General features: G+C 33.3%; 7 protein-coding genes across 9 annotated transcripts in view; 5 read left to right on the forward strand and 2 right to left on the reverse strand.

The window, feature by feature from the left end:
- The first annotated feature begins 318 nt into the window (after positions 1–318).
- On the forward strand, positions 319–6781 carry LOC105141638 (BAH and coiled-coil domain-containing protein 1-like). The gene is made up of 5 exons (XM_011048910.1): positions 319–651; positions 892–1234; positions 1326–1394; positions 4324–4462; positions 6214–6781. Exons 1-5 carry the CDS (start codon positions 579–581, stop codon positions 6238–6240), a joined length of 651 nt encoding a protein of 216 aa, XP_011047212.1. The 5' UTR covers positions 319–578; the 3' UTR covers positions 6241–6781.
- A 5289-nt stretch (positions 6782–12070) lies between these two features.
- LOC105141642 (Protein phosphatase 2A regulatory B subunit family protein) lies at positions 12071–17667 on the forward strand. Its single transcript, XM_011048916.1, has 2 exons — positions 12071–14028; positions 16903–17667. The coding sequence occupies exons 1-2, from the start codon at positions 12793–12795 to the stop codon at positions 17290–17292; spliced, it is 1626 nt and encodes a 541-aa protein (XP_011047218.1). The 5' UTR covers positions 12071–12792; the 3' UTR covers positions 17293–17667.
- A 618-nt stretch (positions 17668–18285) lies between these two features.
- On the reverse strand, positions 18286–20083 carry LOC105141641 (uncharacterized). Of its 2 annotated transcripts, none has more exons than XM_011048914.1 (2): positions 19952–20083; positions 18286–19031 (listed from the first exon to the last, which is right to left on the reverse strand). In XM_011048914.1, the coding sequence occupies exon 2, from the start codon at positions 18968–18970 to the stop codon at positions 18545–18547; it is 426 nt and encodes a 141-aa protein (XP_011047216.1). In that variant the 5' UTR covers positions 18971–19031; positions 19952–20083; the 3' UTR covers positions 18286–18544. The 2 variants fall into 2 exon arrangements, with proteins under 2 accessions (XP_011047216.1, XP_011047215.1); XM_011048913.1 differs by having other exon boundaries at positions 19967–20079.
- Positions 20084–21816: 1733 nt separating this feature from the next.
- On the forward strand, positions 21817–31010 carry LOC105141639 (Lycopene beta/epsilon cyclase protein). 2 transcript variants are annotated; one of them, XM_011048912.1, is made up of 18 exons: positions 21817–22099; positions 22814–22931; positions 23016–23203; positions 23289–23396; positions 24131–24195; positions 24872–24977; positions 25638–25721; positions 26080–26193; positions 26310–26438; positions 27908–27975; positions 28613–28646; positions 28736–28820; positions 29066–29133; positions 29219–29332; positions 29435–29470; positions 29615–29701; positions 30441–30532; positions 30655–31010. In XM_011048912.1, the coding sequence occupies exons 1-18, from the start codon at positions 21962–21964 to the stop codon at positions 30749–30751; spliced, it is 1731 nt and encodes a 576-aa protein (XP_011047214.1). In that variant the 5' UTR covers positions 21817–21961; the 3' UTR covers positions 30752–31010. The 2 variants fall into 2 exon arrangements, with proteins under 2 accessions (XP_011047214.1, XP_011047213.1); XM_011048911.1 differs by having other exon boundaries at positions 21818–22099; positions 26080–26226.
- A 222-nt stretch (positions 31011–31232) lies between these two features.
- LOC105141643 (coiled-coil protein) lies at positions 31233–32971 on the reverse strand. The gene is made up of 5 exons (XM_011048917.1): positions 32310–32971; positions 32085–32206; positions 31879–31970; positions 31634–31720; positions 31233–31520 (listed from the first exon to the last, which is right to left on the reverse strand). The coding sequence occupies exons 1-5, from the start codon at positions 32669–32671 to the stop codon at positions 31413–31415; spliced, it is 771 nt and encodes a 256-aa protein (XP_011047219.1). The 5' UTR covers positions 32672–32971; the 3' UTR covers positions 31233–31412.
- A 24585-nt stretch (positions 32972–57556) lies between these two features.
- Positions 57557–64962, forward strand: LOC105141644 (chitin elicitor receptor kinase 1-like). Its single transcript, XM_011048918.1, has 12 exons — positions 57557–58308; positions 58597–58630; positions 58774–58778; positions 58890–59048; positions 59650–59837; positions 61085–61174; positions 62422–62515; positions 62598–62749; positions 62830–62921; positions 63756–63894; positions 64160–64258; positions 64344–64962. The coding sequence occupies exons 1-12, from the start codon at positions 57681–57683 to the stop codon at positions 64506–64508; spliced, it is 1845 nt and encodes a 614-aa protein (XP_011047220.1). The 5' UTR covers positions 57557–57680; the 3' UTR covers positions 64509–64962.
- Positions 64963–67139: 2177 nt separating this feature from the next.
- LOC105141645 (Ubiquitin fusion degradation UFD1 family protein) overlaps positions 67140–70781 on the forward strand; it is a 3744-nt gene continuing 102 nt past the window's right edge. Inside the window, exons 1-3 of the mRNA XM_011048919.1 lie at positions 67140–67457; positions 68431–69723; positions 70270–70781. The exon at positions 70270–70781 is cut by the window's right edge and continues 102 nt beyond it. Coding sequence (XP_011047221.1) covers positions 67275–67457; positions 68431–69723; positions 70270–70497 — 1704 coding nt within the window. The 5' untranslated portion in view covers positions 67140–67274 and the 3' untranslated portion in view covers positions 70498–70781. The remainder of the gene's footprint in view (positions 67458–68430; positions 69724–70269) is intronic.

Raw genomic sequence — 70781 nt, forward strand, 5'->3', positions numbered from 1 at the left:
AAAACTAAATCATAATTCAAATGGATGCCATACTCTGCTCAAATACTTTGAAAACTAGAAGCTCTTATTTGTCCATAGCCGTGTACTAAATTGTTATGCGTGGTGGCATTAGTCTAATCTTGGCATCACGTACAGTATATTCTTTGCATTACAATAAAATGTACAGGTTCTTGTCTAGCATTACAATAAAATGTACAGGTTCTTGTCACCATCTAGTATTTTATACAGTATCTGTGCTGTATACCACGACTGAATGTATACTTTTTTCATTAAGAAAATGCATAAAAAAGCTGACGACGGTGATGATGTGTTCTCCACCTTGTTTCACAAACAAAATCCACCTTACTCACTCTCTCTTACGCGGTCCCTCTCGCTATATGCTCACTGTCCCCAATCTCTCAGCTCCTGCCCCGCCTTAGGGTTTCTTCTCCTTCCACTTCCCTGTCAAACAAACCTTAACCTCTAAGAAAACCTCCCTTAATCCTTACACTTTTAGCCTCTGTTGATTATTTTGCTTCGTGTCTCCTGAAATAGAAGTAAAAATCAGCGCTTGGCTACCAGCTAAAACCAAGCAATTCATGGCCAAAACCAAACCTGGCAAAAAAGACCTTGATTCTTACACTATCAAAGGCACCAACAAAGTTGTTAGACGTAAGCATGTACCTTGTTTAACACCCATAATTTCTAGCAACAAGCTTCTTCTTGTTGCTATACAATTAAAAATCCATCAATTTCTTGCTTAAAGTTTCCCCTTTTAGACCCTGATTGCCAAAATGTCTCCCTTTTTCCTTTCAATTCTTGAATACCCTATCGTTTTTAACTATCTTCATTCATTCTTTGCTTTTGTTTTTTGGCTTCTGAATTTGGGTGGATTCATGCTTGTTATTGCAGCTGGTGATTGTGTGTTGATGCGCCCATCGGATACAGATAAGCTTCCATACGTGGCACGTATAGAGAAAATCGAGGCAGATCATCGAAACAACGTTAAAGTTCGTGTACGGTGGTACTACCGGCCGGAGGAATCCATTGGGGGACGCCGTCAATTCCACGGGGCAAAAGAGTTATTCCTGTCAGACCACTATGATGTGCAAAGTGCACATACAATCGAAGGCAAGTGCACAGTGCACTCCTTCAAGAACTACACTAAGCTTGAAAATGTTGGAGCTGAGGATTACTTTTGTAGGTTTGAATACAAGGCTTCCACTGGTGGTTTTACTCCCGATCGTGTAGCCGTGTGAGTTCCCTTTCTTTGATAAAATTTTGAGTTGATTTTTCTGGGTTTTGAGTGCTGAAATGAATGGCCTTTTGAATTTATGTCTTTGAAGGTACTGTAAGTGTGAAATGCCATACAATCCGGATGATCTCATGGTGCAATGCGAGGGATGCAAAGATTGGTAATTTCTTGATAATGCACTCATTTCTGTAACTAGGAATCATGCATTGTAACTGCAAGTTTAGTTTGTTTATCTCATCTGATCTCTGAAATTATTGGAGCTACATCAGTCAGAATCAATGTAGCATGGCGTTGTTCTTCATTTGAACTCATTGCGTAGCTTAATGATCAGAACTTATGATAGCTTTTTCCATTTGTTTCATTCCTCTAGTATTATCTAATTTTACTGGAACTTCAACAAAAACTGTGATTGGTGAGGGACATAGGAATTCATTCTAGAGTGTAATAGCCAGTTGTCTTTTGCTTTTAAGTTTATGTGGGCTTCTTTCAACTCTGTTTTATGTTGGGCAAACATTTTAACTTCATGAGAGCTTAATAGGGACCAGTAAAGCATATCAAGCAGGCATGAGAAGTAGGTTCTGTGAGATTTATCTAGTTTCTTCAAGTTGTAAGAGGTCATTTTCTTCTTAATATATCCAGTGATGGCTTCTTTTGGATTTAAGCTAATACCTTGTATCTTGTATAGAAAGTTTACTTCCTATGCAATAATGCTTTTATGGAACTAAAGATACTTTATTTAACACACTGCAGGCTTTATTTAGCCATTCTTAGGCCATAGCTTATTTGTTCTGCACCAACTTCAGCTGCCTGTAACACGTGGGGATAACCATTGAGCTTTCATGTTAGTAGGGTTTTGTTAATCCTCCCTTTTCATTTTCCGCGCATCACCATGATCCTTGCATAGTTTATTATCTTGTTATTGTTTGTAATTTGTTTCGGCAAGTCTTCTCCCAATTTGCCCTAAATTGATTAATAGTTGGTAGCATTAAACCCGTGTGTACTTCTCATGCATGCTTACTACTTATATGGGGCTCTTTGTGTCTGATCCTCATAGTCATATATGTTGAAAAATCTGGGCAGAGGTGAATATCTTAAACATATTTTGATTGAAATACTGTTCTGAAAACACAGATATCTGTTAGTGCTGGACTTTTGTGTGGTTCACATGCTGAGAATGAGCTCTTAGGACATTAAATTAGTTAATCTGTCAAGTGGATATCTAATTTATCAGTCTTGTTTTCCTTCAACCTTGAATTTGCTTGGTTTTTGAGTTCTTAATGGTTGAATATGGTAGTTTAAGCATTAAGTATTAACAATTGAAGAAGTGAAAGATGATTAAAGTATGAAAGTATCATTTTAAAAGAATTATTAAGTAATAGTGGAAAGGTCAATACATTTCCTAATTTTGAGGGTGAAAGATAATATTCCAGTTTACTGCAGTTATTATTCCATTGGTTGTTGAAATTACTCAGTGACTAATTTGCATCAAATTTTGCTATAAATTTCATTCTTTCATTTAAGGACCATGTTAGAAATTTAAAGCTAAGATGGGTGAAGGAATTTGAAATTGGCATCAGTTACCGTTGTCTTTTTGTATCACAGATGGTACAAATCAAGATTGTAAGGCTCCTTACAGATAAGGAAAAGGGGGGGTAGGGTGGGGAAGAAAGAAGCCAAAGAACTTATGTGTTGTACTCTTGTACTATCAACATCAAATGAAGTATGGGGTTTAGCTGTCTAATGAGAATAGTGAATGGTATTTAACAATTCCTTTTCAAATAGGCAGTAATGAAAGGATGTAGCAGGCAATGTTGAGATGCAATTAGGAAACTGATATTATATAGGAGGTGATTTAAAAATTCGCAAATTGTAGAGTTTGCATTGTAAACATGCTATAATGGGGTTTGAGAGATAGTTTGGACAAGAAAATCCTCATTAGGCAACAATGAAATGACATTTACTAATGCTATCAATGAAAATCATGAACATCACATTTTGTAGCATCATCAAAAGATGATTGTTGAATAGATTGATTGGATTTTCTTTTTTTGTATTATTTCTCAATTTTGTGTTGGTCAAATCTGGTTGATCTTGTAGATAGCATATGATACAATGAAAAGCATCATTTCTTTGGAAATAAGAACTTTGCAATTTTGTAGATGCAAGTTTTGCACTTGTAGAGATATTCAATTCCCTTCTTTGTTGTGTATTTGGAAATGACTGAAAAACTGGATTTGATGGTTGAGAACTTATCTAATTGTAAAAAATGGTATAGATTTGAAGGCTGTTATGGAGAGAAAATGAACACCTTGTATTTGTTGTTTGACCAGAAGTGAAGAACTCATGCAAAATCAAACCATATACAGAATTAATCAATTTAAATAAATAATATCTCTTAGAATTCCATCTCATTAAGCATTCTGCATGTCTGCTACGTCTAGTGTTAGCCAGATATCTTTCAAAGAGGTTAGAGATGATTCTTCTCTCTTAAATGCTCTTTTCTTGAAATTTCCATGGCTCATTGTGTGAAGTCCCAAAAGCTTACCCATCCAGTGCAATAATTGATTTACAGTTTAGGGTGTTGTTATCCAGAAAAAAGAATGATTCCATGCTAAGATCATCTCTTCTTTTGAAGATCATTAATAATTGAACTTCTTCCCTAAATAGCATGGGGAAATAAGAACTTTGGGAGGAGATATGAACTTCTACAGTGTTAAACAATTTAAATTAGGCATTGTATATGACACACAACAGGATTTGATACTGAAGCTTCCATTTTAGCTGATCTGTATCTAGCTTCATTTTTATTTAGTTCTTTGGTCTTAACGGTATCAACCAGCTTTGTTTTGGTTGTAGGGAGGTTCAATATGCTAATCCTGTGCTATCATATGATGAACACCACTTTCAATTAATGCTATTATCAATGATGTCTAAGTAGGAGCTTATCAAGATAATTTTTATGTGCAGTCATCTCTAAAAGTTCATGAGTTGATTGGTTTGTGAGAAGAGAGAACTATCTATGTTATGTGTGTTTTCTTCTAAATTCAAGGGTTATTGCTTCCTGATCATTTTTAACTAATGTGCTGCAGGTTTCATCCTTCTTGTATGGGTATGACAATTGAAGAAGCCAAAAAATCAGATCACTTTCTGTGCTCTGACTGCTCATCTGATGATGATGCAAAAAGATCTTTGAATGTATTCCCAGTATCACCATCACTTGAGGTTAAGGTAAGAATGTACTCCAGTTGTTTCAACATCATTAAGGAAACTAAAATCAGTTTAGCTGTGCAGCAACATCTTTTACTGCAATTTATGTGTATCATTATGAATACTACCACTGCTAGGTTTCTTAAGCTGGGGCTATTTAGATATTGACTAATTACCATTATATCTTGAAGATGTAGGATCACCCTTGCCTAATTGGCTTGTCGACATGGTATGAGCTTTCAGAGTCTTTGCCCCATTTCTCTCATATAAGCTGATGCAAATTACATAACTGTCCCTTCAAGGCTACTTTTGAGCTAATTCTTACAAATATGGAAGTCTGTGCCACACATTTTCATATGTTTTCTTGATAGTGCAATGTTTATTCTATAACATATCACAATTCTCTACCCTGGGTTTAATTAATTGTGCATGAGTTTTTGTGCAATTTTTCTGCCTTCTATTATGTGGGCATAGCTAGTAGTAGTATTTAATGCATGTGCAGTTATTTCTCATATGTTTGGGTATAATAGAAAATAACTATGAGGCACAATAGTTTGGAGTCAAAATGTTTGGTGCGAGCCCTTCTACAAAAAGCAAAAATCAGGCAGTGTTGCCATAGAAAAAACTACAAACCCATGGTTTTATTGTTTGGTCTATCATGGGATGGTAGTCACTGTCCATTTGATTGACATGCCTAAAGCTCTTTAAAATTTGATCTTATAAGCTGCCCTTAATGATTTATAAGTACTCATAGACATGCCTGAAGTTCTTCCTCAAATGTTGTCTTGGCCTTAGGCTGCAGTTTACCTTTATTAAAAAGTTGGAAAAAAGATATGGAGAGAGAGAGAGAGAGAGAGAGAGACTGTAATGGGTTGAAAATGGATTATGTTGAGTTTATGTTAAGTTGGAACTGCCTGCTTGACCATTATTGGTTTCCATTGATGGGGTATGGAATGTTGTATCTTAACCTGGAGGTCTCTCAACCAAACCGATTGTAGTACCATGAGAAAAATGATCTTAATTTCAAGTGTAAATCATTGAATTGTTGTGATTCTATCAGTAACAACCTACAGAAAACTAAAATTTATCTCATAATCAGGCAGCGTTAATTTTCCTAGGATTCTCTTTCTAGTTTTAACAAGGATTCCAGCTGATGCTGCTTGCTGCATAAGCGGGCTGAGTAGACAGAAGCTTTATGAATTTTATGTTTCATTATCTCCAAGGAAAAGGTAGTCAACTAAAATAATACATGCCTGATTAATGTTGATAAGAGAATGCTAGTTTAGAGGGAGAGTTGCTGGTGTAACTTGTATTTTTTTAGCTGCAATAGAATCAAATCTATTGGGATATTTTGAAGTGCTACCTAAAAAGTGGATTATGGATGTTAATAATTAAGGTTATATGAGTTCCTCTGCATTTTTGTGGAATTCTAATTCATGAAAAGAAAGTGTTTTGAAGGAAAAATGATATTCCCTTGTTAAAAATAGTTACATGGGATGGGTTATTTAAGTGATGAAACCATGGCAGATCACATTAAAGCTGTCATAACCAATAGATGTGTTAAGGCTGTAAGATGTGATTTCTTAAAGTTCAGGTGAGAAGGAAACGAGACATCTTGATTAAAAGCTATGTGGTTTTACTGAATATCTTTGGTCGTTAGCAATTTGTTTCACTGGTTGTCTTTGCTCGTTCTTTCACTCATACCCATGCAAATTGGAATCTTTATTATTTTCTACCCTTTCTGATGTAGTTGTCTTTGATTTTTATGCTAGGTGGAGACAAAACGCAGGAAGAGATGACTGAAGTTGCGGTGCATAACAAAGGGCTAGTAAATGTTCTTGCACGAGCTCCACCATCACTGTCGTCCCTGTTGGGTTATGTTATGGAAATGTACAACAGTGCAGAGAAGATATCGTGCTTGCACAAACAAGAGGCATTTTATTAATTATCATGTTCCAGTGTTTGTATGTGTGAATGGACTTGGGAGATGGTTTCGTGATCATTGATGTCCTTGCGAATCTCTGCCAAAAAAAAGAGCAGCCCCATAAGTACCTACCGCGACAGTGAAATGAAAATTTAGAGAACTTTTAGATTTTCAAGTGATATTCTGCAACTGTCATGATAGCAATGCTCTTTGTTCTTTCTTTTTTTTTCCTTTTTTTTTTCTTTTTTAATAAGAAGGGGATATAAAAGTAGATAAGATCGGAGCTGAGCAAGAGCTTTGATGGAATCTCCTGGTTGAAGGAAATCACAAGAGGGTCTGCTGTTCTTTTTATAGGTTCTGTAGTAGATTCCTTTGTCAAATTTGGAATGATTTGTTTCATATAGTTTTGGACTTTATCTTTCCTGATCTGAAAACATTGAGGTGAAATACCAATAGCCTTCAACAAGCAAGAAAAGAGGGGAGATATTATATATCATCAGCTGGAAAATTTTCATAAACTGTTTATTGAGAAAGCTTGCATCTCGTAAGTTGGATTCACCAAAGAAAAGCATGAAGCTGTCACCAGAACTTTCTAGATTGGGATGCGTAGCAGTAACAGTTTTAACTAAGATAACTTTAACAAAAACAAACCGGGAAATAATTTGAGTTAATTTAGATTTACTCATTATATTTATGATATAAATCATATAATTTAATAAAAAATAATTTTAACAGATATATTTTTTTAAAAAAATAATTCAAGTCAATTCAGATATTAAATTAAGGTAATTTTATAAAAATAAATTATAAAATTCAATTGATGAAATAAAAAAAACTTAATTAAAAATATAAAAAATAATGTGAATCAATATAAATTAACATGTTAAACTCGTAACCTAAATTATTAAATCAGGATAATTTTATAAAAAAATAATCAAAAAACAATCTAAGTTAGTAAAAGATAATTTATCAAACTCATGATTTAGGTCATATAAACTTAGATAACTTTATAAAAAAATAAATTATAAATTACAATTCTCAATAAATTTAATATTAAAGAATGAAGTTGAAAAAAATCCAATTAAATAAAATATAAAAAAAAATTGATCGGAGTCAACCTAGGTCAACCCACTAACTTATAAATTAGGTCATGAAACTGAGATAATATCATAAAAATAAATCAAAATAAAATGTAAAACCCAATTCTTGATCAATAAAAAGTTGAAGGATGAAATTAAAAAAAATCAATAAATAAAAGAAAAAAAAAACTAGTGAACTAGATTAATTTGCTAAACATGTGACTCAAATAATGAAGATGAGATAATCAAATTAAAATAAATTATAAAGTTTAATTCACAACAAACCAAATATTAAAAAATAAAATTAAAAAAAAGAGCTATTCATAATGAATATTGCTATATAAGGTGGTGCACAATAAAAATATCACATTTTTAGTGTTGTGTATCTAGATAATTAAGCATACTACGCCATGACAATACCAAGACAAATTTTACATGTAAAAATATAATGTCTAAATTAAGAAAAATTATTTACAATGTCATTAAATTCAATTTAACAGTCCAACTTAAAACCTTCTAATCATACTTTTTGCATAATTCGAGTTTCAAATTAAAGAGTTGTCTAGTTGTGACCCGATTGACTTGAAGAATTAAAAAAAAGTCAAACGATCGGTAATAACATAGTTTTGATCTATTTTTTTTAATAATATCTTTTTAAAAAAAATATCAAGATGTTGATATATTAGATCAACCAAAATTAATCTGCTAAACTCGTGATACAGGTCATGAATTTTATTGAGTTTAATAACTTTTTTTTTTAAATTATTTTTATTTAATTATACAATAAAAAATATATGTTTATAAAACCAAGTACCAACTCAATATCCTAACTTTTTTCTCAGATTGCAGCAACCCATAAAAATTATTTTAAAATAAATTTGATATTTAATTTTCTATAATTATGTTTTTTCTAGAATAATTTTTTTTAATAATATAATAAAAAATAGATATTTAAAAAATCAAGTATCAATTCAATATTACTATATTATTCTAAGATTATACTAATCCATTAAAATTAAATTAAAATAAATTATAAAATTCAAACTTACTTTTTATTTAACAATATAATATATCATTTTTTCAACGGAGAGGAAACTGCAAACACCGTCATCGGAATCTTTGATATCTCGCTGTCACACCATTAATTTTGTTGACTCTTCTCTGCTATAAAATTCTTCCTGAAAATCCAGACAAACCACACATGGAGAACCAGACAGAAACTTAGGAGGCAACTCTTCGATCGGTGGCTTCTCTCCTTCTATTTTCTACGCTCACAATGTCTAATATGGTTGACCAGCTCAACCTTTTCAATTAAAGTTTTTGACCGGATCAAACACGATTATTTTTTAAAATATATTTTATTTTAAAATATATTAAATTAATATTTAAAAAAATTATTTTTCATATCAATATATAAAAATATAAAAGTTTATTTAAAAAAAATTGTAATTCCAAAACGAATTTGATAGACACGACGATGAGTCAACTGGGCAACCGCAGAACAAGTTAGGTTTACCAGCGTGTTGATTTGAAAGGCACTTGATGAGAGTTGACTCGACTAAGCTGACTGATGAGAGTTGACTCGATTTTAAGCTGACTTCATTTTGTTTGGTATGTTTAGAAATTAAGGTGGAATGAACCAAGTTTCGTAGATAAGCGGTGAAGGTTTTTGTTGGTATAGTTGTAATTAGCTGTTCGTGCGATTTTTTTGAATTAAATCAAATTTCATAAATAAATAAACAGAGGTTCACCGTTTCGGTTTCTTTATAATGGATTAAGCTGGTCGAAATTAACTCCTAATTATTGGGAGTTTGAATGAGAAAAATCAGCTAGTTGGAAACCTATTGAATATCCTGTTCCCAGAAGTACGTAGGGCCTCTGTGTGTGTGGCTGCCTGCTATCCTTGGAATCGTAGAAGTGGAAATCTTAGCTCGCCGTGCGCAGGAGAGTTTTGCATTAAAAGCACGCCTCAAGGAGTCCCGCCGCTTTGGTCCTTACTTCTTTAGCCATGAGGGGCGTGAAGTGAATGAAGCTAAATGGCCTCCTCCTCTACGAAACTCGTATTCACAGCTCTAGTTCATGCTCGTCTACCTAACAGGGGTCGCCCACTATTACCATAGATACAAATATATCTACTTGGGAATTTCAATCTAGCTTATATTCATCACTATAGTGAATTGGGTTCTAAGCTCTCTCTTTCTCGTCAATGAAATCCTAACTTAGACAAAGAAGTGCGATTTATTAGTATAAAAAAACTATTTTAATCTAATAGTTTAAATTATTAAGTGAGGTTCTAAGATATAATTTATATTGCTCGTCTACCTAACAGGGGTCGCCCACTATTACCATAGATACAAATATATCTACTTGGGAATTTCAATCTAGCTTATATTCATCACTATAGTGAATTGGGTTCTAAGCTCTCTCTTTCTCGTCAATGAAATCCTAACTTAGACAAAGAAGTGCGATTTATTAGTATAAAAAAACTATTTTAATCTAATAGTTTAAATTATTAAGTGAGGTTCTAAGATATAATTTATATTATTTTTTAATATATTTCCTTAAATAAATACTTTTTAAATTTGAAACTTATACAGACTCAAATTATCTCATGTTTAATTTTAATTAAATAAATAAGGATTGTAAAATTTAAATTCATGACTGCTTAGTTATTAAAATTCTGATATTATTTTAAAAAATTATCTTAATTCAATAATTTAAACGTTAAACAAGATTTTAAAATATAATTTATATTATTTTCTCGCCCCCTTTCAGCCGGGGAAAAAACGAAACTCGTATTCACAGCTCTAGTTCATGCTCGTCTACCTAACAGGGGTCGCCCACTATTACCATAGATACAAATATATCTACTTGGGAATTTCAATCTAGCTTATATTCATCACTATAGTGAATTGGGTTCTAAGCTCTCTCTTTCTCGTCAATGAAATCCTAACTTAGACAAAGAAGTGCGATTTGTTAGTGTAAAAAAACTATTTTAATCTAATAATTTAAACTGTTAATAAGGTTGTAAAATATAATTTATATTATTTTTTAATATATTTTTTTAAATAAATACTTTTTAAATTTAAAACTTATATAGGCTCAAATTATCTTATGTTTAATTTTAATTAAATAAATAGGAATTGTAAAATTCAAATTCATGACTGTTTAGTTATCAAAACTCTGATATCATTTTAAAAAATTATCCTAATTCAATAATTTAAATTATTAAATAAGATTTCAAAATATAATTTATATTATTTTATAATAATTAAATTATTTATATTATTTTTTAACGGTTAAATAAATTCCCACCTTTCTCTGTCTCTGTGAAGCTTGGATGGACCGGAGCTGGAAGACCAGGGAGGGGAGAAAGCTTGGGACCATCAACGAAGGAAATGAACAGGCAAGGGACAGAAATGCTGGTTTCATAATTCATTCTCTGGGATCAGAGGGGATCGAAGGGCATGCATCTTCAGCGTCACAACACTTTATTTTACAGGTCGCGAATCGTGCATGCTCTTGCCCTCGGAAATTAATGGGACACTTAACGGCTAATGCGCCTCTGCTCTAGCCTTTAAACACCAACCACGCCTTTTAGCTCCGGAGAAGAAGACGGAGGATAGATTCTCAACGCGTAAACCCTTTATTCAGGGATCTCCTTCCAGCATGCTTGGAAGACGTCCATGGGGGAGACGCAACCCCCTTGCGTAGCTTATTCGCTCCTTAAACAACAAGCCGTTAAGTGTTATCTATATATATATATTTCAGTGCAATGATTGTTGATTAATGTAGTACGAGATAATCATGGTAGATTTTTATCAAAAAGAAAGAAAAAAAAAGACCTTGAATTATTTATAAGTTTATGCTATTATATTCTACTTATATAAGTAAAGAGACTACATATATTGAATATTACAACTTTATCTTCATATTAAAAACTCTAATAAAAAAGGATTTTTATAAAAATTATCTTTAATTTTATAAATAATAAAATCAAAATAAAAAATAGTATCCAACTGTGGAAGGTTTGATACAATTTTTTCCTTTGTAATAATTGAAAATACATTAAACTCATGATAATAAAATCAAACTAGTAAATTACAAATTAATTTTTTTTTTATATTTTAAAAGTATTTTTAAAACATAAAAATAAATTGATTTCTGATTATTAGTTTAACAAAAATATTTTTTTAAAATAATTTTTTATTACTTAAAATTAAATTTTTATTTATATTTTTAGATCGTTTTGATGTGTTGGATCATTTTGATGTGTTCATATTAAAAATAAATTTTTTAAAAATATTATTTTAATATATTTTTAAATATAAAATATTTTAAAAATTAACTATAATAAAAAATACATATAAAAAAATTTCAACTGCGGGTCTGCAAGTAAAACCAGAAGGAAAGAAATTCAATAATATCTATTAAGAGACCAAGACAATCCAAAAATAAATAAATAAATAAATAATTGAAGTATTTTTATGTGATGGCGTGGATGGGAGGAGAAATTAGTCAATTAAGCAAGTCAACCCAATCCACAGAGCCCCCGTTGCTCACCTATACAAAATATGTGATGATACTGGGTCCATTTGCATCATAATCACTGGTCATAAAAATTAAATCCACCAAGAATAAATAATTTTTTAAAAAAAAACGTAGAGGAGGAACTAATGGTAATTTGAACTAATCTTTATGCCCTGACAGGAAAACCAAATACCAACCTGTTTTCAGCCCTGGGTTTCGATTTCCTATGTTTTTGTTTTTGTTTTTGTGCTCTCTCAAATCTTCCTTCTCCTAAACTTTGCACACAAAGCAAGAAACAGAGAGAGAGTCTCATCTCTCTATTGGCTATTTCTGTAAATGCAACTACCATCTTCCTTTTGTTTTTTTGTCTCTTATGGATTTTTAATTTGACTTTTGTTTTTGATAACCTTGTTCATGTTGTCTCCCTCCCCCCATGTCTCTCTCTGAGAAATCAAGTTGTGGGTTTTATCAATCTCAGATCAAATTTCTAGGGTTTTCTTGGATCTCTCTGTTCATGTCATCAATGTAAGTAATTCCCTCCTCCGTATACGAAATTAGGCAAATCTTCAGGTGGGTTTTATTTTTTTTCTTGCTTTGTTGATGAATCCTGAGGTAGGAGTTTGGATTTTAAGAGCCTTACATGCGCAGCCTCGTTTGATTTTTCTTTTTTTAATTTGCTAATTTGACTAGGCTTCTGTTGCCTAGCTGTGAAAAATGTATTGGATTTGAGGTGTTTAAAAGGTGGAGACTTTGGTTTTTTTTGGGTGGGAATAGATTAGGATTAGTGTTGTGGTTTGGGTTTTGGCTAAGCAGCAGAAATGATCAAGCAAATACTGGGTAAGCTACCTCGAAAACCCTCAAGATCATCGAGTAACGACTCAAACAATGATGGTGGACTCAATGCCCACTCGTCTTTGAACTCATCTCATGGAGCGAATTCCATTAACAACTCAAAGCCCTCTTCCAATTCATCCAAAGCTTCCAATCCGAGTTTGGGCGCTTCACGCTTGAACAATGGGATCCTGGCACCGAATAGCAAGATGAGTCAAGGGAAAAAGTCAGCTCCCCAATTGGGTCCTGTAATTACTTCTGGGGTTTACGAAGCATTGCCTAGCTTTCGTGATGTTCCTAATTCAGAGAAGCCGAATCTCTTTATTAAGAAGTTGAACATGTGTTGCGTCGTGTTTGATTTTAGTGATCCCGCTAAGAATCTAAAAGAGAAGGACATTAAGAGGCAGACTTTGCTTGAACTTGTTGATTATATTTCAACTTTGACTTCAAAGTTCAATGAGATGGCAATGCAAGAAATTACAAAGATGGTGGCAGCCAATTTGTTCAGAACACTTCCATCTGCAAACCATGATAACAAGATTCTAGAAATGTTTGATCCCGAAGATGAAGAGCCAGCTATGGAGCCGGCTTGGCCTCATCTTCAGATTGTTTATGAGTTTCTGCTTAGATTTGTGGCTTCATCAGAAACTGATGCCAAGCTTGCCAAGAGATACATTGACCATTCATTTGTGCTGAGACTGCTGGACTTATTTGATTCTGAGGACCAAAGAGAGAGGGAGTATTTGAAGACGATACTCCACCGCATTTATGGGAAGTTCATGGTACATCGACCATTCATTAGGAAGGCTATCAACAATATCTTCTACAGATTCATTTTCGAGACAGAGAGGCATAATGGGATTGCAGAAATGCTTGAGATATTGGGAAGCATTATTAATGGGTTTGCTCTGCCATTGAAGGAAGAGCACAAGCTTTTTCTTGTCCGTGCCTTAATTCCACTTCACAAGCCCAAGTGTGTATCGATGTATCATCAACAACTGTCATATTGTATCACTCAATTCGTGGAGAAAGATTTCAAGCTGTCTGATACTGTAATTCGAGGTCTCTTAAAGTATTGGCCCATAACCAATAGTTCCAAGGAAGTTATGTCTCTTGGTGAGTTGGAGGAGGTCTTAGAAGCTACTCAGGCAGCAGAATTTCAGCGATGCATGGTTCCTTTATTCCATCAAATTGGACGCTGCCTCAACAGCTCACATTTTCAGGTACTGGACTCAGAATAATTATTTATGAGTTTTCGGTGGTTGATTAAAGGTTAATAATTTTTTAGCATTTACTGCTTTGTTGTTTCTGCTGCTTTGTATTTGCATTTATCATCTCACCGTTGACATTGTATTTGTACCATTTTGATGCAACACAAAGATAAAACTAGGGTTCTCAAGCACTAAGGTTACAGACCTACTCTAGAGAAATCTATAGAGAAAATTCTCTGTTATTTTTATTAAATCTGAATAATAGTATGAATCTTTAAAAATAAAGTAAACATCCCCTATTTATAATAGTTCTAATCTTTTATAGAAAAGGATTCCTAATTAGAACTTTCATAACTAATAGAATCCATCTAGTATTAGGATTTTTAAATAGTAAAATGGTAATTAAATTACAATTCCTAAACGATGTAGGAAACAAATAATTAAAATCTAAAATTAACTAGGAAAATAATTAAAATATAAAAACAGAAACTTCAGGCTTCATATCAGATGGTTCCGGGTTTCTTCATGGACTTCTTTTCAAGCTTAACCTTGTCAATCTGGTCCATAAACTCTTGGGGGATAATTGTTCACATTTAATTACTAATCATTCTTTCCGGCACTTTAATTTCAGTACATCTGAAACTTTTTTTTTTTTTTGCCATCTTACATTATGTGAACTTTAATTGTTTTCATGAGGATATTTGAATTCCAAATTGGATTGTTGCACATTTAGTTTACCACTTATTTATTTGCACTATCTTTTTACTTGTGCATACAAGGGATTTGAGCTTTTCTGAATTTATTTGCTTACTGGGTTGCTCTCATTTTTCTGCTCTGAATTATTGAAGTTGGGTTTATGGTATTGATGATGAGAGGTGTGGACATCTGTCTTGGCTTCAACAACTACATGCAATTTTATTGATTACATTGTGTGTTCACAGATTTTCCGTGTAATAGGATTCTTTAAAGCGTGCAAATAATAGGCAAACATAAAGGGATCTGGTCAGAATTTGCATTTTTTTCATGTCATTTGCCAGAGTTTTTTAATTATGCATCTTCGAAGATATATACCCACTACTCATGTAACTATGGATTCAATACCATTAAGAACGTTTTAATATGCTCTTTTAAGACTTTTTCATTGACCTATTTAATGTTCTATTTGATATTAAAATCAAGAAGGCTGAGTAAAGTGCTATGATTTTTCTTCCTGAGATAAAAAGTAGGGGGCACACCCAACTCCATGGGAAGTATATAAGATAACCCCTTGAGATAAAATCAAAGAGAAGCCTAACATACCATTGTAAAGCTACTTGAGAAGTCCAAAGATACTTTCCATGAAAATGAAAAAACATAGTTAGTATGAAGGAAACGTCCATCTGTACTAGGACCTTACAACTGGAGTTGATGTATTTATGATGGGAGTTCTACTCCATAAGGGTGCCATGAAAATGAAAAAACATTTAGCATGAAGGAAACATCCATCTGTACTAGGACCTTACAACTGGAGTTGATGTATTTATGATGGGAGTTCTACTCCATAAGGGTGCCATGAAAATGAAAAAACATTTAGCATGAAGGAAACATCCATCTGTACTAGGACCTTACAACTGGAGTTGATGTATTTATGATGGGAGTTCTACTCCATAAGGGTGAGATTTTGTTCACACACACTTAGTCAATGAAATGAACACAATAGTCCTCCGCTCATCATCTTTGTGAAGTAGTCCTTGCAGTCCCTCGCCATGACTTAGAAGCACAAGGCATAATATTAATATTTGATTATTTAGGAATTTAACTACAAAATAATAATCACTAATATTTCTAAATAATACTAAATATCTTTGATGATCATACAACATTAAAATTTAAATGAAATATTAATTTCAATTGTTGCTTTTCTTTATCCCCAACCAGATACTCTATCAGCTCCTCACATATCTTTCACACATCACCACTCAAGAGCAGTGTGTTTCCTAGTGATTATGCTATAGTGATTATGCTATCAACATAAGTATCTTCCCTATAGCAGCAGTCCAAGTTAAAAAAGCTAGCTTAGGGGGTGCACCTGTCTTCTAGATGCTTTTGTGTGGAACCACCCACATGGCCTTGTAAAATTCTTTCACCTCTCTTTTTTCTTATCAGAATCCCACAATTACAAGGTCATCTTATGAACACTAAGAGATAATTTTGCACTTTAATGAGAGGCCAAAGTTATTTTAAACAAGCTACAAGCAAGTGATTTCTATCATCTGCGTTGTCGTTATGACCACAGCCATGTGTTGTGCTGTGTGTCCCCGGTGATTTTATGTTTCCAGGTAGGACAATAGTTGGAGGTAAAGCCATTGGACTTCTTATTCTGAAAACAAGTTGAATGCCTAGATGCTGAGATGCTGAAAGCGCAGCATTTTTATGGTAATGGAGGATGTAAAGAGTGTTTTATGCTGTGAATATTTTTACCTGTAGCTTTATTTTAGGATTCAGCTGCTGCTTTCTGGTTTCTGTGGAAGTGCATGCTAGTCGTAGTTTTGATATGATTACTCTTTGGTCAAGGTAACAATTGTCTGACAGATCAAGAGAATGCATATATTCGGTAATGTTTAAGCCAAATAAGCATGCTTCTCAGTTTTCAATCTGCACATATGTGGATTAAAAGTAGACTTAATACCAAAAACATGAACGATGTTGGAGACTGCATATGTGTGCAGTGAGCTGCACATCCAGATCTTATACTGTCTTGGTGAAAGCTATATTGCTTTGATAGAATCAAATGGATTTGCATATTATCTACCCATCTATTTAACCAAATTTCTGCTCCATCTGAAGGATTTGGATCTGAACTTCAGGTTGTTCATATGGATGATCTCAATCTGGTTGTTTTGACAGGTTGCAGAACGTGCATTGTTTTTGTGGAACAATGATCACATAAGAAATTTGATCACGCAGAATCGCAGAGTGATACTGCCTATAATCTTCCCAGCTTTGGAGAGAAACACAAGGGGGCATTGGAACCAAGCTGTTCAGAGTTTGACCCTGAATGTCAGGAAGATATTCTCAGATGCTGATCAAGAACTTTTTGATGAGTGCTTGGTTAAATTCGAAGAAGATGAAGTGAAGCAGATGGAGACACGGGAGAAAAGAGAATTAACTTGGAAGCGGTTGGAAGATTTGGCAACCTCTAAGGCTGTAAGCAATGAGGCTGTGCTTGTCTCAAGTTCTGTCTCGTCTATTGCCATTGCCACTGGAACAAGTCCTCGGACCACTGCAGGTGGTTGAGAGCCTTGACTAGTGTAAATTATGAGCTTACCCTCATGAAGGAATATAAGGTGAGACCTGCGATGTAGGAATTGTTCAGCCTCACTTCCCGTAGTTCTCTCATTAGTCCATACCTGAACAATGCGGAAAGTTAATGTTCGGTTTTGAGACGCTGAGGTTACTCACCTTTTCGGTTCTATGCTTGCTCCGTTTTCTTCTTTTCATCCATGAAAATGTAATTGTGTGTAATATAAAGGATTTGATTCATAGAGGTAGCGCTTCTTTTGATTTCCTACCTGATAAAATTTATTTGCTGTAATGATGCAAAGAAGATTGTTCCTTCTATGCTTCGACTTTGATGACTTTCTGAACATTATTAGTTCTTTTAAACTGCTACTTCTCAAGCCAAAACATCGCCACAATCTTCCTTCAATGGCTCACCGTTTGCCATTTTGAGCCCTTAGGACTATCATCATGTTGACACTTTTGACGGGCGTTCACAAACATGCAAGTCTCTGGGGAATGACAAAATTTATTGCTAGGAATTTTCTGCCTGTGCTCTTCAAGTGAGAGTACTCTGCCATGAAGTTCTAGCATTGAGAATGATTCTCAGACATGGTTTCTAGGACAACAAACACTTTCAAGATAGGATCAATGCTTGACAAGCTTTTGATTAGAGGGTGTATCCTAAAGTTCTGAATGAACAAGTTGATATTACTTTGCTATGGTCTTCGTGATTGTGGTAATTTATGAACTAATTCTTGCTTGAACGTAGTTAAAGATCACGGCAGTTCATGGTGGCCATCAATTAGATTCTAGTGGTGGTTTTTACACCAGCGCAGTTGACCAGGTACCTGGTCTATGTATCTGTTTAGCAAAAAGCCCACAATTTTATTTTCTGACAGCTCATACTTTCGTTGTTACTTGCACCAGCAGTTGGAAAAGATACCAACACCACCACATTCCATTTATGATTTAAATCAAAACGCATTGATCCAATTTGAAAGTGGTTCATGATAATAAATTCAGGATTTCTAAATCCTTGTGGCAGAATCCATTGACAACCACAGTTGCAGCAAATCAGTAACATAATATCCAGACCTGCATTAGGGAATCTATAACTGAAAAATCATGAGATGATATTTTGATCATTTTACAATAGCGTTCCAAATTGCTGATACGGTTTCATATTTCTATTCTAAAATGGATGCCTTTGAAGCCAACACACAAGGAAAGAAGCATTGCATTCCTCAATGAAGTACACAGAAAAGGATTAGTGGTCATCACCATAAGCTCGGAAACTATATCGCTCTTGGTATGGAGCATTGAAAAAGAGGTCAGCCTCAAACCACTTTGGGTAGCGAACAAGGTCTCCTGCAACAAATCGCATGTATTTTTTGCTCCCTTCAGGAACTACCCTCACCTCTCCTTCCTCAATGTAAACTAACTGGTCCACCTGCCAGTCCCAGGGCAATTTGCACTTGCCAGTCTTCCACTCTGACCATTTTGAAACCCCAAGCTCTGCCAGTCTATCTCGTGACACTTTCCTTTCCACCCTTATGTTGTACAACTCCTCAAGAGGCTTCTCGATGTGCATCGCCTTTATACCTTGACATTGCCGAATAGTATTTTTCAAGATTTTACAATCTCTGCTGCTTCTGTTGACAGAGAAGGTTGGGGATATGATCATGCTTGCCATAGCTACATACAGTTTCTAGCCTTTCCCGTCTGCTCAAGCTAGCTAAAGTTGTGTCGAATGACTAACACAAGTTCAAAACATATAAATTAGCAAAGTAAAGTGACAAGTAGATTTGCTAAAGTGACAAGTAGATTCAAAACGCTGGCAAAATCATCGTTTACAGAGAATATTAATGTGTATTCCCCGTGTTCCAACCATCACAATAAAAGTAAACCGTTGTACAAAAATACAAGTTCCCCAAGAGAAAGCAAACATAAAATACATAACTTTTTTTGAACTACAATAACCAGGCCCGATGGAATTATTTCAAGCACAAATTCATTTAGGCTAAGCAGATAGGTATCATCCATCCCTCATGCCATTCTTTCCTGACATAAGTAACTAATGCATACAGTTCAAGTTTTACACACCTTGTATCAACGATTCTTCTTGTTTCCTGAATTTTGTTTCTATTTCTATATGCTTTTCATCTTTGGCAAAGATCGTTGCTTCATTAGCTTTGGATCATAAATAAAACCTCAAGTTTAGCCTCATTCCTCGTGGACTCTATAGACAGGGAACTTGTAGCGACTTCTACTAGATTTTTAACACAGAAAAAATTTCACATTTCGGATATAACTGGCAGGCTAAATCTTCATTTAAGTTTGTAGCTACGTAGACTTTAGTTTCAGGAGTAGAACAAATACATATAGGGAAAGCAAGAAGTATAATTTCACAAAGCTAACCAAAACAAGCGATAGCATATGCATGAAATGTACCAACAACAATCACCTAAACTCTCGATAATTTTTTAGCGCCCAGCAAAGCCAAAAACTTCATTCATTTCAAGATTTCATCAAAAAATGCAGAGCTCCAAATATTTTATTTCATTTTCCCACAAACCAAACAGAGAGCAGATAGAAAAGAGAGAAGTAAAATCACTGATACCCAACATTTGATAATCACAAACACAATACCGAGAATAGATGGAACAAATCATAATTTGAGAGGTCTCACCTGATAATTATGGAAAGGAAAGTTTGCAGAGCCAAAGAAGAGACGAAGGGGGAAAGTTGGAGTCTTTCCTAAAACCTGATAAAGTTGAGAGGTTTATCTTCTATCCGGTCGGTAGGGTCACATGTAGGTGAATTTTTAAATGTCACCCGTTAGTCAAGGTTTACTGGGTAGCGGGTCTCTCGGTTACCACTGTTATTTCCGCTTCTATTACATGGTTGAGTATTTTTAGAAATACTGGTGTTGCCGTCAAACACTATTTTTTTAAAAAAAATTAAATGTTTTTCAGAAATTTTAAATAGTGTCAATGGATACTAGTTTATTCACTTCTGGTTTATAATAGGTTAATATTATTTTTTTTAAATATAAAAAAATTATAATATAAAAAATATTTTAATAGTGTTATTAAATATAATCAAACTAGTTAATTTTTAAATTTTTACTTAACTCTTTATAGAATCAAGTGTTTTAAATTTGATAACCATATCAGATTCAAACATCTTAGGTTTAGTATGATCCAAATGACTGGGCCTGACAGTCATGCTAAACCTATGCGTGTTTTTTTTTAATATAGAAATTCAATTATAATTATTTTAGAAATATATTTATTTTGTATTTTTATCTTTATTTTTTTAATAAAATATATTTTTATCTTTTCTATATTTTTTTCTATTGTAGGATATTAACCATACACCTAAAATTCACTCAATTTTTTTTATTAATTTTTAATTTTAGTGAAGAAATCATTTACAAAATTACATAAATTAAAATAGTCAAAAGAATAATAAGTCTTTTACATATATAGTATTTTTTTTCCTTATAATGTATCAATTCAAAAATTTCTCTTATGATGATATATTTCAATTTTTTTTTATATACTAATAGTTATAATATAGAATAAACTCTCGTTGTAATAAATTTTAACAATTATATCATAACAAAATCTCAAATATAAAAAAGTATAGATTCTTTAAAAAATTATCCAATACTTGGATGAAAATATAAAATTAATATTTTCATTCACGATGCATGAAAAAAAAAGTTTATTTTTAAAAACTTAAACTAGATGACTTAAAACTCAACATTGTTTTTTCATTATTTCCTCTTTGAATATAACAACTTTATAAAATAAGTTATATAAATAAAAAAAAGTTTGTAGTTAAGTTTTAATGTATATGAATGAAAAATCCTACTTGAATAAGGTAGTGTTTGTTTTGTAATCTAATCGTACTTTAAAAAAAAAATAATTTTTTAAAATAAAGTGTTTGGGTTTGACAAAATTACCAGATTCAAGTGCGATTTTGGTAGATCTAGACTCGTGAGTTTGGCAAATCTAGGCACATAAGGTCTTGCAAACCATGCCAAACCCAAGGTGCGTAGGTCTGGCAAATCATGGCAGATCTAAGCGCTTTGGGTCTTTCAATCTTGTTAAATCTAATATGCTTTAATATGATAAACATGTTTAATTTAACAAATAATAATTAAAAAAGACAATTATATATTTTAGTTATAAAGAGAAAGAGAAAAAAAAATATATAAAAAATCGATCATTATACATCAATCTAAATATTATTTATATATACACGTCACATCATATAAAAAAAATATGATTTGCTAGATAGTAAATAATTATATTTGAAAATAAAAAAACAATTTCAATGCTCTTGTGTAAAAAGCTAAAGAAACATTTGTCTATTTATGAAAAAAATTAAAAATGAAACTATGATTACAATACACACCAAAATCTTTCTTGATGTACAATAATTTCTTTGTATCATTGAGCTTTTATTATAATTTTTTAAAAAATACTTTAAAAAGTTTGCTTTATCTCATTATCCTACATGTCCTTAGAATAAAGGAAAGAGAGGGTTTTCGGTCGTGGAACGTGTCCAGTTCTCTGACACTTGTACATTGGCATCTCGGTAATGTTGGAGATTTGATGATAAATTGAAAAAGGAGCTCGAAATCCAGGATTTTAGATTTTGAGTTCAACTCAATATGTTGATGGTTCAGCTTGGACAGTGCAATGGGGTACTGGGTCAGTACCCAAAGCTGAGCCCTTTGGTTCGGAGAAGAAAGGAGAGGATTCAAAGGAGCATGTCTTTGCAAGCACAAGCTCTTCCTTCTAGAACCCAGGTCAAGTTTTTTTCCAAATTCTTCTTTTTTCCCCTTTTAATAAAGAATGGTTCTTTATCTTTGATGGATTAAAAGGAATACGATAAAGGGTTTATACATTATAGTGAATGTTTTTTCTGTTTGTAATTGAGTCAGGGCTGCATGTATCTAAGTTGGTGTTAAAACCGATATTCTTATTGACTGTTTATAAATGGAGAAAAATAGTTATTTCTTTGCACATTGATTTTACTCTTTGTTTCTACATGAGAGAATTCTGTGGAGATTTTTGTAATGTGGTACGGTTCAAATGCTCTATAGTGTAAATGATAAATGCAACAATCTTATTATTTCTTTAGGTGCCTGGAGGTTCACTTAATCATCCAATTGCAAGTGTGCAACATAGTAACTGCGCTTGTGATCGCTCATGCTGGGAGTAAAATAAATAGAATGTGATCAACTCTATATTTTAGGCTGTTGCTGTTTTGGAATTCAAGTTTAAGTAACTTCTTTTAAAGCAAAATCAAGAATCCATCTTCTTTCGAAGTTGGTAGCTTCTGCCTTTAGTGTGCTTTATTCGAAGTAGCGAATTATATTTTAGAAGAGGAATACGGTGTACTTATGGATCTGTTATGACTTCTAGTCCAAAGAAATACATATTCCCATTTGACTTTTTTGGATTCTCCAATTGCTTCATCATGTGCTTTCTAATCTGACATGTTCTTTTCCATTTTGTAGAGGATAATGGAGAGTATTGCAGTTGAAGGTGAAGTTGGTGGTGCTGGTGGGGCTTACTCATATAATGCCTTAAAGAGGTTGGACCATATTTGGTCTAGTATCTGTTCCACTGTAACAGGTACAAATCATGCAACTTACTTTGAATGATGATTCAATGTCTATGAAATTCTTGAATTCTGGCAATCTTTGTATCCATTTGCAGTTTCTCAACAGCCTCAGCAAGTTGTTTCGAGTATTCCAGGAGTGTCAAGCCATTCTGATCTCACTGGCAAAGTGGTAGATAAATTTGACGTGGTAGTTTGTGGAGGTACTTTGGGAATATTCATTGCCACAGCCTTGAGTGTCAAAGGTCTTAAAGTAGGCGTTGTGGAAAGAAACATACTAAAAGGGGTATAACGTACTGCTACTTTCAATAAAGAGACAACTTAAGGCACAACGAATTGCTTTTGATATGTCAATTCTTTGAAATGGTTAGAGGGAGCAAGAATGGAATATCTCAAGGAAGGAGCTGTTGGAGCTTGTAGATGTTGGAATTCTGGAAGAGAATGACATTGAACAAGCTATAGCTATGAGCTTTAATCCTGTGAGTTCTTGAACTTCATAAATCAAATAATTTTTCGTAGTTCAACATTTCAGTTGTGTACCAAAGAATGGACTGGAGATAAACATTTGATGCTAGGATCATGTTTGCCTCATTGTTATTTGTTTTCTATAACTCTACACGCTTTTGGAAAGCATTCTCTTTTTTATTTTATGGAAAAAAGCACACATATATAAAGATAATTCTTCTCAGAAGAAGGTTCTGCTATAAGCTATATTCTCTATCAATCTCTAGATAGTATGCTGTGATGGCCACTTCTCATTGCAGTGGATGTCTGACTACGATGGACACCAGTTTGGATGCTCTTAAATCAGCTTATATTTTTTAAATAGTACAGAGTCTGTATTTTTAGGTACCAAAGAATGACTGCCCAAGCCATCTTCTTTTCTTTTTGTTTTTTTTTTGTGAGATGGGTGACTGCCTATGCCATCTTTTCTATGACTTTTCTCCTGGATTTATAATTATTGCAGACTTCAAATCGCCTCAGAAATTTCTAATTTTAAGCATAATCAAATGAGCACACGTATATAACCATGCCTTCATTTTTGCAATTCCAGCATGTTCTGTATCTCTTCCATTTTTTGATTATTGTGTCTAGATTTTCCTCATTTCTATGAGGTTGCATGGATTTTGTCGATCCATATCCAACTGCCTACACTGCCTGATGTCACCTTTTTGGTATATTTATATTGTTTAAAATTTCACTAAATGTGCAGAATAGATGTGGCTTTGAGGATAAGGGCGAAATCTGGGTCAAAGACATTCTTAATCTTGGTGTTTCGTAAGCTATCATTTCATTTTTGGTAATAGTATGTTGTATGTAACTGGTAGCGAGATTTAATTTTAAGATGAACCTAAACCAGGCCTTGGATCAATTCAAAATAAAAACGTTAATCTTGTTTATATAATGTTAATTTATAATATTGTGACTCTCCTTCCATGGATTGTTGGGTTTAAAATGTGTGTCAGACTATACAAGAAAATATTGATTGCTGGAGAATTCTGAAATATCATGTGGCATTAGATATGAAAGATAATGTAGGTACAAGAAAGGCATGAAAATTTGCAATAAATGCTGCCATAGTTTAAAATAAAGTCATTCAAATCAATATTGAAAGCTCTCTCTTTCATGAAATTATTGCGAAGATATCACGGAATCCTCAGTGACATCTGTTCTTATATTGAGTAATGACTCTCAAACTAAGCTAGGCCATGATTTAGCTTATTTTTATGTAATTTTCATAGCAAGTAATTAAGGACTTCTGAAATTTTCAAAAGCTTGAATTTTCGTTTTTGCTTTCAATTCTTACTCCTTTATTTGTGTTTGTGGCATGCTGATGAAGCATGATTTAATTCCTTTCAACAAGGAGTTTGATGGCGTCATCTGACAGGAACATCAATCTTGTTTCTTCAATAGTCGACAAATCCTTTGGATTATAATTATTTTATCCTTGCAGCCCTGTGAAGCTCATAGAGATTGTGAAGAAACGTTTTATTTCCCTTGGTGGAGTCATCTTTGAAGGTTGCAGTGTCTCCAGCATCTCTATATATGAGGATGCATCAGTGAGTCTATTGAATCTTGCAAAGTAATATAATCACAAGTAATTTTGATTGCATAAAATCTGGTAGGATGGAAAGAAAGTTAAGGATTTGTGTTGCTGACTCCAACTGGTTTGAGACTAAGGCTTAGTTGAGTTGTTTTAAAATTTAGTTGATGTTTTTTTCTACCATATTTGAGTTATAGCTGAATTCTGGTCTGGTCCTCCAATTGAACTAATGAGAGAACTTCATAATGGGCCCCTCTGGTTATGCAAAAACATGATTGGACACATCCACCACACATTATCGAAAACCATGTTTAGTGGAATGAGCATTTCAAGATGTAAGTGAGAACAACTGAAATTGTAAATTAGAATAAATAAAAAAAAAGTCTCTGAGAAATACAAATGAATCATGATTAAAGAAGGCCAAAGGAAAGAGAACGTTTGAATTATTTAATGAAAACACTGGCACTCACTCGGAAGAAATCTTAAATGAGTTTTATGCTTCATAATAACCATGGAGGTCTAGCTTTCAAAATTCCAAAAGGGTTGTCTTTAAGTTCATGTAAGGCTATGCTTCAAATAATGGTGCATTGCTTGCACAGAAAAATTAAACATTGATTTTGAATAGCATTTTATTCTCTTAGTGAACATCAATGGTTTGAATGACTTCTCTCAACAGGTCTTGCAACTGGCAGAGGGGAACATTCTGTCATCTCGTCTCATTATTGATGCAATGGGGAACTTTTCACCGGTGGTAAAACAGGTTAGACTCTTCCTCTTGTACATATTTATAGTTACTTTGCAATTATGCACTGGACCACAAGCATCATTGTTGACTAGATTTTACATAAGTTCGTGCATTTTAATGTAATATAGGACATTAGATTTTCTGTCGTTTCCTCTATACACAACCTTATTCATTTTTGCATGTTTGAGTCACAGGTAAATGAAATGAGGCTGGAAAGCCCTTAATTACAATGTGCCTTTGCTATTTCTTAGATATTGAAATATAAGCCAAATATTTCAAAAAATGATTCACACATGACAAATAACAACTTATATCTAGTACATGTCTGCTGCAATCCTGGCAGAAACTGTTTCTCAACTTTATGTTTTTTTAGATAAGGAGAGGAAAGAAGCCAGATGGTGTTTGCCTTGTTGTTGGATCTTGTGCTCGTGGTTTTAAAGATAACTCTGCCAGTGATATCATATATAGTAGTTCATCTGTAAAGAAGGTTGGCGATTCTGAAGCACAATACTTCTGGGAGGTTTGTAACAATCTAGTGGGATGCTACCATTTATAAAAGACTTTTTTCCTTTAGAGAGTCAAGCTTTGAAGTACTTTTGACAGGCATTTCCAGCTGGATCTGGTCCTTTGGATCGTACTACATATATGTTCACTTATGTCAGTCCTCAACCAGGATCGCCAAAATTAGAAGAATTGTTAGAAGATTTCTGGGACTTGATGCCAGAATATCAGGTTAATTTTCAGATTGCAATCTGCAGAATTACATTTACTTTCAACTTTTGTAGTTCTGCATCTTGATGATAGTGGATCCTCTTCATCCTAAGAATGCTGTTACTATTCAATCTACAATACGTACTTTGTCGGTTACTTTATGCTAAATCTGTTTTTTTTTCTTTTCCTGTTGTGCTCAAATTTGTGGAAGTTGTTTCCATATCTAGGTGGTTTTCTTAACACTTAAGTACGAATTCTGAACTCACAAATCCAGTTAATACTCTATTTACAAACTTCCTAGTCCTGAGTGTTTATCTCAGGACATTATGTTTTGTAGGATTGTCCCCCTTTCCTTACTCATGGTAACTATAACCGCCACAGCATTAGAGAGGCCAGCCTTATTTGTAATTATTTTCTTGGCATTATCATGACATGCATTTGACTCCCCCCCCCCCCCCCCCCCAACCAACCCCCTGTTTTGTAATGGTTGCAATGTCAATACTGCTGCCTAAACACTTAGCTGACTGCCTCCAAGTGGTTGGTTTAGTTGGTGGTAAGGAGAAGATTCATTTGGACTCAGGTCTCAGGTTTGAGTACTGCTACTAGCTCCTTCGTGAGGTGCAAGATGAGTGTTGTCTGTGAATGGGTTGTGGTCCACCTATCTATACACCAATTTTTGAAAAAAAGAAGAAGAAAGAAACTCTTAATTGACCTTATTTCATGCCCAACTTTAATCAGCCTCAATTTTTACTCTTTTCTTTTGATGTCTTTATTGATTTTCTTTGATCATTGCGATGAAGGAGAGGCTTCCCCATCCATCTCTAAAGCACCAAACAGAACTTGGGTCAGCTGGTTGTCTGTCTGCTTCAGGAAGAGTGAGTTTACAAGCAAGTAGTTCACAACCCTTCCTTCTTTTATTCCCCAGCTTGGATAGATATAGATAAGCCGGGCATCTCAAGAGGAAGACAGGTTTACCACAACCTGAGTCTTTTCTACCCTTAAGGGCTTCTAGCACCACTAGCTCTTTTGGTTTACTGAAGAATGAAGCCTCTACAGCTAGAGATGAAATAGAAGAGGGGGCTCTTATAGACTTGAGGAACCCATCTTTCAATTTACATAATGTAATCCAAAACTCTTAACTGACCATATTTCATGCCCAACTTTAACCAGCCTAAAAGGGAAAAAGAAAATTGATCTAGCACATGATGTTAGCCTGTGGTTTAGTAATTACATTTTAAACCAATCAAGTTCGTTTCATGTTGCTGCATGCAATGGATAGGAAGTTTAATAATGCATGTATTTGGAATTTATTGGTGCATGCCTGTAGTCAGGGGATAGATATTTTCTTTCTTTTTTAAACTGGTGTCCTACTTGGCCTTAAACATTGTCTGTTGAGATCATTAACAAGTTCTATTTACAAGCTTTTCCTTCTCTGTGATGCCCTCAAGCTTATTGATAAGATTATGCACTTTTTATCGCTCATTTTGCAGGGAGTCTCTCTTGACAATCTGGAGATACTGAGAGTTATATATGGCATTTTCCCTACATATCGTGACAGGTAACAATGCAAAATATGAACTCCAAGGCTTACTTGCATGCTACTGGAACTGCATTATACATGTAAACACATACTGAGAATAATAAATTCCAAAAGAAAAGGCTACAAAAAGCTGCTGGCTTACACAGGACCAAAAGGTAGAAGGACTTGTGGACTTCTTCACCTGGGAAAATGCAAGCACCTTGCTTTTGAATTTTTTCCGTATACAAGGCATGTTTGGCATTGTAGTCTATTGCTCAATATATTCAAGTCAAGATATCTTAGATTCTTCTCCAAACCCATGATCCTCCTTTTTGGTGTGAAGCATTCAGATAAAGAAGGATCTGAGATATCTTAACTTGAGTATATTGAGCCATAATGGGAACACAAGGCATGTTTGGCATCATAGTCTATTGATCATAATTTCTTCTATCTTGATTTGAAACCTGTGAATTACTATAAATATGAAGCTGTGTATTTTTCTAGACTGCTTGTTATTTGCAAACTATATTAACTCGAATAACATGTATTCTCATGTCTTGTCATGCTTCATGCCAAAAGTGATCTTGCTCTTCTTTTCTGTTGAATATTCTTATTAATTTTGTTACTCAAGTCTAACATCTTTTAAATTCTTAATGGGGGTGGATCAACTTGTCAGTCCATTGCCTGCAGCATTTGATCGTATCTTACAGGTGGAATATGTCACACAATTATAAAGCTCTTACTAGATTATGGGCACAACACAAATGAGATGCAAGCATCACTAATTCATTCTCTGCAGTTTGGGGATGCTAGTGGCATCCAGTCACCTGTTTCATTTGGTGGTTTTGGAAGCTTGACAAGGCACCTTGGGAGATTGTCAGCAGGTATATTCAATTAATTTGCTAATACTCGAGTTCAATTGATTATTTTGGAGGGATAACACGTATTAGATAATTTAGTAGGCATAACATATCACTTCAGATGAATATACATACTTTTCCTTTGTAAATACTTGGTCCCTGGTTTTATAAAAAAAACAACAAATTACTTCAATGGTGTCTCCATCAGCACGAGCTATGTAAAGATTTTCTAGCTAAAAGCTTACCATTTTTTTTTTCATGAAATAAAGGAGTATATGAAGCAATCAATGGAGATTTTCTCGATGCATCCAGCCTGTCCCTCCTAAATCCTTATATGGTTGGTGACCCCTGACTTTTATTTATGGCTATATGGTTGAACAGCCTCTCTTGCAATTATCTGAGTGACATTTTCTTCATTGCAGCCAAATTTAAGTGCTTCGTGGCTGTTTCAAAGAGCAATGTCAGCCAAGAAAAACTCTAATGTTCCTCCAGAATTTATTAATGAGCTTCTTTATGTCAATTTCCAGAGTATGCAGGTGGGCTTAGGCTATGTAAATAAGCCATGACTTCTTTAATTCTTCTTTATGTGTCTGTCAGTTTGCTTTCATTTACTAATGAATCTGCGTATCTCTTCTCAGAAGCTGGGGGATCCAGTTCTAAGACCATTTCTTCAGGTTTATTGTCTTATTTCCACTTTTCAGTCCTTGTTCCAAGTTGATTTGATTGGTGTGGTCCCGTTATTTGTCTTAGGAGATTTAGTTCTAAAGGAAAAACAGTTACAAATAAATAATAATGCCGATGCCACTATATGGTCACAGGATGTTATACAGTTCTGGGCTCTTTCCAAGACATTAGGCCTTGTTATGCTAACTAAACCTCAGATCATCCCATCAATATTCAAGCAGGTATGCATGAACGTAAGAGGTGCTCTTTTTCCTTCTTTGTAATTTCTCTTCAACTTGAGATGCTGGTATAAATTCTTGCAGGTTTTTCCTATTGCTTTTTTCTTCTGAATCTTTTAACTTTGCATTGTATTTTTAAAATCATAAATTCTTGCATGTTTATCTCATTTTCTTTGCTTTTATCTTTTTGCTTAAAGAATAAAAAACTCGAATGATATTTTGCATAGACTTGGTGGTGTTAAGTTGCAGGCATCTGGAGCAAAACGCTGGATTTTGCATTTATTTAAACATTCATTGGTTATTTCCTTTTTATCTTATAGAATTTAATCTTTTATAAACAACTTGGTAATGTAATTGCTGCAGCCTCATTCTATCTCGCAGCACAAAAACACTTGTAATTTGCCACTGGTTTCTGTTAGAAGAATTTAGCATTGTCTCTGCCACCTTCCTGTGCCGTTAATGACCCTTTGCCTTGGCTTGGAAGCAGTTAGAGAATGAAATATTAGCTTCTTTACTGTGAAACTATAAACTATTTAATAACGGTATGCACTACATAGATTGACAGGATTCAGTACAGTAATTGTGGTGTTGATACAGTGATCATAAAACCTTAAAAGCATGCACGTACAGCAGTTAGGTTTCTCTGTATCCACTTTCTCACACGATTCAGATCTTACGATGGACACAAGTAATGTTTGGTAATGGAAATTACCACTCATCTTAACCATCTTTTCATCTTCAGGTTGGTATTCCTGTGCTTCTTGACTGGTCCAGTCATTTCTTCATGCTGGGCTACTATACTTTTCTCTCCACCTATGCAGATCCAGTAATAAGGTATGGTATACATTTTCCTCTTTTAGGTTTTTTAGTTTTACTCTTTAGTTTTTGTCCATGTTAACAGTAATAGAAGCTATTCTTCTGTATGTTCCCTTATACTGTTGACCTCTTCTTCACAGACCATTATTAACTGCATTTCCATCCAAGATGAAATACGAGTGGAAGCGGTATCTTGAGGCTTGGAAATATGGGTCTGGTTTAGATTATAAGCTGTAAAGATGCAGGCATCATCAGTCTAATGGAGACTTGGTGTTCCCCAGAGTGAATCAGAACCGGCATGTTTGATTTAAAGAATTAAATCTCATACACATCGGAGAGAGTCTGTTATCACTGAAATCAACAGAAAACTTTGTATCCATCGAACTCATGACAATCTCAAGTTTATAATTCTTTTATTCTTCAAACGGGATAGCACTTGTCCACCATTTTGATTAACTGTTCTTTTATTGGATGAGCACTCTATTCTTCCATTTTCCTCAGTTTTTATTTTTCATACTTTGGTTCACTTTCTCTACCTTTTTTTTTTTTCTGGGTGTACTTTCAAATTTATCCCCTTTTTGCTCTCTGGAGTGGCTAAATACCTGTCGTTGAAAGCAAGAGACGAGGCCAAGGCTGTGAGACGCTTCTGCAGAAACCTGTTTGGTCCCTAGATTTCTCACAGCTTTGACAAAAACTGCAGCTGAACAAGATATTGAAATTTTAGATAATACACTTTCCAAATAAATACTCACGGCATTGTTACAGCAAAATGCACACGAGAAACATGAATTACATTTGATTGATGAGACTACATTTTCACCTCGTATCTTTTATTTAAGAAAACCCACCATCATCACTGTTCCACATTATTTGCATGAACGAAATCGTTACACAGAAATCAGTTGGAAGTTTTTGCGCCCAGAATTTTAGCAAGCTCCTTGACCATAGGTTTCTCTTTCACGTCTTCCTGCCTACCAAGATGCCATTTCTTCGATGTATCTTCCGCCTGAAAACACAAGGTACAAGATATATGACCACAGCAAAAACCCCAAAAAGAATTGCGTGGAATAGAAGAAAAACCTAAAGCAATCAAAACCAGAACTTGCAAGAATCGTATACCCAAGTTTTTAAAGGCACAAATTGCTCTCTGATGACATCAAGTTTTGGCTGAACCAGGTCTTTCCCTTTAGTTCGGATATCATCACCCTGTCAGAATAATTAAAAAGAAAAGGTACAGGTAAACTGGTGGTGATTCATTTCAAAGATGGTCCTTCCAGATCTAATACTAACACGAATTATCCAATACCAGTGATTAATGAATTAGTAGCATAAAAAAGGCATGATTTTCTTCTTCGATTACTTACATTACGGAGGTCCAGCTTGGAAGCTGCCAAAGAAAATACCAGAGTGGCGCCACCAAACACAATTGCAGTTGCAACCGCAAACGCCTTCCCAACTGTAAACACAGTAATTAAGCCAACTATTAGCACTAATAAATGGGCTTGAGCTTGCATTTTTCAATTCTGGTTCATGTATCAAAATAAAATCAAAAGAAGAAAGAAAAGGTAACTATAAGCAAGCCCCTCGGCTGCGGCCTTCAATTTATCGGGATTAATAGTGGTATATCTGTCTTTTCGCATTTCATTCGCCGTCGACGCCAGTACCGAGTGCTCCTCGCTCGGCAATTCCCATCTGTTCGGAATCATTCCCCCACCAATGTTTAATCAAAATTGAAAGAAAAAAAGAAAGAAAGAAAGAAGAAGAAACGTTATATTTATCGAAAGAAGGGTGGTACCTTTTGGGACCAAAAGTGACATGGGGGAGGGAAACATAAGCTCGGAGAGGATTGAGAACATCAGGGGACACGGTTGAACTACTATTTGGATGATCAGATCGTAGGGCCCACTTGGATGATGTGGACAGAGAAGACGGTTCGTACGGCTTGCCGAAGATCTTGGAAGGAAGAGAATGTCTTAAGACCTCGGGAAGCACATCGGCTTGGGATTCGTGCTCTATGGTCGAGGAGGAGGAGGAGGGGGGTGGGAGGTTCTTGACGGTGGTGGCGGATTTCTCTGCGAGGCGGTTAACGGCATGTTTGGATTCCTGGAAAAAGAAGGCTCCTTCTTTTCCTGCTAATCTTCCCGCTAGAAAACTCATAGCTGCTTTCTATATTTTGTTGTGGATTGGACGAGGCCGACCTGACGAACAGACGGACAGGCTTGGTGAATTTGGGTTTGGTGTTTCCAGGTGCCGTTTCAACATTATATACGATAATGTTGAATGTGAACTTGTGAAATAAATAAAAAATCCATACTTTTTTTTAAAACATTTTATTGAATTTATTCAAGTGACTGTTTAGTCCTCATGTTCTTCGAAATTAAAACTGCTCTCGGCCTCATTTTATCACATTTAGAAAACGGTAAGAACTGCATCAAAAAAAGAAAGAGAGAAAGAAATGGAAAAGAAAACAGGAGGAAATAAAGGAAGAAAAAGGCTACTTAGTCAGCTGTCCCCCTTTTCGCTACGAGATGCATACATTTAATTTTGACACAGAACCAAACTACATCAATCCTGATGAACACGGGTTAACCATAAAAATCACAAACTGGATCGTGTGTATAAGCACAACAAGCTAATTTGGCTTGCTGGTTGCTTCCTTCTTTGCCCCTTCCCAGCTTCTCTTACATGTTGGATCTTCATTTGGTTAGGTTGGAATGAAATATGAGATTAAATTGATGTGTTTTTAAAGAGTCAAACACTAAATTAAAAAGAGATTGATTAGGTTTAGATGAAATGAAATTGAAAACTCAATTGAAAAATTAATATTGATTTGGAGATTAAAATAAAAAAAATAAAAGCAAAAAAATAAACATTTGATATACACGCGCCAACATGTAGGTGAGATTACCACGGTGAGTGGAGTTGTCACAGTTTGATGATGCGTGATAGCATCTGATCTTCTAAAATAGCTAATTAATAACTTTAGTTTTATCTCGTCGAGTCAATCATCTCAAGAAACCGTGTGGTATAGAAATTTTTTTAATATAACTCGATGATTATTTTATTTTCTCTTTCCTTTTTTACTTTTTCTATTTTTTATTTGGAAGAGAAGGCTCTTTGTTATCTTTATTTTCAACTATAGTCTTTTTAGTTTTAATTTGTTAAAAAAAAATTCAAATTTTTTTATACAAAATCAAATATCAACTGAAAACTAATATTTTTTATACCATATAAAGCTTAAATCTTAAGTGACCAGCCGTCAAATACTTTATTGGAAAACAAAAAAATATGGTTGTAAGAAAAAAACTCTTAGGATAAGAAAAAAACACACAGTAAGTCCACAGTGAATGATACAATAGAAATCCAAGGTGAATTAGTTTATTTCTTGTACTAAAATTAAAGCAAGAAAAAATAAATTCAACACATTTATGGGCTATCTTTAGTTTTAACTACGCATTTATTTTGGTTTACAAGTTCAATATTTCTAACTTACATGACTAATGTGAAGTTGACCGAAAGAAAAATAGAGAAATTGTATAATTTCGACATTAAAGAAGTCAAAAGGAAGTGAACGGATTGTCACATTCAATTAACGAATCATAAATCATAAAATTACATACTGGGGAGTTTTTTCAATTACATAGGAGAATTTCAAGACTTTTTCAAGAAATTTTCTTCTCCTCGTAATATCTTTTATAAAATTTACTCAAAATATTTTTACTCATAAAATGTTAATTATCGAATCTTTATCATTTAAATCTTAAAATAAAAATAACATAATTTTAAATATAAGTTTAATAAAAAAATATATCATAAGTAACTTTTCTAAGGTTGTGTAAAGAAAAACATAAACAAATATTAAAAAAAATACCTCTAATATCTTATAATTTATCCAAAATTGCTCTTATCTACCAAATTTTATAAAATTAAAAGTTGCAACCTAAACATTGATGCATGCGTAATCATTTACATCTTATACTGGATATAGCTAAAATAAGTTAATAAAAATTATTTAATTATTTACAAATTTGTTATTATTTTTTATTTAATGACTAAAAAGCTCTTATTACATTAAAATAATAAAAATACCACAAAGGCCTATACTTCATCTTCACCCCAAATTTGAATTCACATCATCCATTCATATCCACACATTAACACTTCACAATGTTACAATTAAAAAAAAATATCACCATCCTTGTATATTTCTTTTTCTCACACACAAATCTCATAGTTCAAGCTTCTAACTTTTTTTTTTTAATCTTTCTATGCATGCATATCCACACATTCTCTAAAAAATAAGAATTTTATGAAAACTATTTTTCTCTTGAAATATAAGAGGAGAAATCTTAACAATCTCATAATATAACATATCTTTGCAAGGTATAATTTCTATAAACTCCCGACTAAATTTTTCTTGAAATATTAAATTTTTTAACCTATAAATAAAATGGGTTAAATTATAATTAAAAAAATTAAAATTTAATGCCAGGAGAAATTTTTTTAAAAAATGTTGAGATACTAAATAAAAAACAGAAGAGAATCAATTAAAAAATTTAGGGGCAAATTAAGATTTTATATTAATAAGGGGCTAAAGTGTATATAAAAGCCATATAAAAACAATCTCTCTCTCTCTCTCTCTCTATCTATCTATCTATCTATCTCTTTATGGCCAGTATAGTTGGAACAAAAAGAAAGAGAGGAAGAATTGGTTTTTTTAAAAAAAAGTTCCTTAGAGAAAACACTAGAAAAATTAAGAAGAAAGTAAGAGAATCACTCATCACCACACCTCAAACACATAAATAAGAGAGAAATGTGATGGAATTCAAGAAGATTGAAGAACCCTGTCATGACAACAAAGCTATTTAAAAGGAAGTTCCAAAAATTTTTAATTGATTAAGGTTTGAAAACTAGATTGAAATTCATTAAGAAGTTCTAAACTTAATCTAGCAATTTCATGCAAAACAAATAAAAATTGAGATAGAAATCATGAATTTTATGTTAGGGTTTATGGTAGAATTTTGAGGAAAATATAAATTGATTGGAAAGTGATTAAATCATGTTAGATTATATTGTATTGGGTGTTAAATTAAGAAGAAATAATAAAGAAAATTATGTGGCTCTTAAGACTCAATAGCCTGCCAATGAGGGATTAATTGCATGAAATAAAATTGTGTTTAATTAAGTAAAATTATGATAAATTAGTATATAATTGTATGATAAAAATAATTTTTAAAATAACTAAGTTATATTATAAAGCGGGCTTAAAATGCTATAATATTGAGAAATTTAGAATTGAGAAAAATTGATGCCTTTAGAGGTGAAAGACCATTGTGTGGTGTTGACTTTTCATGTAAGGAATAGTTGATTAAAAACTTTATGAATGAATTATGATAAGAAATTTGGTGGTAATGTTGGCCAAAGAAGAAATATTCGAATGAAATATGATAATAATTTGCATTATATAAAATGTAGTATAGTTATAAATTATGTTAATGCATATGTTTTTTCATAATGTTGTTTTGAAAATTTTAATTAAAACAAAATGGGATTGGTGAATCTTAGAAGGTTGAAATTAGAGATATTGTAACATGTATATATAAAATACTTATATGAATAATGTGAAAATGAATGGAACATTTTGTTGGTTTCGTAATTTATAGAAAAAAAACAAAAACAAAAACAAAAATTAGATATCTTTATCACTTGTTTTTTGAAGGAGTTTGAGGTATGAAAACAATAAAATTTGAAATTAATTTATTCATAAAAGTTATAAATAAGAATGTGAACATTACAAAAAAAATAAATTAATCATGCATAATTTGAAGTTATAAGTCTCTGGTTGTAGGAAAAAATATAAGTGTTGAAAGGTTGAAATCTATGTTGGACAATTTCGACTAGTAACGATATTTAGTATATTTAGGTGTGTTAAGGTTGAATGAAATCTCCCTTCTTTCAGTTTAAATGTAGTATGATTGTTAAATAAGATAAATTACAAATGAAACTATTTTTTGTTATTATAATTGTGAAATAAATAAGAGAAGACATCCTTGACTGAATAGTCGAAATTAATTGGAATTGATTAGTTTTATTTTCATAAAGAAAATTATTTTGTTATGGAACTTATTCAAATAATGAATATCATAAGAAATTTGAAGCTATATATCAATATGTGTAAGTGTGTAGAATGAGCATGCAATGAATAATAATACGAAATACTTGTTGGTATAGAAGAGATTATGAGAGCCGCTGAACAACAAAGAGGTATCACTCGAGTTATGATAATAAATAAGTATTATATACCTTATCATGATCTTATTTAGCTTATTATAGAAATATGTTGGATATATTCTTTTATATTGCACATAGATTTTTAGTTTATAACACAGGATCTAGTTTTCTAGTGATGGAAACTAATACCTGGTAAACGGTACAAGAATTGATTTTTTGGTTATAGAAACTAATGTTCGATAAAGGGCGGGCGAATTATCTTCCTAACGATGGAAACTAATGCCTGCTAAAAGGGCAATAATTATCTTCATGGTGATGTGACTAATGCCAGTAACAAGCCTAAAAGGATTAATGTTCCTAGTACTATGACTAAAGCCCAACACCAGATGATGGAACAAGATTCTTGACAATCAAAATAATACTCCGTAATAGGGGAAAAAGTTTAGTGTTCTAGAAATAAAAATAACATCTAGATAAAAGCAAAAAAAAAAAAAAAACTCGGTATTGGATGTTACTTAGTTAAGTTTTAGAAATAAATATCAAGAAAAGAATGATTTATCAAGCTATTAAAAAATAAAAAATCTCAATGTATTAAGCGGACAATGTAGATTAATAGATGGATTATGTTAATTAATTATTAATTAAAATTTATGATAATGAAATGTAATCTAAATGAAATATTATATTTGTTTTATTTGCTTCAAGAATTTACATATTATACAATTAATAGATATTTATAAATTAATTACAGTTATTTTACGATGAGAAAAATGATAAATATGTAGGATAGCTTTAGATAATTTTAATTAAGAACTTGTATTAAATGTCCCTTTGTATTGTGAAGGGTTCTATGTTTAAATATTAATTGTTTCAAAGATTATGTAATTTTGAATCATATACAGGAATCAAGAATCTACTTTTCTTAACAACAAAAACTAAAGAATCTAACAAAGATCCATCTTTCAAAAATCCAAGAAGGAACATGAAAATACAAAAAAAAAATCATTTTTTTACCTAGGAATTAACCTTAAAAAAAAAGGTTCAAATGAAAAATTAAATTTGAAATGAAGAATTTGACAGGAATAAATAAGAACGACAAATTTATCAAGAGTTTTAGCAAACAGAGAGAATGAAGCAATTCTAAATAAAAGTGTGTCTGATTAGTATTGTGGTAGCTTTTATAGCTGTAGTTTGAAAAAAATTATTTTTATAAAAAATACTTTTAGTTGAGGTTGATTTTGTATTTATATGTATGTTTGGGTAAAATTATGGTTGAAATTTAGCTTGAACAAAAAGTAGTTTAATGTGTTTAGTTAAGAATATTTTTAAAATTGAGGTTATATATATATATATATATATGATTTTTAATTTAAATATTATAAATTTAACTATTGTCATTACATCATGAAATAAATAACACTTTATATGAAATATTTTTTATTGTTCAATTAAACTATTTATAATTCCATCAGTATGAAATATATTCGACAATGACTACAGTTTTCTTGGTTTCTTAAGCGCGTAACAACATTAGTAAAATATAGTAAGAAACAAAATTGAAATTGCTATCAAATTCTACAAATACTGCATCATCAATAAAACATAATTAAAAATAAAAAAAATAATTTAATTTTTTTACTAGATCAGACATGATTCAATGCATTTAACTTTGGATCGGATTCAGTCTGATCGTAACAGCAGAGACATGCATGTTCACATGAACAGTGGAGTCACTCTTCATGGTTAAAAATAACATTGTGCTATTTTTATTTATTTTGTGTTTTTAACGTAGAAATTAATGAGGTTTATGTACGGTGAATTGAGTTTTCAGTCGTTATCAAACATTTGTTTTTTATGATTGGTTTTAAACATAAAAACAACCAAGTAAACAAATAACTTTATAGCTGAAGAGATTCCATTATTTAATTCAAATCACACTAAAACATGATTTCTTTCAAGAAGTCAAATTCATTACTAATTTTGTTTTTTTACTTGAAAAAAATCACATATTCTTCTTAATAGAAGAGAGAGAGTTGAAGAGAGAGAGAGGGATAAATCAATGACTTACTCTCAAATGTCACTCTATTCATCAATGGTAAGCATAATCAATTACTTAAATTTTTAGAACAAATTAAAAAAAAAAAAGAAATAGATAATCCTCATCATTTTTTTCTCTTTTCAGCGTGTAAGTTTATGCAACGTTATTATTTATGAAAAAACACGGGCGAAGACAACATTGTTTTTCGTGTCACATACTCTCTCTTCACGTGCGCACATATTTCACTCCTCCTGTGTTCTCTAACTTAATTAAGTACTATAAAGTTCCTGTAACAAGACGATCAGTCATCAGCCCATGATACTGTCATAAAATTAGAGCCTGGATTTGTCCCCGTCATTGGGCGTGCGCCTAATGGTGCGTGAGTTAATATTTCTCATGTTGACTTGATAATAAAGCTACTTAGATTTTTCAATGGCGTAATAATTTGTTCAACTAAAGTTCAAATATATTACAAAATGGACCACGGCCCCCACACACTCCTAGCACCTGTGTGTTTCCCATCTGCAATTCTGTGCGGGATCGATATGCACAGAGATCTCTTCTTTGGTCGTTCCCATTTGGATCATAGTCACCCCCACGAACAAGAAACAATTGGACGATAAATCTGAATTGTATGCAAATTTGCTCCACACACACGTTACCATTTATAGCTCAATTCCAGAAGAAGTCATTATAAGAAGAATCACACGGGCGTTTAAATGATTTGTGTGCACTCGTGGATCCTCGAGAGGGATGGCAGCGGTCCTCTTGGTTTTGAAATATTTTTTTAAATTTTATTATTTATAGAATATATAGTTTTTATATATATAAATTATTTTTTGATTTTTTTATATGAAATATTAAAATTTAAATATTTTTAATATTTTTAATTTTAATTCAAACTATTACAGATCAACCCACATGAAATTGAGTCTGCCTGGCTTTGATAGCCATGTCTCCAAGAACTTTAGTCATTATCTGTCACTGTGTGCAGAGATTTCACCTTGTGTGGTACACAGTTGACCCGATTAATACCAGTAAAGATAAAGTATAGTAGAGAACTGGGGTACAGGAACGAGAAGTACTTGAGGATTTGGAGGAGTAGTGTGTGGAGGATCCAGCAGCTAGAGCGGCAACAAATATTCAGTTTTATGAAAAATTATGAGGAGTGTAGTTTAATTAGTAAGTTTTAGAAATTATTTGAATGTTATTGTTGCACGTGTGTAAATGTTATTGTCGCATGTGTGTAGTGTGATGGTAATTATTTAACATCCAAAAAAAATAAAAATATTAGTTTTAGAATGGGTTGACATTATTTTTTACTATTTATAAGTTTTTGATAATACTTTTTAATTTTTTATGTTTTATTATTTTTCACACGGGGGACTAAAAATAAATTATGACAGTTATGAATTTTAAAATTATTAAAAATTTATTTAATTTTTAATTTTAGGGTCTCATTATTTAAAGTGCATATAAATTAATCCTGACATTTATAATTAAAAAATAAATAAATTTCCGGGACACTGTTAATTACATGGTGGTTATATGAAACAACGGGTATTTAGTATTTACACCCACCATTAAAAATGGGGTCTACGGGTCAGGAGTTGAGTGGGCTAGCTAGCCAACCCTTTCCATCGCGCTCCCTGTCTCTCAGAGTTCCCGTCCGGAAATTAAACTGAACCGGACCGGGTCTTTGGAAATTAACAAGATAAAGCTGCAAGTTGCAACCACTGCATATGTATAAATCTTGATTTGTGTGCTGTTTGATCGATGGTGATGATCTTTCTATTTATCGCACTGATCAACAATGATTCAGCTCCCAGAAAATTAATATTTAATATCGTCCAGTCGCAATCGGAGCAGTTAATAGCTATGAAAATCAAGGAAAATGATAGCTAAGGAAACCAACCTTCTCCCGTGTTGCTGTTATCTGCCAAATCTGTATTTTTTTACTTTCTGTTTCTTGACTTAATTACCACACTGAGAGCCCAACAAATTAAAACCACGCACCAAAGTCGCAAACACGCAAAGATCTAGCCTTCGCTAGCTTGGATCATGCATACGTTCCAATACAGAACTAACATTTCAAGCCCTGAATCACTACTAGAATTTATAGCTAGTGCAGAAACGATAAGATATTGAATGCTGCAGCAGTTAATCTTACTGCTACTGAAACATAAGGTAAGCTTGTAAATGGGTATTATTAACTCGTATATACATGAGGAACATTATTCAAACAAACAGTAATATATTAATTTAGCTACGATCTGCACAAATATCTCTACAAAGTGTATACTTCAATCATGTGATATAAGTAAATAACAAAGTGCTCCTAATCTATGGTATAGCTTTGCATATAATTAACTACCGAAGTTGCTGCTGTTAAATCCAATATAATTAAAACATATAGTAGAAGCGAAGAGAACAAGGGTCGTACTAGCTCGGCCAGAGAACTTTGCAAGAATTATCGCTTGTTATGCAATGGATTCGAGCCTGTAGGAACCCTTCGCTTCTGTGACTCGAATTCTTTAGCTCTTTCTGCAAACGGTGAAGCTCTGAACGGGGAGCGAAAAGCCTGCTGGCTTGTGGAAGGCGCAGAGAAGCTCCTGCGAACTGCGTGACTACTCCTAGGAGTACTGCTAAAGAAAATGAGAAGAGAAAGCAGGAGGAAGAGGTGAAAGAGTTTCATTTTCGGTGACTATTCAAGTTTTTCTGAAAGAGAGGTGTGGATGTACAAATCAAGGCAATGTGCGAGCCTAGTAGATAGCTAGCTTCATGTTATTTATATAAGGGCATGGATACTGGTTGGTCCACTTCTAAAGCTGGTAAAATATGTCATGTAAACACCCAAAGTTTCTTGGCCATTAAAATATTTGTTTATGAGGTGCCGATTTCCTACCATCTCATCATTTGATCCAAGGGGAAAGAAAATTGTGTAAGTGGTGTCTTTTTCTAGCTACAGCCAGGCCGGTCAAACAGTAATATAACATCACTAGCAGAGAAAAATATGAACATGGAAATCGTCAAACGTGAACTTGAAGGCGAAGGCAATCAGGTGTTTTGCTTGCTGTGACTCGGGATTTCTGTTCAAGGACCAAAATGCCTGTTGCTTTCGAATTGTAATAAACAAAATGTTCCGGCTTGAAGACCGGCTATGGTCAAAAAGTACGCAAGAGGTAGCTAGTATGGACACGTATAGAGAAGGTCGGCTGCATACGTATCAAGACTGGGATTTCGGGCCAGGTTAAACGGAAAAGAACACACGGGATCCGAGGATTAGCTGTCCAAATGCAATTTCCGACAACAGTTACCTCCAATAGAAACAATGGCTTCTGGAAGACAATTCTACAGCGGACTGGCCAATTAGAACCAACTGGGGCATAGCAATACATTCATCAGAGTGCGTGATCTAAAGTGGGTCTTTATTGCAAAGTTAAAAGGAATATCCATGCCCTAAATGATGTAATGTTGAATGCAAGAAGACCCTAGTGAAATATAGGAAAGGGAAGAGGATTTAACTGTCTAGGAATTATGTTTTTTTTTTTTTCAGTGCACGGCTAGCGAAAAGCTTCTTTTCTTCGTTCCACTTTTTTTTTTTTTTTTTTGAAGTGCTTTACACACACACACACATGCATCTAAACAAAGCCCTCGAAACGCAATTTCATTGAAGAGCCTGCAGGTCAACAATTTTCGACACAAACGTGATTTTAATTGCCAGCAGACAATAGGGAAATCAGAATTTTGGAATACGGAGATCCAGTAATCCTTTGACGGGAAGCTAAAAGTCAACTCTCTGCTAGCAAAGTGGGCAAATCCGATCTTGCCATATCACAAGGTTTTATCATAACCTATGAGAGAGGTGGAAAAGCCTACTATGTTCATCTGACAATAATATGGAATTCAGGGGATCCATTCTCTTTGTACGGCATGTGTTATTTTGCCAACCGTCATAATTCTCGTTCAACCATAAAATTCTATTGATGATGGCACTGGTTTTCAACAATTCACCCGCAAAGTTTCACTTTCTTTCGAGTTTCAAAGATGTTCTCATTAGCTAAACATATAATATGCTCACCGACTCTACCAACAGCCAATACGAACTTTTATGATAATTTAAAATTGAATGCTGTAAATTGATTGTGAACATGATATATATACTATAAGATATTGATAAAAGAGTTATAAAATCTAGATTAAAAAGAATATGTCAAACTTGATTATAAATCCAACTTGATAAAACCCATGATAAGATAAAATAAAATAAAATAAAATAAATGAATAATTACTTAAAATTATCTTGAATTTTTTTATTTAAAACATGTGTAAGGCCCATCATCAAAACATGACAATAATAAAACAAAATATATCAATTTTTGCTCTGGAATTCAACCAAATTCACATAATTTTCAAAACTTATTTACCGAGTAAGTACATATGTAATTATAGGCTGATAATAATAAGCTTGTAAAATAAAAGTAAGCTTCTAATTTTAGATTTGAAGTTCCCATTTTAATTGTATTCATTAAAAAAGATTACAAAAACATATTATCTTATATCAAGAACATTTCATGATTAATTTGATGTTCTTAAAATTAATTTATGCATAAAAAAAACCCTGAAACAATACCTAATAAAAATTATTATGTATTCCACACTTTGATGTATCTTATAAGAATATTACTAGGATTGAAAATAAGATAGTGTCAAATAACGAAAAAAATCAGTGACGAGTCTCCACCGTGCAAGCCAATTCTTTAAGAGGATTGTCTGTAAATGGCATGTACATGGTTTCCTTGACGATGAATCTTGCTCCCCTCTCCCACCTTTCCCTTTCCCTCTCCCTCTCCCATGTGTTGTAGTTGATTCTAGCTTAGGTTGGTGTAGTCATTTTGGGAGGCACACTCGGTGCTGAGTTCTTGATTGAAATCAAAAGTAATATTGAATTTTAGAGTCCTTACTGATATCAATCGATTTTGAATATCATGGTGAATTTCATGATGTATATATAATCTTCTGTGTTGGGATTTGCCGTCAAATTAGCAGCACATACCAGTCACTATTTTGGATTAATTTTATATCAAAATATTATAATAACCTTCATATCTCAAGTAAATGCAAGGAATTCAAACCATTTACCAAAAAACACACACAAAAAATACTATTTAAATTAAAAAAAGAAAAAGTATTCAAACCCAAAATGAATTAGAAGAGAAGAAGGGACCTTAAAAAATGGCCACCGGGACCATGATGGTTTCTGTATTGAATAAATTTCCAAGAATGGGTGCCTTAGAGTCCTCGTGTGACATCAAACATTGACATTCTTTCCCTTTCTGCAACCCACCAAACTAGCAATCTTGCTTGCCCTTTCACGCTCCTGTCCATCACTTCTCTTTTCTTGGAGGAGACATTTTCAGTGTTGCCACTGAGGATTACAACTCCAGCGTCATATCAGCTCCCTCGTACAAATCATAGTCCCTCTCATGATTATGAGTTGAACAGTCATTATTCCTATCAAAGTTCTCATTGGATATGCAGTTAGATACCACTGGCTCTTTTATCAACAACCAAAAAACCTAAAATATGTTTACACTATGGGCTAGAATATTGTTACCCTGTTGTTTTCCCTTCTCAAATCCAATGTCCATGCTGATAGGGATAATACAATCTTATTCATTTTTTTTTTTTTGTGTTAAATTGATCGGCAGCACAGTAAAATTATTTAATTATCTTTAAGAATATATAAACCAACATTGAGGGGATTATTCATCTTTTTTGTAGTACAATAAAATGATAGATTTAGGTTTATAATAACAAATTTTTGTTATAAATAATCGAGTTGAAAATAAAATAATTTAATAAATATAAAATACTATTTAAAAAGGTAAGGTAGTTGGCGCAACGTATGTGCTAGTGAGTGGAAGATATTTATGTCATTTGGGTGGTATGTGAGGCGTCTTATACCAGCCTAATAATGGCTTTTGAGGTGTTATTCAGATCGTCTCATTAATTTTTCCATCTCAAAATAGCACGTGTGACCAACAGATTTATGGTTTGACACTTGAAGCATTTTCTTTATTTTTTTTTTCTCTCAGCCCTAATTTCCACACCTTCCCCTCTAATTTTTCCAAGTTTCCCTTCAATTTGTTTTTCCTTTGAATTTAGTCTCCGTGTCTTTTTTATTTTTTATTTAAAATAATAAATAAAATTGGAATTTTTTCAATCTTATCCTCCAATGTTTTCATCTATTATATTTGGTCCTCATTCTTTGGATTGATATTTTTTAGTTTTTATCATTTATTTATTTTTTAATTTTATTCCTCATTATTTTATTTCACTTAATTTGTATACCAAATTTGGTTCTTATTTTTTTGTTTTTTTTTTATCATTTTCTTGATTTATTATATTTTTTTTAATTTCATCCTCATTGTTTAATTTTATTTATTTATATACTAGATTTTATCCTCAATTTTTTATTGATTTTTTTATTATTTTCTTGATTTATTTCATTTAGTTTTTATACTAGATCTGATCATCATTCTTTTGATTGCTATTTATTTTGTTTTTTAATTTTGGATGATTAAGAATTTTGCTTTATAGGTTTTTCAAGTTTTTCTTCCATCGGATAACTCAATCTTATGACCCAAATCACAGGTTTCAAAAGTTAACTCAATTTGAATTCAATTTTTTTCTTAGGTTTTTTTTTTTAAAAAAATTCAACTTCATCGTTCAATATTAGGTTTTTGGGCCTTGCTCTTTGTGATTTTTTCTATTGTTTTTATACAGTTAACCTAGTCTCATATTTCAGGTCGTGGGCTAGTTGATTTAACCCGGTTTGACTAGAATTTTTTTTTCCAATGCTTTTTGTGATCAATTTTTCTCAATTTTGCCTTTTACTATTTAGATTACTTGAGATTTGACCTCCATTATTTTATTCAATTTCTTTTATATGGGGTCATCCCAACCTTTCAACCACGCCATAAAATTGGTATGTTGACTCAAGTCAAGTTTTTTTTATCTTTTTTTAAAATTAATGTCTTTAATTCATCGTTCAATGTTTGATTTACTAGTAATTGAGATTTATTTTTTTTTTCTTTTTATGATCACATTCTCATACAAGTTTTTCTTTATTATCAAATAAGATCTTCAAGACCTTCTAAGAATATTTAGATGATATTTTTTCATAATATTGGCTAGCATTAATTTTTCTCAATTAATCATTTTTGGGTTTTTTTATTGTCATTGATTTTTTTATAATCATATTATTAAATTAACTAAGTTATTGAACTTGCCGCGATATTGCAGCATCAAGATCAAGGAGTTGCCACCTAGTTGTTTGGTTCAAGCTCACTAGGAGATCTGGGTGGACTAGTTGTGGTTAGAAAAGATATTAGTACCCCTAGCGCACTTTATCTAAGGTGAGATGCATTGTGTGTTCTAGATATGGTTTAAAGGTGTTGATGTATTCTTAATTGGTGGTCCGTTTATAGCTCAAAACAAAGATTTACACTTATGAATAAAATATTTTGGTAAATTCTTATAGGAAAAATCCATGTAGGTGCTCTAACAGGGTTTGCCTATTCTTAAATGAGAAAATATTTTTCACAACTCATAAATTATGATAAAAAATATTTTCAGTTAAAATTAATGAATATTCAAAATAATTCTGAGAATTTTCTAGTCTACTCTTGGTACTTAAATATCAATCTGCTAGTAGGTCCATCATTTATACATAAGGTGACCATTAATGTTTAGGAATTAAATTTCTTAAGTTTATTGAAATATTTGCTAAATCCTTAAAAAAATTTACAAACTTATTGTAAATTCAAAAAAAAAACACAGAAATTTTCTAAAAACAATGCTAAAAAACATTTTCCCTTCTTTTTATAAATAAAATGCAGTTTTTATAAGGATTGGGCCATATGCAACAAGAAAATATAATATTTTAGTTTTTTTTTTTGTAAAGCCATAAATTTTTTTAAAAAAACCAAAATTATCAAAATAGGTCTAGACATTGTTTGTCGAGCACACCCTTAAAGGAAAAAAAACCTTTAGCAAAAATAAATTTAATGAAATAGTGCTAAACTTTGATGGGAGGAAATAAATTAATAATAATGAAATAAATAATAAAAATAATCAAATAAAATGCTATTTTTAGGGAGAAGGTACCAAAATTAATCAAGAAATATCAAGGGATTTGGACATAAAACAATGTAGAATAAATATCAATGACGGAGTAGTTTACATAAGGTAACATAAGAGAAACTAAATAATGGCATAATTATAATTAAGCTAAAAATTCTCATTTTCTTCTCATTTTCTTTTAAAAAACTTGTGCTTACTTTTCTAAATGAGCGTTGTATGGAAGAATGTGAGTGATTTCTAGTAGAAGAGGCAAACTTAAAAAGTTACATATAGATGAGAAACGGGTTTGACAAGGTTAGAGAGAAAAGCAAGAAATTTCAAATGAGGAAGATAAGATAGGAGAAAATTTGACAAGGAATCCATTAATTGAGTTTAAACTTGGTTGGTTAGATGATTTCTACAATCTCTTTCATTGTTCTACTGATTTTAGAATGAGAAATATGAAAACCCTAAATTTTAGTTCTAAGAATTCTTGAAGAATGTTTAAGAGATGAGTGTTTTGAAGTAAATTGGTTATTTTAACATGGATAGGGTGTAAACTAGAATTGTGAAAGAAAATTGAAATGTACCAAGGGGGAAACTTTACACCTAGGGCCAAGTAATAACGGAATAATAGAAATTGGTTTAAATTGTGTGGTAATGTGTAGTTACACAATATGCATGTATGAAAAATGATTATAGAATAAGCTATTAGATAAGTATACAAACTATATGTTTCTTATAGGTAATGAAAAAGTATAGCTATGAAATTATAGGAAGAATCTTGATGTGTGAATGTGTAGGAAACCATATAGGATCATGGGTTGGTTGTTTATGACTGAATGAAATAGAAATAATGAGTATATTGAAGGAAAGACCATGAAGATCCTTGTTGCTAGGATCCGACCATATGTAGAAGGAAATAATATTTGAATTGTGTGTAACTTGGCTAATTGGATTTATGTGTTAAGTTAGTGTTGGAATATATGTGCTTGAGGATGAGTGGTTACCACAAAATTATAAATGTTGGTTAAATTGAACTGAATACTTAGTAGTAAGTTTAGAGAAATATTTAAATGGACTTGAACACTAAGTTGAATGATGTTGTTTTAATTTTTATAGGTTGACTATGTTAATATATGGATAGATCACGTTAAATGTGTAAAAAAATGGGTAAGTCATTTGGAGGCCTAAATGGTTAAATTAGTATATTGGATTAGATTATAAACTATTAAGGGTTTAGTTGATATTATGTAAAATACTTAAATTAATGAGGAATGATTTAATTAGAAATTTCAATGATACTTTGTTTATTCGGAAAACTCTAGATGTCCATCTAGTTAATACGAGAGCATTTACCTAATTGACATGTCTAAAGGAATTAACATTGAATTTATCAAATCCTTAACAATTCATCCCAAGATTGGCCATCAGAGGGGTCACAAATTTATGTAGTTACAAAACTTGAAATGAAAAGGAATTGGTCTGATAATTAAATGAGGGGAATTTTGATATGTTGAGGTTAAAGATGATAATTATAATGATGCAATGTAAAGTACACACATAATTGTATTAATATTAATATTGATTCATGTGATGGAATTGTTGATATACTAACAATAGACCCTCTTTTTAAATTAAAAGAGGTACCAGCAGTTGGACTTTTAGTTAGAGGAGCTCAACTAATAGAAAAAAGAGATAAAAATCTGTCACCTCATCCATTTTTTTATTTAAACTTTACTGATTTCCTGTTAAAATTCTACAATTATTAATTTTATATGTTGTAATGCAAATGTATGGGTCGTGACAAGAAATGAGAAAAATGTGTTAAATGTTTGAATTGGAGTCTAATGTGAATTATTGGTATCATAGTCATCTATTTTAACAAAGACTATGGATACAAACATATGAAACTAGGTGACCATTGGATGAAGACTAATGTGGATTATTAGTATTATAATCGACTATTTAAACAGGGACTATGGATACAAATATATGAAATTAGTTGGTTGTTTGGATGGAGATTGTTATGAATTGTTGGTATCATAGTCAGCTATTTAGATGAAAACTAGAGATATAAATATATGATTTAGTCAGTAGTGTAAACAAAAACTAATTTGATTATAACAAAAATTAATTTGATTATCAGTATCATACTCAGTCGTTTGGTTAGAGTCTTGAATATGTTATGAGAAATTGTTAATAGTTTAGATGAAGATTAAAGATGATGGAATGTGATTGGGGTTAGTTGAATGAAATAAGAATTAATTAATGTAGTAGAAATTATATAATTATTTAAGAAATTATTTGCAATTAATTAGTAATTATGTTATAGTAAAATCATGGTATGTTGAGTTCTGTCCATTTTGGTAATATACTAGTTGGGTGCCCATGCTGCATGGTGAGCTTATTTTTTTTATTTTAATAAAAAATAATATTTTTTCAATATTAATAGTAATATTTTTTCAAATTTATTAATTATTTTATTAATAATATTAATTATAATAAAAATAATAATATTTTTAATATTCATACTATTAATTATAATAAAAGTAATAATATTTATTACACAAATAATTATATTAAAAATTCCAATAATATTTATAACACAAATAATAATACTTTTGATATGAACACTTTAAATTATAAGAGAAATAATAATATTTATAATACAAATTATTATATTAAAAAATCAAAGAATATTTAGAACACAAATTATTTGGGTCTAGCAAGGACCTAAGAAAATTAGGTCCTAAGACAAGACCTAAGGGGGTTGGGGGTTTGGGCCCGTGTCCGGATTCAAGGGGGTTAGGGGTTGGGCCATGACCTAAGGGGTTAGTTCCATGTTCGAATCCAAAGGAGCTGGGAATTGGGTCGTGTCTGAACCCGAGGATATGAGTCTGTGTCTAGACCTAAGAGGGTTAAGTTCGTCCTTGTCTGGACCCAAAGGGGTTGGGCCTATGTCCGGACCCAAGAGGAATGATGTTTGGGTCCTTTGATGCCTGAACTTAAGGGATTTGGATCCTTCAATATCTGGACCCAAAGGGGTTGGGTCCGTCTGAGTTCGAACCCAAAGAAGGTTGAGGGTGGGACCAAGTGGGGACCTAAGGGGGTTAGGTCCATGTTCGACCCAAAGGGGTTAGTGTTTAGGTCCTTCAATAATCGGACAGAAAGGGTTTGGGTTTTAAGTCCTTTTGCGTCCAAACCCAAAAGGGTTGGGGTTTTAGGCCCTTCGATGTTCGAACCAATGAGTCCAGAGCTTAGATTGTTCTTTTCAAAACCCAAATGAGGTTGGGGATTGGGTTCGTGTTTAGAGCTAAGGGGGTTGGGGGTGGGTCCGTGTCTGGACCCAAGAGTGTTGGGTTCATGTGTGACCTAAAGGGGTTGGTGTTTAGGTCCTTTGGTAGCTATACCAAGGGGTTTGGGGGTTGAGTCCGTCTGTGTCTAGACCCAAAAAGGGTTGGGTTTTATGGTTTAGGGTTGGCTCCGTGTCTGAACCTATGGGGGTTAGGTCCATGTTCGGACCCAAGGGGTTTGGTGTTGGGGTCCTTTGAAGTCCAGACCCATGGGGGGTTGGGAGTTAAGTCTGCGTCTAGACCTAAGAGAATTGAGAGTCAAGCCGGGTGTGGACCCAAGTCGGTTTGGGTTCGTGTCCTAACCCAATTAAGTTAGAGTTTGGGTCTATGGCTAGAGCCAAAGAGGTTGGGGATAAGATCGTGTCTAGATTTAAAGGGGTTTGGGATTTAGCTGTGTCTGGACTCAAAGGGGTTGAGGGTTTGGGTCTATAATTGGACCCAAGGTTGGTTGAGGGTTTGGGTCTATGATCGAACCTAAGGAGGTTAGGGATTGAGTTGTGTCTAGACCCAAAGGGGCTGGGGTTAGGCTGTGTCGAATCCAAAGTATATACGTCCATGTCCAGACCCAAAAGGGATGGTGTTTGGGTCCTTCGGTGCTTGGACTCAAAGGGTTTGGGTCCTTCTGTATTCAGACCCAATGAAGGTTTGGGTCTTTTGGTGCCTGGACCCAAGGGGTTTGGGTCCTTCCAAGTTTGAACCCAAGGTATTTGGGTCCTTCCGCGTCTAGATTGACACAACTAAAAGATTGATGTCTTCTCCCAAGTTCAAAAGTGTCAAAGTAATAAATAACCCAGTAAAACCAGGGTGGAACCACAAGGAAGTTAATTATATAAATTATAGATAAGAATAATACAACAACAATAATAATAAAAATAGTAACAATAATAGCAATAATAGTAGTAGTAGTAGTAGTAGTAATATCAGTAATTGACACAACCAAAAGATTGATGTCTTCTTCCAAGTGTAGGAGTGTCGAAGTAATAAATAATCCGGCAAGACCGGGGTCGAACCACAAAGAGCTTAATTGTATAAATTATAAACAATAATAATGCAACAACAGCAATAATAATAACAATAGTGGTAGTAGTAGTAGTAAAAAAGAAGAAGTTGATGAGAACTTTGAGATGGAAGATCAATATAATGATTAAACAATGATAACAACAAATATCAAAGTTAAAGGATCCACTAATAGTATGTCAAACAAGTATAGTATAAACTCTTATTATTCAATTGGAAACCACACACAAAGAAGATTTCAATTAGATTATAAATTGTTAACATGATTACATTAGTTATCTTATTCAATTAATGCTAATACTTGTAAATGTTATCAAGCATTCATAATTATAACTTATATTAACAACAAATCAAGTTCCTTTCTTAACACAAGCGTGGGTTATACCATACAGTTAGACTATGAAAGTGCCAAGTATTTGTTGTACCAAGTGTTATACAACATAAATCTAGATTAGTTATTTAACAAGCAAAGTATTAAAGAGTGAACAAGATAACAAATACAAAACATGTTAGTATCAAACATTAAAGTCCATGTTAAGTTTACACTATACTTATTCTTACACCATTAGTGTAACTTTTTCACTTTAACATAATAAATTTAGTTGAATATAATGAAATAAATAAACAAAATAAAAACATAAATAAGATAAAAGTTAATTAAGTAAAGGAAAAGAAATGAAAGGCATAAACAAGATACTAATGAAAATAAAACTTAAACATTACAAAAATACAAAGAGAGAAAGCAAAAGCATGATCTTGATTTGGAAACTAAGATGCCTAAATGCATAGCAAATGTCTCCTTTTATAGGCCAAAATTGGAAATTATTGATTTGATAACTAATTGATGAGTGGGTGGTTAACTCTTGATTTGGTGACAATTTTTATCTTTTCTTGTCTGCTCAAAACATTATTGATAACGTCAGAATTGAAACCACTTGAAAACATGAAAGTTGTAGGAAATTGTCTTAGCTTTCCAGCAAAAAAATTGAGGTCATTTGGACTTCTAGGACTCTAGATATGGGTCAAACACTGAACAGTGTTTGGGCTGTAGCATAGATTCAGACTTCTTTGTTGTTGCTATAATTTGGACTTGAAAATGACCTTTTAAAAACCAAACCTCCACATGAAAATTGTAGGACTATGTCTTACCTTTCCATCCATATAAAGTTCACCTAAATCCGAGATCTGCAGCTCCAGATATGACCCAATTACCAAATAGTGTTCTGGTTTGGACTGCACCAGCATCTCTTTTCTAAGTTTGGCCATCTCTTTTTCCTTTTAATTTCAGTACTTAAATTCATTAATCAATCCTTTTATTTATGTGATTGGCCTGCATTTAGAATGAATATTTACCACAAATTAAAGGTATCTTATATTATTAGATATGTTATTATAAAACATCCTTTAGTTAATGAGTTATTAATATTTTAAGTATAAAATAATAATATAAAACCTTGATAAAAATACACTTTTAAGTACTAATTATGGATCCAAAAGGGTTAGGTCTATCTATATCCAAACCCAAAAGGGATTGGGTGTTGGGTTAGGTGGGGACACAAAGGGGTTGGAGGATGGGTTCGTGTCTAACCCAAACGGGATGGTGTTTGGGTCTTTCTATAGCCCTACCTAAGGGGTTTGGGTTTTGGGATCTTCCACATCTAGACCTAAGACGGTTAGGTCCGTCCATGTTTGAACCCATAGGGGTTGAGTTCGTATTCGTACCCAAAAGGGTTAGGGTTCGGGGCCTTCAATGTCCGACCTAATAGGTTTGGGTCTTTTCATTTCAGACCCAGATGGGGTTGGGGGTTGGGTCCGTGTCCATACCTAAAGGCAATGGGGGTTGGGCCAGGTGGGAACACAAAGGGGTTGGGTTTTGGGTTTGTATCCAGACTAACAGGAGTTAGGGTTTGGGTCTTTCAATGTCCAACCCAAGCGGTTTAGGGCTTAGGTCCTTCCATTCCGGATCCAAGTAGGGTTGGGGGTTAAATTCATATCCGAACCCAAGGGTTTTATTATTAAGGTCCTTCAAAGTTTGAACCTATAAGGGGTTGGGTCCACATTCGGACCTAAGAAGGTTAGGAGTCAGGCTGGGTGGGGACCCAAAAGGGTTAGGTGATGGGTCCATGTCCGGACTTAATGGGGTCAGGGATCTAGTCGTGTCTAGACCCGAGGGGGTCAAGGAGTGGGTCGTGTCTAGACCCAAGGGGTTGGGGGCTGGGTCTGTGTCCTGATCCAAACGATTTGGGTCAGGATGCTTGAGCCCACAAAATGAGATCCGTGTTCGAACCTAGTATGTAGGTTAGCAAACTCTCTGACCTAGGTGGGCAACCAAGCTTGCAAGTCTGGCCCTAACACCAAGGCATGACAGCGCAAGCACCAAGTGTCTGCACCCTGGGGCGTAACCTCCCCCCCTACAGCCTTGGAACTCTTTGTGGGTAGGCATGACACCCCTTATACCACATGTCTGTGACTGGAATTATATCACACTATGCCCCCACCAAATGTGCAATCTATAATACAAGGAGTCTTGATGAACATGACTTTTCTCATATGATTTGACTTTATGTATAATAATATAATAATAATAATAACCACAAAGAAGAATCATATAGTTGATTTGAAGGATAAAATTAAAAAAAATATTTTTATAATTATTATTATTATTTATGCCATAAATATTATTATTTTTATTACAATTGAAGGTATTAATATTAAAAATATTATTATTTGTGTTATAAATATTAATATTTCTATTATAGTTTGAAACATTAATATCAAAAATATTATTATTTGGGGTATAAAGATTATTATTTTTATTATCATTGAAAGTATTAATATTAAAAACAGTATTATTTGTGGTATAAATATTATTATTTGCAGTACAAATATTTATTTATTAGTATAATTAAAATTATTAATATTAAAAATAGTATTATTTGTGTTCTGAATATTATAATTTTTATTATTATTCAAAGTATTAATATCAACAATATTATTATTTGTGGTATAAATATTATTATTTTTATTATAATTGAACTAATAATATTTAAAACATAAATTATAATATGTTTAATATTAATACTTTCAACTATAATAAAAATAATAGTATTTATAAGAAAAATAATTATATTTAAAAACCTAAAATTCAATAGCTTTGGATCCTGATAAAGGACTCATTAGTCTTAGGTATAGAGCAAGCTATCCCTAGCACCACGTGAGTACTCAGGTCTAACCTGGCGTACAGGCAGAGTAGCCTAAATGCCAAGTATCCCCACATGGAGGCGCGAGCCTGGCTCATGCTGAGGGCAAGTTAGCCTCAACGCCACGTGGGTGTATGGGCTTAACCCAGTGCACAAGTAGAGCAACTCAATCGCCAAGTGTCCCCACCGGGTGTCCCCATCTCAAGGTTGTAGTGCCACCAAAACTTGAGGTGACCATTTTCTTTATAACCATCTTTTCCCCGTCAAATACATCCCAACAAAAAGATAACCCCACCCTCTTTTGTTGCATATACAACTCTCTGTAGTAAGGCTTGGTCTGCTATTATACTACTCTAATCTATAATGCTTTGTATTTAGATAAACAACAATAAAAGTATTGGAATACTATGTCTTTGTAAGTCCATCTTATACAAGATATTCACCTAGTAAATATTTAGCTTATAGTTTTGTTAGGTATATATAAATGTTCTATGTAAATTTGTAGATTATAATTGTTTCAACAATTTTATTTTGTTACATATTAAACCATGTTATGTTTACTGTTTTCATTTTGTATATTTAACACTATTGTATTGTATTGTATTCTATATGTGTTTATGTACAACGCATTTCAAAGATAAAATCACTAAAATTGCAATGTGGAATAAATCATTACAAATTAGATTGAATAAATGAATTGGGAAAATGCCTTAGGCTTCCGTATGATTATTATTGAATGAGAGAGAAGGAACAAAACTTTTTGGAATTTCGTTAAATTAGATAATTATGCCATGTTAAAATAATTAATTATAAGTGGAGAGCGAGGTACAAGCAATATGTCTACCTATACATAAGGCCAACAAGGAGAGGGTTATTCTATTAATTGCACCCTAAATTAGGTATATTACATGATTAGTACTTAAAAGTGCATTTTTATCAAGGTTTTATATCATCATTTTGCACTTAAAGTACCAATAACTCCTTAACTAAAGCATATTTTATAATAAAATATCTAATAATACAAATACCTTTAATTTGTGGTAAATGTTTATTTTAAATGCAGGCATATCACATAAATGAAAGGATTGATTGATGAATTTAAGAATTGAAATTAAAAGGACAAAGAGATAGCCAAATTTAGAAAAGAGATGTTGATGCAGTCTAAACCGAAACACTGTTCGGTAATTGGGTCATATCTGGAGCTGTAGATCTTGGATTTAGGTCTACTTTATATTAATGGAAAGGTAAGACATAGGCCTACAACTTTCATATGGAGCCTAAGATTTAAAAATGTCATTTTTAAGTCCAAATTGTAGCAACAATAAAAAAGTCTGAATATGTCTTACAGCTCGCGCACTGTTCAGTGTGTGACCTATATTTGAAGTTCTAGAAGTTCAAATGACCTCTATTTTTTTTTATGGAAAATTGAGACAATTTTTTATAACTTTTAAGTTTTCAAGTGTTCTAATTCTGATGTTATCAATGATGTTTTAGGCAGACAGGAGGAGATAAGGATTGTCACCAAGTCAAGAGTTGGTCACCCACTCATTAATTAGTCATCAAATCAATAGTTCCCAACTTTGACATATAAAAGAAGGCATTGACCATGCATTTAAGCATCTTGATTTCCAAATCAAGATCATACTCTTGCTTTCTCTCTTTGTATTTTTGTAATGCTTAAGTTTTGCTTTCATTGATATAAAGTTTATGTCTTTCAATTCCTTTCCTTTACTTAGTTAACTTTTATCTTATTTATGTTCTTATTTTATTTATTTATTTTCCTTTCTTTCATTATGTTTAGTTAAATTTATTATGTCAAGATGAAAAGGTTACACTAATAATGTCAGAATACGTATAGTGTAAACTTAATATGAACTTTAATGTTTGATACTAACATGTTTTGTATTTATTATCTTATTCCCTCTTTAATACTTTGCTTGTTAAATGATTAATCTAGATTTATATTATATAACACTTGGTACAACAAATACTTGGCACTCTTATAGCCTATACTATGTGGTATAACCAACACCTGAGCTATGAAAAAAACTTGATTTGTTGTTAACATAAGTTATAAGCATGGATGCTTGATAATATTTACAAGTATTGACATTAATCGAATAAGATAACTAATGTAATCATGTTAACAATTTATAATCTGATTGGAACCTCCTTTGTGTGTGGTTTCCAATTGAATAATAAGAGTTTATACTATATTTATTTGACATACCATTAGTGGAACCTCTAACCTTGATATTTGTTGTTATCATTGTTTAATCTTTATATTAATATTTCATTTCAAAGTTCACATCTTCTTCTTCTCTTTCTTTTTCTTTATTATTATTATTATTATTAATATTATTATTACTACTATTACTACTATTACTACTACTACTAGTAGTAGTAGTAGTAGTATTGTTGTTGTTGTTGTTGTATTATTGTCATCTATAATTTATACAATTAATCTCTATGTGGTTCGACCCTGATCTTGCCGGGTTATTTATTACTTCGACATTCCTGCACTTGGGAGAAGATATCATTTTTTTAGTCGTGTCATTATACCCTTAATACATCATTAAAAATAAACCCCTAAACTAAGGCTAAAAACTCTTTAAATCAAGAATAATTTAGTTATTATATTATTTATATAAAATAAAATTCCCAAAACCCAAGATATTTTTTTATTTTTTAAGGGTAATATATTAATTTAACTGTTTTAAAAATCATAAAAAAATATTGGTATAGCATAATTCAAAAATAACAAATGAATTCATGAAAATACTTATTTAATCCTAGAGTAAATTTATTCAATTTCTTTTAAAAAAATAATTTTATTATTTCAATTCATACTAAATCATAGCATATGTAAAATACTTTTCTCACACAATTTAGATTTTTTATCACTTTAGAGAAAATAAATATATTTTTAAATTAAGTAAAATTATGACCATTCAATGTGAACCCGGGGAGTAGCGCCTGGTCCAATTAGAAGAGACGAAGTCAAACAGCCGGCGCGCGTCCTTTACTTTATAATTTCTACGCTAAAGAGCCCCGCCCCGCCAAACCTAACAAAACAAATTGATGTAACAGAAAACCGCGGGGATTAACTGAACACTACAAACGTCAAGCATCGGTCAAATCAAAACTCAGTTTCTCTAGTTCATCTTCCTTCTCCTGGACAGGAATTTTTCGAACCAATGAATCCCAAATTAGGGTTAGGTTTTGTTCTTCTGCTTTTACTCTGCTACTCAGTCGAATCAAAGTGCAGGAAAGGCTGCGATTTGGCTCTAGCCTCATACTACGTTTGGCGAGACGCAAACCTCACATTCATCGCCGAAGTTATGCAATCAAGCATCTTAAAATCATCAGATTTCGACACCATCCTCCGTTACAATCCTCAATTGCCAAGCAAAGACAGCCTCTCATCCTTCATCAGGATCAACATCCCTTTCCCCTGCGAATGCATCGAAGGTCAATTCCTCGGCCACTTCTTCAACTTCAACGTCAGATCTCAAAACACCTACACTGACGTCGCTTATACATACTATGCCAATTTGACCACGATCCCGTCGTTGGTGTACTTTAATAACTACTCCGAGTTTAATATACCCGATAACGGAAAACTTAATGTGAGTGTTAATTGTTCGTGTGGGGATAGCTCGGTTTCTAAGGATTACGGCCTGTTTATGACGTACCCGCTCCAACCCAACGATACTTTGGAGTCCATTGCCAATCAGACCAATGTTACTCAGGAGTTGCTGCAGCGGTATAATGTTGGTTTCAATTTTAGTCGAGAGACCGGTGTGGTTTATATTCCTACCAAAGGTGATTTGTTTATTTTGATTATTTTTAGAAGAATTGGAGAGATAGTGTTTTGTTTTGATAATTAGTTAGTTGGAGGTAATTTAATTAGGGAAATTAATTAAGAAAACACACAATTGTAGTATTTGTTTGGAGAACTTCGTCTATATTTCACGGTCCGGATTGATAAATTTATGTAAGTGAATGTTCATTAAATTCTAAAGCTATTTATTGATGCCTAAAATAACAGTTTTTAGCAGTCAGATGCTATAAATTTGTCTTACCGTGAATCTATTTCTTCTTTATTTACAGATACAGATGGTAGCTACCGGCCCTTGAAGTCGAGGTAATAATTTGTTTATTTTTACTAACACTACATTCTAAATTTGTTCTCCGTTTCTTACTGTTTGTTTGTTTGTTCATTTGTGGGTTTTATGAATTATTACATGTCTGTAATTTCCTTTTGTTTTTCATTTTTTCCTTTTTCAGCACAGGTGCTTTGGGCTTCTCTGATTCTTTATTTTGATATTTGGACTTGAATGCAAGATGATAAAATTCAAAGTTACTTGCTACTTTGAGCTGACGTTGTACTTTCCTGAAACCAGGAATAGCAGTTGGAGCTATTGCTGGCATATGTATAGCAGCAGTAGCTGTGGTACTGCTGTTGGCAGTTCTTATTTATGTGGGATTTTACCGAAACAAGAAGGAGAAGGGAGCAATATTGCTGTCGGCATCTCCACAACTCTCTCCACAAATTCTTCATGGTATTTCTATCATTATCCTTGTCCTTTATTTATGACTAAAGAGTTCTCAATGAATTAATTGGTGTCAACATGTTTCTCTCTTCTTCTTTTTTCTTTTAGAGAGAACATTAGGAATCGGTTTTGCATGAGGCATGGGCTGATTACATTTTATTACGGGGCATGGTTCCAGGACTCCCATGTATGGCTAAATATCTGCAGTGGTCCCAAAATCTTTGTTTCCAAACTTATAGTGGCTAGTTATGGGTTTTATTTTAGTACCAAGTCCTCAATATAGTTCAATTTTCAGTTCACAAACACTTTATCGACATTGCAATGCAATTGTGGCATGCCATAACAATAACTCTGTTGCCACAGTATATATGTCATGTTTATTGAGTGTTAAGCTCAGTCCTATCTAACTGGATTAGGATAGTTCTTCAATGTATCTTGTTTTTAGTACCATGATCACCATGCTCCGCTTTATGATTGTTCTTTTTCATTGTGTGAATGCATTTAAACACAATCATCTCATCTTATGAGTTCTTGATTCTCTTATTCTTCTGGAGAAAATGAAATCATGTAGATGACTAAACATGTCAAACATTTCTCTTTCTTGCTTCAGTAACTGGAAGTAACTCCAATAGACCTGTGAATGCAACTGAGTCTCAAGGTCGTACGGGCATAACTGTGGACAAATCTGTGGAATTCTCTTATGAAGAACTTGCTAAGGCCACTGATGACTTTAGTCTTGCAAATAAGATTGGTGAAGGTGGATTTGGGACTGTTTACTATGCAGAACTGAGAGGCGAGGTCTGTAATTACTGTAATTTTTATTTACTTATGATTCCCATTGTTAAAGCAATGATATAACATCATGCATTTTCCTGTGAGGTATTGAATGTTAGTTATTGATTTTGAGTTACTTTGGCACCTTCACTGAGTTTTTAATGATAAGAGCGGGTGTCCTGTTTTTATATTGGTAGTTATAATCTCCCATTCTACCACATAACATAACCATCAAGGAATGGATCTCAAATAAAACACAGATCCATTTTTTGTAGAAGGCCATTTATATTTATGTTGTTGAGGACAGGCTTATTCAGCATATTTTGAGTTTAGGATAATGTTACTTTGCCACGATTTATATTAAACACTGGATGTGAACTGACAAGACTTCGATTTGTTAATTTGATCAGGTCATATATATGATTCTACCTGCTTTAGGGAGATTTATGTTTGCAGAACATAGGAGTCCTAGAGCCAACTTCACATAAGCTATGTGAGGCCTAGTCATTGGTCAATTAGAACTGGGAATTCAAGTTGTGGAAATGAATAAAAAAAATTCTACTGGGTGAATGGTACAGGTGGATGAGCAACTACGTTAACTGTTAGCATCTGCCTGGCCTGAATTGAAATAGTGGTTGCTGAATCTACATTTCTAAACATCCTCTGTGTTCTTGAGGATTGAGGTCCACACCTTTTCTTTTCTTAGATTTTCTTGACTCATGTCAGCATAAAGGGTGAGTGAAATTTTGTCAACGTGAATTTCTGAATTGACTCTTCAATACATTCACGTCGATTGTTTCAGATTTGGTTTGATTTGGAAGAAAAGTGTACAGTCTCAAATGCTGGAGTTCTGTTTAGCTTTGGAGAAGTTGAACTAAACCAACTGAACAAACCTATTTATATTCTTGAAATTGCTTTTTAATTTTTTAATCAATTTATCATGCATTTATGACATATAAATGGGTTGGAAAATACGAAGCGCCTCAAAGTGATGTACCTCTTCTAAAGAACCTTGATCAATGTAACTTGCATTTTTTAATCATTGTCTATTTTTAAATTGAACAGGATAGAACTGGTTCAATTTGGTTCACTTTGGATTCAGCTATTTATTTTTGGAATTTTGTTAATAAACAGACATAGACATTTTACAGCTGAACTGACCAAATGCTCACCCCCAACTGGGCACCCCCAAATGTTTATTGCATATTACACTTATTACATGCGTGTGTGAATTTCCATTCTAAAATTTATTTCTGTGACTTGTTATGCAGAAAGCCGCAATCAAGAAGATGGACGTGCAAGATTCAAAAGAATTTTTTGCTGAGCTCAAGGTTTTAACACATGTTCACCACCTGAACCTGGTAATGCATTCATGTTTTTGCAATTACAAGAAATATGTACTGTACTTATGAACATGAATCGGTGCTAGAATCTTTTCTGTACTTGAGAAAATGTAATACATTTTTATTTAGGTTAGCTAACAATTTGCTGGAAAATTCTTGAGATTACTTTTTAGATCTTCATTTTAAACTGGAGACAGTATCTTCTTATCCTTTAATTAATTTCACCAATTTTTCAATTTAGCACAGTACAGAGGAAGGCACGGTTAGCTTTGCATTTTCTGTTCCAGGAACAGTGAGCGCAAAAGGCCTATGTTCATGTGCTTACCAACTTTGATAAAGTTACTGCACCCTCTACTCCTGTGCATTAGTTTTAATGTTAATAGTTTAGTCCACTTATTCACCCAAAACCTTGCACACTATCTTTTATTGGCAATGTTGGGTGCACGTGTGAGTGAAATGTCCCACATCTGTTTATATACAAGATTGGACCCATAACCCTCTAGTTTAGGCTTTTGGACTAGAGGTGGTGTCCATCATTATGTGTAAGCCCTCGTGCGCACAGGTCAATTCAGACATTGAGGCCCATGCATCTCCCCAACGCATACAGTTCCCTAACAGACATACAATTTGGAACACTGTATATCTCTTCCATAGGGGCATGATCTAATTTTACATCTACCTCATCATAAATCCATCCTATGCATCATAAATAATTGGAAGATCTACAGTTGCATAGGTATATGGAATTTCGAGATTGCTATGCAAGTAAAGAAATGTGCTTCATGTTATACCAGGACTAGGTATATGGAATTTGGAGAATATTATGCAAGTAAAGAAATGTGCTCCATGTTATACCAGGACTAGCTATATGGAATTTCAAGGACATATCATAGACCTTTAGAGCACTCTGCCATGTGACATTTTCTTTTTTTAATTTCTGGAAGGAATTATAGTTGGCTAATATTGAATGGTCCTTCTATTTCTGGATGGAATTTATATTGGTTAAACATATTCATGGATCTGAGTTGTAAAAATAATTTATGGATGTCCTGCAGGAAGGATTTTTGCATGTCAGTAATTATTTAATAACCATTGTTATGGGAGTGAGTAAAATAGCTGTATGTGCACTTGATCATGTGTATCTGCACACACACGTGCTGCATAGATGACCTTGTTAATTTTGAAGTTTTCTTACTTTCAATGAACTAGTAATGTTTTTACTTGTACTTTAAGCGCTAAGTAGTACTATCTACACTTAATTGCAGGTCCGATTAATAGGATATTGTGTGGAGGGTTCTCTTTTCGTAGTTTACGAGTACATTGAAAATGGAAACTTAAGCCAACATTTGCGTGGCTCTGGTGAGACTACATGTCCATTGTGATCATTTCTAGTGGTAGGAGTACCTAGAATGGCAATGATAAAAGTGTTGGTTGTTTGCAGGGAAGGATCCATTGACATGGTCTACAAGAGTGCAAATTGCCCTCGATTCAGCTCGAGGTCTTGAATATATCCATGAGCATACTGTCCCTGTTTATATTCATCGTGATATTAAATCAGCAAACATACTGATAGACAAGAACTTCAGGGGAAAGGTTGGATTGATAATTTTCTCATGATGGTGTCCCATTGTAAGCCCTTTTCACATAACTGTACTGAATCCTTTATTATACAGGTTGCAGATTTTGGATTAACAAAATTAACTAAGGTTGGAAGTCCATCTCTCCTTACACGTCTTGTGGGTACATTTGGATACATGTCGCCAGAGTAAGACATTTTCTCCTTTAACAATTCTATAAGAAGATAAAAAATTTCGAATAGGTTTCAGATAGGATCATGTTTAGCTTAACTACTGGCTGGTTACAATTTCTTAACAACTTGCCCTGTTTATAACTGTCTGGAGTTCAGAGAAAGAGCCCAAAATCTGTGTCAGAGCAAACAAAGTTTTTATGAGTTGTGTGATTTTACCTTATTCTCATCTGCAAATTTATGAGTGTCATTGTTTGGAGCATCTGATATAATTTTAAAGTAGGGTCAGTAAATGGCACATGTAGGTGGCGATGAAAATGTTCTGATCGAATGCTATTGAGAATTTTGTGTTGCATCTATTATCCATGTGTACTTTGATAGCATAAACCTCGTGAAATCCAAAAATTTTCAAACCATGAGGTTTGTTGCCAGGCAAGGAGGGGTATGGGATGGGAGGTTGATCACCCAGTTTATAATTCATGACCCAGAATGTGATAGAAGTAAAAAAAAGACTTCATGAGGGTGGTGAAAAATGAATGAGTGAGTCATATGGAGGAGTCTGACTATAATGCAAAAATGTTGTTTTTAGAGCGGGAAGATATGCGTGCATGGCACTGCTGCGGCCAAGTAAGGTTTTTGGGTGGTATGATTATAATTATAAATCTAATAGAGTTACAAGATATCTGATGAAGTCCCTGTAGTTTGCAAATGAAAATTTAATGCCATTTTTAGTCTACGAGAATCATGCAGGGGTATTTCATGCATCTAGCAGGACAGGGCAAAAACTTAAATGATATTTTTATTTTTATTTTTGACGAAACATGGATTAACATTTCCCATGGTTCTATGCAGATATGCTCAATATGGTGATGTTTCTCCAAAATTAGATGTTTTTGCATTTGGAGTTGTCCTCTATGAACTTATTTCTGCTAAAGAAGCTATCGTCAAGGCAAATGATTCTAGTGCTGAATCAAGGGGCCTTATTGCTTTGGTTAATTTTCTGCCATTCCTCTTATATCTATTAATTTCCAGATGTCAATAGATGGGTTTAATTTACTGCTCTGCTGCAGCTGGAATCGATGCTGAGCCAGACAGTTTGAACTACAATATTATACCAGGCTTAAGTGGAGTTGAATTGAACTTTATTAGTGCATTTGAGACTCACATGGATTTGTATTAAACTTCCAAGCCTATCCATGTGCTGCTTCCGAATTTATCTCCAAGCTGACCTTTTTTTCCCCCCCTTCATTCTACAGTTTGAGGATGTTCTAAATCAGCCTGATCCTGGAGAAGATCTTCGCAAATTAGTTGACCCAAGGCTTGGAGAAGACTATCCACTCGATTCAGTTCAAAAGGTAAAAAAAAACTTATCATGGAAATAAATATCAAGATCCTGTTTTTTCAGTCAGAATAAAAGCTAAGTGCCTATCTTGGTCCCAGGTGGCCCAGCTTGCCAAGGCATGCACTCATGAGAATCCTCAGGTGCGACCGAGCATGAGATCCATTGTGGTTGCCTTAATGACCCTTTCATCATCGACCGAGGATTGGGATGTTGGCTCCTTCTATGAAAATCAAGCTCTTGTCAATCTGATGTCAGGAAGATAAAAGGCAATGCAACGGCATCACTCATGTCAAAGCTTGCCTTACATGAAGAGCTGACGTTGACATGACAAACTCCTTTAACAGTGAAGCCCCACGGCCCCCGAAGCAGAGTTTTGGATTTGAGTTGGGGGAAAGAGATGACTTCTTGCATGCACCTTCCTCAGCTAATTTGAGTTGTTTTGTTTAAGGAAGTTGGAAAACTGGCTGGATTTTCTTTGATTAATGTTTTACAAGAAGCCATAGCTAGCAGATCATGGTTCATGCCATGCCAACAACCCAACCCTTGAGCGGTTGTATCATGGCAGTCCTGCATGGCGGGCAAAACTTTTTCTTGTACTTCAATAATTACGATTAGGGTAGACTTGGACGTGGCATACTATAAAACCCATCGACACTCTAATTGACTCTCTATTTACAATTTATAAGGGAGCAACAGGGAATATCATTGTTTTCCAAATCCTACCTCGTGTCCTTTGAAGGGGCCTTTAAAAAGCATATTGTAACGTAAATAATTACAATGAAACAAGAGTATTTTCTGCCAGGATAACAACAACAACGTAACAAGTACTTGTAAAGGATGTTTAAGAATATAATATTGTTATTTTTTAAATTAATTTTTACTTGAAAATATATTAAATAATGTTTTTTTTATTTTTAAAACATTATTTTTTATATCAATGCATTAAAATATTCTAAAAATATTAATTTAAAATAAAAAAAAATATTTTTTTTAAAAAACACAGAAACAAATAGTATCTAATTTTTTTTATAAAAAAAAACAACGATCTAACTTTTAAATAATGCAGATATATGGACTTTGGAGAGGGGTAAGGGTGCCTCATTACTTTAAGCTTAATCACTAGTTTCCCGAGCTATCTTCTCTGTGAGTTTGAAAGAAGAAAAAAATGTGTGATGAAAAACATTTTGGTATTGTTATTAAATATAATTTATTAGGTTAAATTTAAAAATCTTTAATTCAACTCATTGTCTAATTTGCATTTTAAATTGTATAAGAGATACGGTTCATTTGGCTTGATAGGTCCAAATACAACTTAAATAATTAGTAAAAAATATGGTTTGTCTAAAATAAAAATCAAAAAATGATATTTTTTTAACATTGATATGACGATATATTAAATTGACCTAAATTTCATAGTTTAACCCGTTAAATCCGTGACTCAGATCATATACTTTAGATTTAACAACTTTATTTTAAAAAATTATTTTTAAGTAATGATATGATAACAAAAATAAAATAGATACTCATAAAATTGAGAACCAACCAAATACCGTGAGGTTTGTTTAAAACTGTAATAATTTTATAAAAAATAAATTAAAATAAATTACAAATTCCAATTCAAAATCAAACTAAATATTAAAAAATAAAATTGATAAAAGAAAAGGGCCAAAATAGATTCAATCAAAAGAAAAAAAATGAAAGATGAATTTATATATATATATATACCATTATCATTATAAAACTCATCCCACTAGTCAAACTTGAAATCTTTTGATCTATCTCCTTATCTATTCCTGGTTTATAATTAATTTGTATTACAATTGATTTTACATGATCTAGTTGACTTGATGGATCTAAAAATAATATAAATAATTAGTAAAAATATAGTTTGATTTAAAAAAATTTAAAATAATATTTGTATTATTATTAAAATAATAATATATTAAATTAACTTTAGTTTTGTAACATAATTTGCAAAACTCATAACTAGATGAGGGCTCACTAAATTTTGTTTTTAAATTATTTTTTATACAATAATATTTTTTAATATTTTTTTTCTCATAGAACTCAAAGTCACTCACCTGCTAATATGTAACAAATTTCTTTTTTTATTTATTTATGTGGGTGTCCGGGCCAATTTGCCTGTATCACGACTAATCTCACGGTCCACTAAATATCCTACAAGCCCAATAGATATGTAAAATATCACAAGGATAACAATTATACACATAAAAATTCGAATTCAGATACAATGAAAAGAGATAATTTCCTTCTATCAGTAGGTCAAGACACTCGGTGCAAATTCTTTTCTTTTATTTAGATTAATTGTGTTCTTGCAGGACTTACAAAAGCTATCACGTGACACATTACTTTTTAATTTTACCAAAGCGAAAGGAGTTACATTTTGATTAGGTTCACAAGGCCACGTTTGCACTTGACAAAAATGGAGTAAAACACCAGTGTAAAATCTTAATAAATGTGCTATTGATCACATATATTTTATTTATTTATTTATTTAAAAATAAAGAATATTTTTTAAATCACTTCATGGTTCGACTGAGAGGCTAATTATTATTTAAAAAAAAAAAAACAATCTTAGAAACACATCCATGATGTTCTGGCGACGAGAGTTTGGGCAGCATATGAAACAACACTGGGTCCCAACAGGCCTCAACTTAAAAACGAAGAAAAGAAAAGCCCAGATCCTTCTGGAATTTGGGAACGATTTCGAATTCATCATCGTCATCACGGTCGTCATCGTTAGTTTGAAAAAACTTTTTTAAAGTATTTTTTTATTTAAAAAAGTATTTTTAAATATATTAAGATGATTAAAAAAATTAATTAAAAATTAAAAAACAAAATAAAAAGTTTGAAAAACACAATTTTAGAGCAATTCCATCTCCGCGTCCGTTACCGACCAGACAGAACCAAACTTATATATTAACTACTACACGATTCGATCCTTAAAATATCTGCAAGATTGCGAGGGTTGTTGGTTGTCTTGTGGAGAGAGAGATCGAAAGAAGAAGATGGATTTTGAGCTGAGAAGAGCGAGAGAGAAGTTAGAGAAAGAACAGAAAGAGAGGAAAGAAAGAGCCAAGCTTAGACTTGATAGAGAGAGGAAAGCAAAGGAAGAGGCAAGAAAGCAAAGAGAAGCCATCGAAGCTGTTCATCGATCTCGAAGGCTCGATGCCATTCAAGCCCAGCTCAAGGTCCCTCTCCCCTTTTTTATTTTCCCTCGAGATTATGCTCGCTTTCTTGATTTCCTTGTTTAATCGATTTGATTGCTCTCTATTTCCTGTTTCTCTTGAGTTTTCAAATAACATCAATTGTTGATCGGGTTTTTGGGGATTATTTGTGTTAATTAAGATTTTTTTTTTCTGGAACTTTGAACCTATCTAAAGCAAAATGCACTGAATTTTTATTTGGCCCTCAACTTTTGTGGCATGTGAATTTCATCCGCCTGCTGTTAAATGTTGCATCTAATTCCAATTTGTACGGAGGGAACCATACATGATCAAGAGAGGGAAGATGATGCGTTAATGGCTTGATTTTGTAGCAGGACAGTGATCAGGCAAACTTGAATTTAACTGACATGATGGTTAGATACATCTTGAAGATGTTTCAGTTATCTGTCTTCCTTCTTCCTTTTCTGCAAATCTCTCCCTGTAGCTTTCATGTTATCGGCAATTTGTTGAGGATTTGAATGCGCTGGGCATGGCTTATTTGTTGTTGAAAAGTCTCTTTCAATCATTATTGAATGAGTAAAAGGCTTCTCTTGAGTCGTACTCAAATGTTTGAAAAAACTCATTTTCTTTCTTATTTTCTATATTTATGGAAATATGAATTCTCTAACCTAATTCACCTCAATGTTGCAAAGAACATTCAACATTTCATCATGAGTTATAGAAATAGAAAGTTTTTGGCTGCTAAGTGGTCACTGGCTGCCATACTTTATCTCAGTATGAAATGGAATTGTTTTTTTTTAACATAGTTATATAATGTTTAGAATGTTAATAGATGGACATGAGTCACACCACATAGTGCTTACATATGTATATGAGCACGCTTGGAGATTCTCGTGTCTTGTTTTTCTATTCCAAATTTATTTTTATTTTTATTTTGTTCAGATTAGAATCTTAATGGTCTTTTTTATGCTCAAAAAGAAGTTGGTTTTCTCTGCAGATTGATGAGCAAATGCAAGAAAATTTGCTTGCAGGGAGAGGAATAGTATTTTCTCGCATCCTAGAAGCTGTGTCTTTTCAGGGTAGTGGAGATAAGATTAAATTACCTCCTTCTTGCTTCACAGGATTGTCTGATCAAGGTGCATTTGATAAAGGACCATTGTATTTCCAATTATCAGTTGTTCATCAAGAAGGTTCTTCAGAGATGATTGACACTGACTCAAAGCGGTCGACAACCCACTCAGGTGTTCTTGAGTTTACTGCAGAAGAGGGTTCAGTAGGGCTTCCTCCTCATGTATGGAGTAACCTCTTTCCCATAGATTCTCTAAAGGCTCCTCTGATTGAGGTTCAGTATGTCTGGCTGCCTAAAGGAACTTATGCAAAGCTTCAGCCAGATGTTGTTGGGTTTTCAGACTTGCCCAATCATAAGGCTGTGCTTGAAACAAGCCTTCGGCAACATGCTACGCTTTCTGAAGGCGATGTGATCACTGTCAACCATGGGATACTGACATACAAGTTACAGGTTCTGGAGTTGAGACCTTCGTCGAGTGTCTCTGTCTTGGAAACAGATATTGAGGTTGATGTTGTTGGTCCAGATTCAGGTCTGGAGAGCAGTCAACCTGTGCTGAAGCCTCTTATATTTGGGAAGGCAGAATCTGGGATGGTGGAAGAAGGAAGCTATAACTATTTTAAATTCTCTATTGATAATGATATTTGGGACAGAATTGCTGCTGACGATGTTAGGATCGAAGTAAGGATAGAGGCCGAGACCAATAATAGCGATACAGATCTTTACATGTCAAAGCATCCTCTTATGTTTCCAACCAGACACCAACATGAATGGTCTTCTCATGATATAGGTTCAAAAGTTTTGATACTTGGCTCTAAGGATAAGAACTTGGGAATGGGTGCTTACAGCATTGGTGTACATGGTTTCAAAGGAACAACAAAGTACAATGTGGCAGTGAGTGTTCAAGAGAATAGCAACCACAAGGTGGGTCAACAAGCTGGATCCTCATCATCTATGGACATTGATGCTGTAGAGTGTAGGAACTGCAAGCATTTTATACCCAGCAGAAGTATAGCATTGCACGAAGCCTTCTGTAGCAGACATAATATTGTTTGTTCGCATCCTGGCTGTGGAATTGTTCTGAGGCTTGAAGAGTCCAAAAACCATTTGCACTGTGACAAATGTGGGCAAGCTTTTCAACAGGGTGAAATGGAGAAGCACATGAAAGTTTTCCATGAACCACTTCAATGCCCATGTGGGGTGGTCCTTGAAAAGGAACAGATGGTAAGCTATACAACCCCTGCCTCTTCTTCTCTTCTTAAAATTCTTCGTTGGGTTATTTTACTGTCTGATTTAGTATGAATTTGCATTTTCAATCGAAGTGGTAGTATAGCCTAGCCAGTTGGGTATCTAAGGCACATAGAACATCCAATTCATTGTCAAAGTTAAATAAACCAAGAATCCATCTGTTTAGATGAGATTTGGCATAATGTAGCATGGAAGATTAGAATGGTCCGAGCTGAGCTTCTGTTTTTTTCAGATGTTGGGGTTTCAACTGGTCGAAGTTTCATTTGGTTCCAATTTGGCTGATGATGATAAATGCTACTGAGTTTTTTCCTCAAGTTAGAATTTAAATTGAATTGTAAAAATGCAGTCTTTTGATTCTGTTGACAATTTCCCCGAAAGTCCTCATGAAACAAATGAAAAAATGAAATTCCCTAGCTTTTAAAAAGTTGTATTTCTCCTGCATGAAATCACAAGCATGATTACGTAGTTACCTCTACATTTCTTAGCGATGCTGTATATCATCTATTCATTTGCCCGTGGCAGGTACAACACCAGGCTTCAATCTGTCCCCTCCGTCTTATTACATGCCGGTTTTGTGGTGACATGGTTCAAGCCGGGACTTCAGCTATGGATGTGCGTGATCGATTGAGAGGACTAACTGAGCATGAGAGTGTTTGTGGATCTAGAACTGCTCCATGCGACTCCTGTGGGCGATCTGTGATGTTGAAGGAGATGGACATACACCAAATTGCTGTCCATCAAAAAAGTTGATGCCCTCCACGAGTTATCAGTTGAAGGTGCTGCCCACGTGGTCGTGTTGTGTAGATGCATGATATAGCAATCTATTAAATTGTGATCTGACCCTGGTCTCGTTGCTCTGGGCTGTTGGAGTCAATGATTGATGTTCAAGCTGACTGATGTCCATATGGAAAGCAATGACACAGACAGTTTGATCATGTCAATGTAATGTTATTAATATTAATATTGCCTGTATCACTGCTCGTGTCGTTATTTGTTTTCTTGAATTTGCTGTTCTTTTTAGCAAAAAGATGTAA

Source organism: Populus euphratica, unplaced genomic scaffold (assembly GCF_000495115.2).
Source record: "Populus euphratica unplaced genomic scaffold, PopEup_1.0 scaffold128.1, whole genome shotgun sequence".
Classification (NCBI taxonomy): domain Eukaryota; kingdom Viridiplantae; phylum Streptophyta; class Magnoliopsida; order Malpighiales; family Salicaceae; genus Populus; species Populus euphratica.

What these genes read in the sequence shown, in the direction of transcription:
- LOC105141638 (XM_011048910.1), top strand. Translation starts at nt 579, where the DNA reads ATGGCCAAAACCAAACCTGGCAAAAAAGACCTTGATTCTTACACTATC. An exon ending in CACCAACAAAGTTGTTAGAC is followed by an intron (nt 652 to 891) that starts GTAAGCATGTAC and finishes TTGTTATTGCAG; the next exon opens with CTGGTGATTGTGTGTTGATG. An exon ending in ACTCCCGATCGTGTAGCCGT is followed by an intron (nt 1,235 to 1,325) that starts GTGAGTTCCCTT and finishes ATGTCTTTGAAG; the next exon opens with GTACTGTAAGTGTGAAATGC.
- LOC105141641 (XM_011048914.1), bottom strand. Translation starts at nt 18,970, where the DNA reads ATGGCAAGCATGATCATATCCCCAACCTTCTCTGTCAACAGAAGCAGC.
- LOC105141639 (XM_011048911.1), top strand. Translation starts at nt 21,962, where the DNA reads ATGTTGATGGTTCAGCTTGGACAGTGCAATGGGGTACTGGGTCAGTAC. An exon ending in TTCTAAGACCATTTCTTCAG is followed by an intron (nt 29,471 to 29,614) that starts GTTTATTGTCTT and finishes ATATGGTCACAG; the next exon opens with GATGTTATACAGTTCTGGGC. An exon ending in TCCCATCAATATTCAAGCAG is followed by an intron (nt 29,702 to 30,440) that starts GTATGCATGAAC and finishes TTTCATCTTCAG; the next exon opens with GTTGGTATTCCTGTGCTTCT.
- LOC105141644 (XM_011048918.1), top strand. Translation starts at nt 57,681, where the DNA reads ATGAATCCCAAATTAGGGTTAGGTTTTGTTCTTCTGCTTTTACTCTGC. An exon ending in ATGCAGAACTGAGAGGCGAG is followed by an intron (nt 59,838 to 61,084) that starts GTCTGTAATTAC and finishes CTTGTTATGCAG; the next exon opens with AAAGCCGCAATCAAGAAGAT. An exon ending in CACTCGATTCAGTTCAAAAG is followed by an intron (nt 64,259 to 64,343) that starts GTAAAAAAAAAC and finishes TCTTGGTCCCAG; the next exon opens with GTGGCCCAGCTTGCCAAGGC.
- LOC105141642 (XM_011048916.1), top strand. Translation starts at nt 12,793, where the DNA reads ATGATCAAGCAAATACTGGGTAAGCTACCTCGAAAACCCTCAAGATCA. An exon ending in TCAACAGCTCACATTTTCAG is followed by an intron (nt 14,029 to 16,902) that starts GTACTGGACTCA and finishes TTGTTTTGACAG; the next exon opens with GTTGCAGAACGTGCATTGTT.
- LOC105141643 (XM_011048917.1), bottom strand. Translation starts at nt 32,671, where the DNA reads ATGAGTTTTCTAGCGGGAAGATTAGCAGGAAAAGAAGGAGCCTTCTTT. An exon ending in GTCACTTTTGGTCCCAAAAG is followed by an intron (nt 32,207 to 32,309) that starts GTACCACCCTTC and finishes GATTCCGAACAG; the next exon opens with ATGGGAATTGCCGAGCGAGG. An exon ending in AGCCGAGGGGCTTGCTTATA is followed by an intron (nt 31,971 to 32,084) that starts GTTACCTTTTCT and finishes CTGTGTTTACAG; the next exon opens with TTGGGAAGGCGTTTGCGGTT.